The 56,819-nt window shown below is 45.5% G+C and overlaps 1 protein-coding gene across 5 annotated transcripts; it reads right to left on the bottom strand.

Moving 5' to 3' along the window:
• Nucleotides 1-25,494: 25,494 nt before the first annotated feature.
• On the bottom strand, nucleotides 25,495-50,649 carry CUNH10orf71 (chromosome unknown C10orf71 homolog). Of its 5 annotated transcripts, none has more exons than XM_058580005.1 (4): nucleotides 50,527-50,649; nucleotides 49,413-49,587; nucleotides 33,343-33,445; nucleotides 25,495-30,632 (listed from the first exon to the last, which is right to left on the bottom strand). In XM_058580005.1, exon 4 carries the CDS (start codon nucleotides 30,483-30,485, stop codon nucleotides 26,184-26,186), a length of 4,302 nt encoding a protein of 1,433 aa, XP_058435988.1. In that variant the 5' UTR covers nucleotides 30,486-30,632; nucleotides 33,343-33,445; nucleotides 49,413-49,587; nucleotides 50,527-50,649; the 3' UTR covers nucleotides 25,495-26,183. The 5 variants fall into 5 exon arrangements, with proteins under 5 accessions (XP_058435988.1, XP_058435989.1, XP_046302654.1 ...); XM_058580006.1 differs by lacking the exon at nucleotides 50,527-50,649 and having other exon boundaries at nucleotides 25,495-29,907; nucleotides 30,405-30,632; nucleotides 49,413-49,637; XM_046446698.2 differs by lacking the exons at nucleotides 49,413-49,587; nucleotides 50,527-50,649 and adding an exon at nucleotides 49,644-50,096.
• Nucleotides 50,650-56,819: the final 6,170 nt, after the last annotated feature.

Below are 56,819 nucleotides of genomic sequence, written 5' to 3'. Positions count from 1 at the left end.
AGAGGATGCCACAGCTTTCCCAGGGCTTCCAAGCAGAGGGGCCCCTCAGTCCTGCCCACTCTAACACAGATGGCTTGATTCCCCTGCTGGTGTGGGGAGCTGGAGATCCCAATTCCTATCTCTATGGGCTGCTGCAGGGATCGTGCCCCTCTCTGTGATCAGACTGGGCCCATGCTTGGTCCCGGTTGGAGCAGGGCTTCCCGAGTGTGGGCCACATTGCACCGGTGGCACTGGAAACACCGAGAACGCTGGTGCAGCAGCATTGCTGTTATGTGGGGAGGTATTAATAGCAGCATGTATTAAGAAATAAATAACTGCACAGTAGACTTTGAGATGAAGCTTCCTTTTAGAATATTTTATTTGAATGAAAAAGTGAGTTGATATAAAGAAAAAGTACCAATTACATTGTGGTCCTAAAAGTACCAACTGTGGTCCTAAGGCTCACCATGAGCAGTGGCCAGATAGTGCTGGTGGTGCATGACCCTGCCACGGGGCAGCTACGCGGTAACACTCCGCTACAGGGCCCAGTGGGGTGCCAGGATGCTATGGTCTGAACTGTGTCCACCAAAGGCCCATACATTAAGGCTTGGTCCCTAGGATAGTGCTCTGGGGAGGTGCTGAGTTGGGGCCTAGTGGGAGGCTCTGAGGTCACTGAGGGTGTTTTTGAAGGGGACAGTGGGACCCAGACTCTTAGGCTTTCTCTGCTTCCTGGCTCATAATGAGCCTGCTTGCTCTGATGCCTGCTCCTGCCATGGTGTGCTGACCTTGCCAGAGACCCAAGGCAAAGGGGCTGCTGGATCTTAGACTTGAATTTTCAGAACCATGAGCCAAAATAAACTGATTTTTACTCCATAAGAAGCCTGTGTCTGGTATTTCATTGTAATAATGTAATGCTAACACCTAGGAGGAGATTCCTTCCTTCTCTCCCTCCCTCCTCTCTCCCTTCCCGCTTCTTCTTTCCCTCAGCCTTCTTCCCTCCCTCTTTCTCTAAATTTCCTTCCTCCCTCCCTCCTTTCCTTCCTTCCTTCTTCCCCTCCCTCTCCTTCTCCCTCCTCCCCTTTCTTTCTCTTCCTCTCCTTCCTTCCTATCTTCTCTCCCTTCCTCCCCTGCACCCTCCCTTCACCTTCTTTGACTCTGTGACTCACTCTCAGTGGGGAGCTCTACCTGCCTGTAGCTTCAGCTTGTCACAGGGGTCACAGGGCAGCATGCACTGCCTTCCTGGCTAGGCCCCAATACTCCTCAGGCTCTGCTCTGCCTTATCACCCTCAGGAGGCCTCCCCAGGCAGGTAGCTCCCGAGAGGGGGTGTGGCAACAACTCCTAAAATGATCCAGTGATTCTTGACTCCTCAGTAATCCCTTCCCCTTGACCGTGGACTTGTAACTCAAAAGTTATGGGGTGTTGCTTCTCAAATTAGACTAGGAAAAGATGGCGGCTTCCATCTTGGGTGCTGGCTCTTGCCCTTTCTTGGACAGCTCCCTGAGTAGGGAAGCCAGCAGCCATGTTATGAGATAAGAACTGAGTGGGGGACATGGTCCCACAGCTTCAGAGGAACAGAGGCCCACCTGGCTGAGCTTGGAAGGGCTCCGCTTCCTAGTAGTCTTCAGGTTAGCTTGGGACAACAATTTCACGGTAACCTTATGAGACCTCACAAGCCAGAGGCACCCAGCCAAGTCATGCCTCGTTCCAGACCCACAGCCACTCTGAGATAATCAATGTTAGTTGTTTTAAGCTGCTAAGTTTTAGGATAATTTGTTATGCAGCAGCTGTGGGGGGGGCACTGCCATTAAGACTTGGAAAAGAGAAGCTGGACCTGGGTGTAAGTTGGCAGTTGGAATCATCAAGGTGCTGTCTGTGACTCCAGGCATGGGGTAGGGAGCCTGGTGCTTCCCCTTGGTGGGGCGCTGTCAAGTAACCTCTTGTCAGAGCTCCATCAGGTAGAAGCCATGGAGGACCTTATTGGGGTGGGGGTGGGGGCTGGGGTTCCCTTCCTTTCATTACTGACTGAGCTCAGTGTCTCTTTTATTAATAATATATGCCTGATGGTGATGTCTGAATGCAAGTTCATCTCTCAAGTCTAATTGTTCTGTCGGGCATGCCTCCCGTAGATTCATCATTCCGTCTCCGTTCTTTATTTAGCAGTTTTATTGCCAGCAATTAGTAATGGCATCAGTTGGAGTCCCTCTTTATGGGGAAGATTCATCTCTGTTTACTCAGTGGGATGATTTTGGAATGAGGAGGTTTGCAGGGATAGAGACTGGCCCCTTACTGGCCTCTCTTACCAAGCAGCTCCAGGCCCTCCAATGACTCCAAAGTCTTGGGCTGCCTATGCCAAGCATCAGCCTGCCCTCCTGGCTAGGCCCAAGTACCCCTCAGGCTCTGCTCTGCCTTGTTACCCCCAGGAGGCCTCACGAGGCAGGCAGCTCCTGAGCAGCTCTGTGTTTACCCCCCTTGCTCCCATTTAGGGGACTGTTATGACTTGGATCTGGAATGTCCCCCAAAGGCTCATGTGTTGAAGGCTTGGTCTCCAGTGCAGCAATGTCCAGAGGTGGGGCTTTGGGAAATGATGTATCATGAGGGCGCTGACCTTATCAATGCATTAATCTCTTGATGGAGTCACAGCCGAATGGACTCTTGGGACGTGGTGGATTCTTTGGTGGTGGAAACTAGGAGGTGGGGTCTAGCTGAAGGGTGTGGATCATAGGGGGAGATGCTCTTGAGGACTATATCTGGACTTCAGCCCCTTGCTCTCTGGCTTTCTCTTTCTGCTTCCTGAATGTCATTAGATGAGTAGCTCCACACCACATTCTCTCTGCCATGATGCTCTCCCTTACCACAGGCCTAACAGCAATGGAATAAGCCGACTGTGGACTGAAACCTTAAACCATGAGCCAGGATAAGTCTTTGCTCTTCCCAAGTTGATTTTCTCAGGTATTTGTTACAGTTATGAAAAATTGTCTAACACAGGGACTTAGACTCTTGATAACCTCTGAGTTTCCCTCCCTGCCTCTCCCCAGCACCATCTCCTAACAGTAAATTCTCAGGTGTCTATTACAGCTGCAAGATGTTTCTGTAACAGGTTTGGAGAAGAGTAATTTGCTTGTGTCACCACACAGTCTAAAATTCCCCATAGCTTGGCTCACTATTGCGGCCTGTTCAACTATGACCCAGGAATGGAGCTTTCTAACGTTAGGTGAATCTGCCCTTCAGTTGCAGTGGCCCTCCATGACAGTTAGTCCTCTAGAATCACCTGAAGCCTGCAGGACCCAAGGCTGGGGTCTGGGGTATGAAATTCTCACCTTCACTCTAACTTGCCTAGGCGTAGGGCATCTTCCCTAATGCCCCTGTTCTCCATTTGACGATAAAGGTGTTCTTATGGGGGCAGTGTGTGAACTTCTGCAGGGGTGAGGCAGGTTGGTTGTGGGGAGGAGGATGTCTCCATGGATAGATGTCGTTGTGCCTACTTGTGAGGGTAGTGGAGAATACTGGGCAGAAGTGGTTCAGCCCCCTGTGCAGGACAATGACCTTGCTAAGCCCGCTCCAGAGTCATTCTCAAGTTGCTCCATTTAGAACCCCACCCCATTTGCTCCTGTACTGGTGCAGTCTGCACAGTGTGGCTGGGCTCTGTCTTGAGGAGTTGCAGGGCTGTGATGTATGTAGCTCAGGCTTTGCAGATGAACCACCTTGGGTTGGGATCCCAGTTCCATTCTGTGTGAGACAATGACCTGGACCTCAGGTTTTTCTTCAGCACAATGAAGACAATAATCACTTATCTGTAAGGGGATTATCAGGCCCTTAAAAATAGAAGCTAGCCTTTTGAGGCAATGAGGCCTGGCCTGTCAGAGCTGATAGACTCAATTCCTACCCTCAGTTGCTCTCTTACTAAACAGCGGCCTCCTCCACACTGGCCCTAAGGGATGAGGGAGCTTCTCCTTTAACATTAGCACACACACTCCATTATTTCCTTGCTCCTGATAGCACAGTGGAACCTAGTGGAGACTGCTGGAATATTTTTAGTTATCTATTGCTGAGTGACAGATTACCTCAGAATTAGTGGCTTAAGACAATACCAATGTCCAGTGTTAATCATGGGTCTGTGAGTCAGAAATGACTGGCTAGGTGGCTCTGGTTCTAGATTTTTTTACGTCATTTCCCTGAGATAGTAGCTGGAGTTGGGAGGGCGAGGGCTGGGAAGCTTGGAGGTAGCCAGGCATCTCTCTCCTCACATGTATCAGGGCTTCTCCATGTGCTTTGCCCAAATGAGTCAGCTGCGCTCCCTTATAGCATGGTGGCCTCAGCTTACTTGGCAGCCCTGGGATTCAGAGAGAGAGACAGCTGGGTGGAAGCTGATTGCCTTTTGTAACCCAGACTCGGGAGTCACATAGGATTCCTTCTATGCTACGTAAGTGGACTCAGTCACAAAAGCATACTCAGGGGCAAGAAAAGGGTCAGATTCCTCCTCTTAATGGGAGAATGGAAAGTTTTCAGAAGAGCATACAGGATGGGAAATACTTTTCAGCGTTTTAGAAAATACCATTTGCCACATTCATCCTATGGGAAAACGGACTGCAAAGAGACCTATGTCTGGGTTCCCCAGAGCCCAGGGTACAGCACCTTCTTCAGCTGGGAGACCACCATGGCTCCATCCCTCCTCCCTCTGCCCAGCTCCATAACCTCCACCAAGACAGTTTCTCAGTTATTTCCATGGACTGACTGGAGTCAGTCCATGTCCTCCACTGAGGCCCCAGGTGGTGAGGTCTGAAAGCCAAGTACACCTTGTTTCATGGCCCTTCCTTTCAGGATCCCACTTCCTGTTTAAGAACCACCCCTTTCCCCATGATTGACATGGGGGAAAGCCCCTGCCCCCAGCTTAGGAGGAAGGGCTGTATTACAGGTCTGTGGCCTGACATTGTGATCTACACTTTCCAGGGAGTTCTGGGTCAGCAGGGGACTCTCCTTCATCCTAGGCCTACAGACTGTGGACCCTGTCCTCTGCCACGTCCACAGGCAGCAAATGACAATGAGAAGGGGCTCTAATTCCTCTGTTGCTCTGGCAGTTCCCCACGGAGCTCCCCAGCCTCCCCTTTCCCACCCAGCTCAGATCCTGACTTTCCACCTAGCCCAGGACCCTGTTTGGTAAGTGTCCTGCTGGCCTGCGAGTAGCCCCTGGTCTCATCAAGAGCTTCAAAGGGTCTTGGATTTTATCAGGAGTGAGTGAGTAAGAGGTTAAAACCTGGTCTATGCAGGCCTTGATGGATCACAGATATATTTTGGGGAAGCAAAGGGAGACAACGGTTTTTAAAGGTAAAGTGAGGAGGGTCACAGGATTGTTTTGAAACAATTATCTTGGCTCCAGGAGTAATGGCATGTAACGTTGTCAGGCAGCTGAACAGTCAACGGCTGGGCAGATGTCCTTGCAGAAGTACTTTTTTGAACAAGGTTGTGGTTCTGGCAGAGTCTCTTGTGATGATTCTTGTTACCCAGCAAATCATGCATGAGGGGCAGTCTTTCATGACCCCCTAGCTTTATTTTGCTAGATTGACATAAATGACTTTGTTTTGATTCTGACAGTTTTCATTTCCCTCTTTCTTGCTGTCTACCTCTATTTACTGAGCATCTACTCTGTGTCTGGGTGCTTTGGATACATCAGAGAACAAAACAGAGACATCCCTGCCTTGTATGGCTCATTTTCTTCCTAGAGGGGAAGAGACAATAAATCCTAGATATGACTTGATCCTAAATGACCTGGTGTGCTAGTGTGTAACAAGAATTGGGGGAAAGGACAGAAGAGGAATAGGGGAGAGGACCCTGAAAGTGCTGGGTGCTGGAGATTGGGTGGTAGAAGACAGACAGAGAGTGGAAGCAGGGTGCAGGAGGCCTCAGGTATGGGGTAGAGGGTGCTTGTGGGCCATGGTGAGACCTGGTCTGAAGCTCCCACCTCAGTATCTCTAGGATCCTGGGCCTTTCTCACACCAGGCACTGCCATCCAGGGTTGGCCAGCATAAAACCTAGCTTCTGGGTCAGCATCCAGTGCTCGGGGCTCAGTCCTTGGAAAAACATCTCCTGGTGCAGTTGTGGGAAACACTCTCTGAGAGAGGCAGACTCTGGGCAGCCCTATGGTGCTTCCTGGGGGCGCCTCAGGGGCAAAGCTCATGCTTGCTTCTTTGGCTTCTGTTCTGAGAGTTGAAGCAAGAAAGGCTGAATAACTTTTTTTCCAATTAAGCTGCATTGCTTTGTCATCTGAATCCAATTCCCCGCCAGTCCCCCCCCTCGCCCCCTCTAGGACTATTCTTTATTATAAATGGGCCTTCCCTGCATGTGACAGGTCTGACTGCAGCCACAGCAGATCCAGAGCTGTCCCCCGGTGCCTCGTGGCCCTGTGCTTCTGGAGATTTCTCCCTTGTAGCAATTTTAGACCTGTTTGGTGGGAGGAAGCACAGCCAGCAGTGACCTCCATGGCTTCCAGGATTAGGAATGCTGGCTGTGGTGGCCCAGCCCTCCTGCCAAGTGCCCAGAGACTGCAGCAGGCTGTTTTTGGATCATGGGGCATATGCTGAGCAGTGAGGGACTGTGGCCAAGGGAACCAGAGAGTGATGGTGACTGCCTGATGTTTATGAGCACTTAGTAGGCACCAGATACAGGGATACTAATTCACCTAATCTTCAACACCATTCTGTGAGGCTGGGATTTTATTGGTGAAGATACTAAGGGTCAGAGTGACCTGTTTAGTCACTTAGTAAGTAGTGTTCCAAGTAGTGAACCCAGACAACCTGATTCTAGGTCAGGGCTCTCTCATAAGTGGGGTCTGTCTTTAGTAATTCCCATGAAGGCCTTTGTGTATTTGTTGATAGGTAGTGGTCTGCTCTCCTGGCCTGCTTTGATTTCAGGTCTTTCTGGTGATGGCAGGGACTTTACCTTCTAAGGAAGGCCAGATAAATTCAATTCCAACCAACATTTTGACTCAAGATTTTAAAACAGAATATAACAGCAAAGCCATTCCTGAATTTCTGACCCATGATATTATGAGAAAAGGTTTTTAAATTTTAAGGTGCTATGTTTTTGGTACCATTTATTTATCAATAGATAACTAATACAATTACTATTCTGATAGGTGGTGTCCTAAATTTCTTATTATTTTCTATCCTTGTCAACACTTGGGATTGTCAGATTTATAATTTTTCCAATCTGATGAGAAGGTAACACTATTTCATTATAACTTTGATTTGCTTCACACACTTTAGAACTCTGCTTTTAGATACACACACATTTAGAATCATGCCTTCTTCATTAATTGGCCTCCTTATCATTCTAAAATGGCCCAATTTATTTCTTGTTCTATAAACCATTTTGACTGATATTAATTATATCCACCTCTGTTTTCTTTATTTTTATATTTTCATTCTTCTGAAACTTAAGTTTATTCCTGCAAACATTAAACCGGTAAGAGTCATCTGTGTTTTTATGAGTAAGTTTACTCATACTTCTTGCTATATATAGCAACTGCAGATTGAAAATATTTAAAAAATTGTTTCTTTACTGAACATGCACAGACTCTTTTCCTTATCACTATGCCCATTACAATAGAGTATGTATAGTGCTATATATACACTCACATTGCATTGTGTCACCTAGAGACGTCACAGGAGAAGACGTGTACGTTATATACAAATGTTGTGCCATTTTATAGGAAGAGAACCTGTGGCTTGTGGCATCTGCAGGGATCCCGAAACCAATTCTTTGAGGGCACGGAGGGATCCATAGGATAGTCTATATTATACATTTCCATTGCCCTATTTATTTACAGTTTTATTTTATTTTACTTTAATTTAAGCAACTTCTGAAACAACCTGAAGTTTTATTTGAGAGTATTTCTATGGATATTTATTTCATTTTATTTGTTATAAAATGTCCACATGAGAGACCCAACCAGTGAAGAATGTGTGGAGAGAGGATATGCTAGGAGGTTTCTCTAGGAGTTAGGTGGGAGCACATCAGTCACTTATGATGGACACGAGCCCAGGGTCTGGAGCCATTCAATGAATGTCCCTTTGTCCCTCCACAGGAGGTTTACTCAGATATTTGCCCAATATTAGGTGTGTTCTGTATCACTGGACAGCACCCTGCTGCTTTCCAAATTGTTGCTGTTTGAAAACTCTACAAGCAATGTCATAGCTTTGCCTTTACCTCCATGTTCTTTATTTATTTATTTATTATTATTATTGGTTGTTCAAAACATTACAAAGCTCTTGACATATCATATTTCATACATTTGATTCAAGTGGGTTATGAACTCCCATTTTTACCCCGTATACAGATTGCAGAATCACATCGGTTACACAGCCACGTTTTTACAAACTGCCATACTAGTGTCTGTTGTATTCTGCTGCCTTTCCTATCCTCTACTATCCCCCCTCCCCTCCCATCTTCTCTCTCTACCCCATCTACTGTAATTCATTTCTCCCCCTTGTTTTTTTTTCCCTTTCCCCTCACTTCCTCTTATATGTAATTTTGTATAACAATGAAGGTCTCCTTCCATTTCCATGCAATTTCCCTTCTCTCTCCCTTTCCCTCCCACCTCTCATCCCTGTTTAATGTTAATCTTCTTCTCATGCTCTTCGTCCCTACTCTGTTCTTAGTTACTCTCCTTATATCAAAGAAGACATTTGGCATTTGTTTTTTAGGGATTGGCTAGCTTCACTTAGCATAATCTGCTCTAATGCCATCCATTTCCCTGCAAATGTCATGATTTTGTCATTTTTTAGTGCTGAGTAATACTCCATTGTGTATAAATGCCACATTTTTTAATCCATTCATCTATTGAAGGGCATCTAGGTTGGTTCCACAGTCTAGCTATTGTGAATTGTGCTGCTATAAACATCGATGTAGCAGTATCCCTGTAGTACGATCTTTTAAGGTCTTCAGGGAATAGTCCGAGAAGGGCAATAGCTGGGTCAAATGGAGGTTCCATTCCCAGCTTTCCCAGGAATCTCCATACTGCTTTCCAAACTGGCCGCACCAACTTGCAGTCCCACCAGCAATGTACAAGTGTACCCTTTTCCCCACATCCTCGCTAGCACTTGTTGTTGTTTGACTTCATAATGGCTACCAATCTTACTGGAGTGAGATGGTATCTTAGGGTGGTTTTGATTTGCATTTCTCTGACAGCTAGAGATGGTGAGCATTTTTTCATGTACTTGTTTATTGACTGTATGTCCTCCTCTGAGAAGTGTCTGTTCAGGTCCTTGGCCCATTTGTTGATTGGGTTATTTGTTTTCTTATTGTCTAATTTATTGAGTTCTTTGTATACTCTGGATATTAGAGCTCTATCTGAAGTGTGAGGAGTAAAGATTTGTTCCCAGGATGTAGGCTCCCTATTTACCTCTCTTATTGTTTCTCTTGCTGAGAAAAAACTTTTTAGTTTGAGTAAGTCCCATTTGTTGATTCTTGTTTTTAACTCCTCCATGTTCTTTAAACAAGGCATTATCAGTTATGTATCTGTATCTAGGTCCAAACTTACACACCTGCTATCTATCATCTATCAATCATTTAATATATCATCTACCTACTTACTATGGTTTAAATGTCCCTACCAAAACCCAAGTTGAAATTTAATCTTCATTGTGAGGAATTAAGAGGTGAGACTTTTAAGAGGTGGTTAGGTCAGGAAGACTCTGCCTTAGTGAATGAATTAACCCATTCATGGATTAATAGATCAGTGGGTTAGTGGATTATTTCAAGAGTGGATCTGTTAAAAAAGCCAGTTTGGCTCTGACTCTGGCTTGCACCCCTCTCATCATGTGATGCTTCCGCAAAGAGTTCCCACCAGCAAGAAGGCCCTCAGCAGACATGGCCCCTCCACCTCGAACCTCCCAGTCTCCAAAACTTTAAGCAGAGTAAACCTTTGTCTGTATAATCATCCATTCTCAGGTATTCTATTATAGCAACAGAAGGCTAAGGCAATAACCATCTAGATATCTAGATGTTTTACCAAGCTGATGAGCATGAAATATGCACTACAGTTGATAAAAATTTTTAACAATGTATAACACATGAATAGCAAACCATATAACTCATAATGGTAAAGCTCAATGAGAGCATATCTGTGTATTAGCTGCTCAGTCAAGGAAAATAAAATTAAGTCACACTTAATTTTAATTTTCCTCAGTCTCCTTTGAACCCACTTCCTGCACCTATAACTCTATAAGATTTACTTTTTTTTTTAATATGATGGGAATTGAATCTTGGCCTCTGATATGCTAGGCAAGAACTTTACCATTGGACTACCCCCCAAGCCCCATAAAGGCTTTTTTTTTTTTTTTTTTGTGGTGCTGGGGATAGAACTCAAGGCCTTATGCTGTGAGGCAAGCACTCTACCAACTGAGCTATAGCCCTGGCCCTCCATAAAGACTTTTGACTACTTTTGAATTCATAGAAATGGAATCTTACATTTTCTTTTCAGGTTGGCTTCTTTGATTCTATGTGGCTACTGAGATTCTTCCCATGTGCTAAATGTGCTATAATTCTTAAGATTTCACTGATTTTGAGCTTCCAATGAATGAGTATTTCACAACATCTACCCTTTTCACTAATAAATGCCATTTGCATTTCTGTCAATTTGGGGTTTTACAAAAAATGGTGCTCAGAATACTCTTTTGCCTGCTTTCCTTTGAAAAAGTACGCGTAGTTTTGTTAGGTATGTACTTCAGAATGGGATAGCTGGATTTTAGATATGTAGACATCAACACTAGTAAAGAATGTCAAATGGCTTTTCAAGGTGATTGTACACACTTCCACTCCCATGAGCAGGACATAAAAGTTCCTTTGCTAATAACTTGGCATTGACATTTAAAAAATTTTAGCTATGCTGTGGTGAGTAATAATACTATCATTTTTCTTAGTGAATTTTTTAGGGATAGTTAACTTACAATAAAAATCATCCTGTTTAATATTTAGTTCTATGAATTTCAAGACATGTTCAGTTCTGTATTCACTACCACATTCATTACCCACCAAATTCTCTTGTGTCTTCACTTCAGTTCCTAATAATCACTGTTCTATTTTCTGTCTTTCTGCTTTTTTTTTTTTTTTTTTTTGTGGTGCTGGGATAGAACCCAAGGCCTTATGCTGTGAGGCAAGCACTCTACCAACTGAGCACTTTTTCTAGAATGTCATATAGATGGAATCATGAAATATTCCATTTTATATGTAGTCGGTTGAGATTGGCTTCTTTATTTCAACAAAAATGCATTTGAGATTCATAGGAGTTTATTCCATTGAGCAGTATGGCATTGGGTAGATGGATGGAATTTATGTGTTCATCAGAGGACATTTGGATTTTAGGGGTGAATAAGCCCCACTAGATTATATTAATATGTGTACAATTTTATGTTATATAAATTATATATGATATAAATTAGTGCATATAATATATCATATATTATATATGTTATATATACAAATTTGTTAAAATTTTGGTAAGAATTTTTGGACCTATGTTCCGAGGAATATTGGTTGGTAGTTTTATTGTTTTGTAATGTTTTCATCTGGTTTTGAATAAGGATGGAAAAGAATGACTTGCAAATTTTTTTTTCCTCTTTAGGTTTTTAGAGGGGTTTATATAGAATTGATGTTATTTCTTCCTTAAATATTTGACAGAAATCATCAGTGAAGCTGAGTGTGAGGAATTTCTTATAAAAAACTTTTTAAAACGCTAATTTAATTTCTTTGATAGTATATATTTTATATATGTATACATATTACATATACACATGCACACATAAATCTGATAGCAATAGATAAATGTATATATGTGTGTGTGTGTTTGTGTGTGTGTATGTGTGTGCGTGTATTTGAGAGCAGGCTTTGATAATTTGTGTTTATCTATGAATTTTCCAATTCTACTTAATTTGTCAAATTTTTTGGAACAAAATTATTCACAATATTCTTTCAGTTTCTAGAATTTGTATTTATGTCACCTCTCTCACTGCTGACATGGAAATTTGCCTTTTTTTCTCTTTCTATTGTCATCAATCTGGCTCATCAATTTTTTGAGCTTCTCAAACAATTAGCTTATGTGATCATTGATTTTCTTCATTGATTTTCTGTTTTTTTTTTTTTTTTAAATCGTTGATGTTTAGTGTTTCCTTTCTTCTGATGACTTAGGATTTCATTTGCTCTTCCTTTTTAGGTTTCTTAATGTAGAAGTTTAGGTCATTGATTTAGGCCTTTCTTTTTTCCTAATATGGACATTTTAGTACTACAATTTTCCCTCTGAGTATTACTTTAGCTGCATAACACAGATTTCTTTTCTCTCTCTTTCTAAAATTTATATATGACAGTGGAATGCATTACAATTTTTTTAAATTGATTTTATTTTTTAAATACATTGCAACGGAATGCATTACAATTCTTATTACACATATATAACACAATTTTTCATATCTCTGGTTGTATACAAAGTATATTCACACCAATTTGTGACTTCATACATATACTTTGGTAATAATTAGCATCACATTCCACCATCATTTATAACCCCATGCCCCCTCCCTTCCTCTCTAACCCCTCTGCCCTATCTAGAGTTCATCTATTCCTCCCATGCTCCCTCTCCCTATCCCACTATGAATCAGCCTCCTTATATCAAAGAAAATATTTGGCATTTGGTTTTTTGGCATTGGCTAACTTCACTTAGCATTATCTTCTCTAACTCCATCCATTTACCCGCAAATGCCATGATTTTATTCTCTTTTATTGCTGAGTAATATTCCATTGTGTATATATGCCACATTTTTTTTTATCCATTCATCTATTGAAATGTATCTAGGTTGGTTTCACAGTTTAGCTACTGTGAATTGTGCTACTATAAACATTGATGTGGCTCTGTCCCTGTAGTATGCTGTTTTTAAGTCCTTTGGGTATAGACCGAGGAAAGGGATAGCTGGGTCAAATGGTGGCTCCATTCTCAATTTTCCAAGAAATCTCCATACTGCTTTCCATATTGGTTACAACAATTTGCAGTCCCACCAGCAGTGTATTAGTGTACCCTTTCCCCCACATCCTCGCTAACACTTATTGCATAACACAGATTTTAGTATGATGACTTCTGGAGTGGGAGAAGGGCCACTTTAGGCCTTTCTTTTTTCCTAATATGGACATTTTAGGAAATTAGTCATTAGTATGATGACTTTAGTATGTTGTGTCTTTATTTTCATTCAGTTTAATACTTGGTAATTTCCATTTGATCTGTAGTTTATTTAAATGTTATTTAGATTCCAAGTATTCAGGTATTTTCCAGATAGATTTCTGTTGTGAATTTTTAATTTAATTTAATTTTGGTTAGAGAATATTTTTTTTTTGGTTATTTGAATCATTTAAATTTCAACTTGGGTTTGGTAGGGACATTTAAACCATAGTAAGTAGGTAGATGATATATTAAATGATTGATAGATGATAGATAGCAGGTGTGTAAGTTTGGACCTAGATACAGATACATAACTGATAATGCCTTGTTTAAAGAACATGGAGGTAAAGGCAAAGCTATGAGTTTTGTAGAGTATGCTTGTAGAGTTTTCAAACAGCAACAATTTGAAAGCAGCAGGGTGCTGTCCAGTGATACAGAGCACACCTAATATTGGGCAAATATCTGAGTAAACCTCCTGTGGAGGGACAAAGGAACATTCACTGAATGGCTCCAGACCCTGGGCTCATGTCTATCATAAGTGACTTGTTTTATGGCCAAGAATATGGTCTGTCTTGATAATGTTCGATGTGCACTTGAAAACTGTTGCTGAAGTGCTGTGTAAATGTCTGTTAGATCAAGTTGGCTGACAGCATTTTTCAAGTCTTCGATTGCGTCCCGGATTTTCTGTCTACTTCTTGTATCAATCAGCAAAGAGGAATATTGAAATATTTGCCTATAAGTATGTATTTTTCTATTTCTCTTTATCATTTTATCAATTTTTGCTTTGAGTATTTTGAAACTTAAAAAATTAGGATCCTTTATCACTATATAACTATCTTTTTCTTGGTAAAATTTATTTCTCAAACCTGCCTTCCTTGATATTAACGTAGGCATGTTAGCTTTGTTTTTATTAGTGTTTAGCATGGTCTATTTTTTTCTATGTACTTATGTTTTAAACTGTGACTTTACATTGAAAGTTAATATCAATCGACAGGTTATAATTTGATTTTCCTTTTTCAATCTGGTCTGAACATCTGTATCTTTGAATTGGGGCATTCAGGTGATTTCTATTTAATCTAGTTAAGTATTTTGGGTCTAAATTTGCCATTATTTGTCCTATACTCTCTTTGTTTCTTTTTTTCTTATCCTCTCTTCTTTTGGATAAATTTTATAGTTTTGTTTTACTCCATTTAATATTTTGTTTTTCAGTGGTTGCCCTAGTATGTACAATTTACTCCTTAATTTAAAAAACCCTCCTAATAATATTGCCACACTTGACTTGTATCATAAGAACTTTACAACAGAATTGTTCTCTTTACCTCTTGTTACGTTTGGTGCCATCATTAATATGTATTTTACTTCTGTTTATGCTTGAAACCCCACACTATCTTGCCATAGTTTTTTCTTTAAGAAATTATCTTTAAAATATATTAGATGAAGAAAAAAGTCTCTTTAATTTACCCACATAACTACCATTTTTAGAGGTTGTTAATTTATCAGTATATACTCAGACTGCTGGATTGCCATCTTGTGTCATTTTTCTTCTTCTTGAAGAACCCGTTTTTAATTTCTCAAGGTATAGGTCTTCCAGAGATGAGTTCTTTCAGATGTTTGTCAGAAACTAATTATTTCACTTTTAGTTTTGGAAACGACTTTTGCTGGGCAAAGAATTATAGGTTGACAGTATTTCTTTGAGGATGTTTCCCCACTGTCTTCTCACTGGCTCAGTCTCTGGTGATAACTATGCTGTAATTTTCATCTTTTTGATTTTTTAAAACATTTTTAAAGTTGTTGATGGACCTTTGTTTTTATTTATTTATATGTGGTGCTGAGAATCAAACCCAGTGCTTCACAAGGTGAAGCTTGCTAAGCAAGCGCTCTACCACTGAGCCATAACCCCAGCCCTCTTTTTGATTATTTTATTAGTGTATTATATTTATACATAGCAGAGGGGTTCATTTTGACACATTCATAAATGGTATAATGTAATTTGCTTCGTTTCAATCCCCAGTACTTCCTCTCTCCCTGTGCTCCTCCCTGCCCTGATTTCCCTTTTCTCCTCTATTTGGCATCCTTTTATTTATTTAATTATTTTAAATTGGTGCATTATGTTATAAATAAATGAGGAATTCATTGTGATATAGTCATATATATATTGTAAGTCTTATCTTTGATGTCCTAAATATACTGTTATGTGTCTATTTTCTCTGGCTGTTTAAGAAATTTTCCTTTTATTATTGGCTGGCATGATTTTATTTAGATTTATTTTGCCTGGGATTCGTTGAACTTTTTGGATTGTTGGGTTTATGTTTATTATCAAATTTGGAAAAAAACACAGGTATTATTTTTTTAATCCCTCTTTTTGATTCCAGTTAAATGTGTATTTAATTCTTGATATGTCTCACAGGTCACTGATGCCGTTAACTTTTTTCCCCCTGTGAGTCTCATTTAAAATATTTTCTAGGGCTGGGGATGTGGCTCAAGCGGTAGCGGGCTCGCCTGGCATGCGTACGGCCCGGGTTTGATCCTCAGCACCACATACAAACAAAGATGTTGTGTCCGCCGAAAACGGCGAAAACTAAAAAAATAAATACTAAAAAAAATACATAAATAAAATATTTTCTATTACTATATCTTCTAATTCACTGATAATTTTCTAGATGTCTAATCAGTTGTTAATCTCATCCAGGGTATTTTTCATTTCAGATATTATATTTTTCATCCCTAGAATCTATATTCAGATTATATTTTTATATTTCATTTTTCTTTTTCTCATATGCCATGTTTTCCTTCACATCCTATAATATACAGAAAATATTTAGACTAGCTTTTAGATGTCCTTGCCTGCTCTTTAAGTATCAATTTCTATTGAATGATGATTGCGTTATATTCATTTAAAAGGAGTTATATCTTGTCCTGCAAAAACCTAAGTTATGTGAAACCAGTTGGATCTTTTAGAACTTACTTTATAATGAAATGGTCAATAATCTGTGTTGACTAAAGTGGCTACTCACACATGGCTTATGAGAACTTTCTATAGGGCCAATGCAACTGAGGGACCAAATTTTTATGGACTTTGCAGCTTTAGAAGATAGTTTTCAAACTTTTTAAGGATAAATCCAGTGAGCCTTTATTCTGAGACTTATTTAGCCCCATCACTAAGATGATAACTTTCTGAAGATTCTAATCCAATGCCCTGTGTCTTGGTAGGTGTTTCCACTTTGATGAGTGGATTGTGAACTATTTGCAGTTGTGTGTGTGTGTGAGCTTTGGGGATTGTTCTGCTTATGCATTTCTGGTGGTTCTTTTCCTGGTATTCTTTTCCTTGACAGTTTTTTCCTCACACATATACATAACTGCTCAGCCAAAGACTTGAGGGGATCCCTCTGCACGTTTCCAGAGCTTTCTTTCTGTGAAATTCTTTTCTCCCCGATATTTAACCTTGCAAATTCTGGCTTTTTTGGCCTCTCTACAATCTGATTTCTGTGTCCACAAACCTAGATTTACAGGGCCTGTTTGGGTCCCCTTCCCTGCATGGTAATCTGGAAATTGCCTCCAGACAATAAGCCAGAAAATTCACAGGGCTTATCTGTTTGTTGTTCTTCTCTTTGGGATCTCCAACCACCTGTTGTCCAATGTCTAGAAACTTGTTTCTTGCAGAAATCCTGTAGGCAAGAGGGATGGTAGAGAAGTATGCTTTCTCAATGTGTGATTCACTTGTGGTGGTGAATTTAAGTGATTGGTAGATTCAGTTAAGAGTTATTTATGGAGTATAATAAAATTATTCCTAAGAAGATTCTTTTTGATACCAAGTTTCCATTGAATGTCCAAAAGGCCCTTGGTTTAAATCAGAATAGAATAGTCAGATGTGCCTACTGCTGTCACTTTGGAGGGACACATCTTAGCCCCATTTTGGAGTCTCAGTGGCCAAAGGAGAGGAGTTACACTGAGAGTTTGACTGCACCTGGAAAATCTTTTTGAGCACCATCAGCATAGGACTTAGGTTTACTTAGAAAAACTCTTACCCGCAGCATATTCTGCCAACAGCCTAGAGGATTCAGATTAAATTCAAATATAACATGGACATTTTGGAAATTTATTTCTTCCTCCTGGCTTCTGATGGCCTTTCTCCCACTCTGCCCCATTCTTTTCCCAAGTGTTTTAGTTAGCTATTTACATGCTGTGACTAATAAACCCAATTAGCACAATTATATGGGGAGGAAAAGTTTATGTGAGGGCTCACAGTTTCAGAGGTCTTAGTCCATAGAAAGCCGATTTCATTTCTTGGGGCTCAAGGTGAGGCAGAACATCATGGCAGAAGAGTGTGGCAGAGGAAAGCAGCTCACATCAGTGATCAGAAATCAGAGAGAGACTCCACTCAACAGATACAAATATATACTCAAAGCCACGCCCCAATTCCCACGTTCTCCAGCCACACCCTACCACTTCAGTTACTATTCAGTTAATCCTTATCATGAGATTAAATCACTGATTGAGTTAAAACTCTCACAAACTTCATTTCTCCTCTGAACCTTCTTGCACGGTCTCATACGGGAGCTTTTGGGGGACACCTCACATTATAACATCAGGGCTGTCAGAGAAGATAATAGGGAGACAATATGGTCAGGGTTCCTTTAACAAAGGAACTTAGCCAGGTCGATTGGCTTCAAGTTTCTGGAGACTCAAAAAAGAAGATGTCAGAACTTTAAAAAAGTTTAAAAGTTCAAAAAGTTTTAAAACAATTCAAAAAGTTTCAAAACAATTCAAGAACAATTTATAAAGTTAAAAAAAATTCTTTAGTGGCTGATCTGACTTGCTAGGAAGTCTCAAGAGACACCAGTTTCAAAAACTCACAGAGAAATGGGCTGGATTATGAAGATGTCGAGCCTCCCCTGGGTGCTCTAGGGTTTTCTAAAGCTCCTGTGTGCTTGATAGCGTTCAAACTGTACTACAAATCAAAACCTGGACATATGGGTACTATGTGTCTTTTAAAACCATTCATTTCTGTGATCGTTTTTATTTCTCTATCTATGGAACTAAAATTAGATGGATTCATTGGATTGATTTGAGGGAAAAATGGGAAGAGAGACCAAATAACTATTTTAGTAAATCTTCCTGATCCTGAAGGATAGCACTCTTGGTTTTCCTTAGGTGACTTAAAAGTTAAAACCCATCTGCTTTAAAGTTAAAACCCTGGCCTTCTGACTTGGCAACCAAACATGATGAAATACTTCAGAAGACTGTCGTCTGGTGCCAAGCTCTCCCTTGGTAAAAAACACAGAATTCAGGCACATTCACCCACTTGCACATAATACAATTTGCCTAATGTCCTCATCATTCCACCATCACAAAGTCAAACAATAATTTGGTTCTAACGTGGGTTTTGGATGTTGTTATGAGGACTGGACCAGCCTTTTGGCTTCTTTTTGTTGGCAGGTGTGGAGTCTCTCATCAAAGAACATTAGTGAAATGTGAGTACTTACTTAGGGGTTACATTGTGGGACATCTGTTCTTGGGCCTTGGGTCCCTGACACTCCATCTGTGGGGTGTGGCCTGCTCAGCTGCCCACTACAGAGGGTTAGGGGAGCAGAGGAGCCACTCTGCTTTGGGGTTGGGATTGGGGCTTATCTACATGGTGTCCCACAACCAGTTGGGAAAATTCAGAAAATAATAAAAATAGCAATGCTTGCTGTATCAAAAAGATTCTTTTTATTGGCTTCAATCTAACAGTTTAAAATAAAAATTCCACTGAATCTAATGATATTTACGGATGGCCCACTGCATACCTGGCACTCTTAGCCACAGGGGGATGCAGCAATAATTTGGACCAGCATGATTCCTTTCTTCAAAAGTGACCATTGAGTGGGTAAGAGGGACAAATGGATAATAAGGCAATTAATTACAGTATGTGCAACGATGGTGCTCAGTGCTGGCAGACTCAGTGCGTCAGGTAGGGCCAGAAGATAGGGCATCAGAGGTAGTCTTCTGGAGGACACGGTGTGGTGTCTAAAATGGGGCATTAATACATAGGAGGTAGTGAGAGGAGATGGTAGGATTGGGACCCAAAGGAAATAGGCAGGAGAACGTTGTAAAGTTAGGACCTATAGGAATCAGACAAGGTTAGGACCAACAGGAAGTAGATGAGAAAAGGGTGTGGTTAGAACCCCTAGGAAGTAGACAGGAAAAGGTTGAGCGCTCAGGACCCACAGGAAGTAGACATGAGAAGGCTGGCAGGGAGAGGGTGAGGGTGGAGAGGGAAGGGAGCTTGGGAGAGAGGGTCTGGCTATCTGTGTTGGGTAATGAAACCCTCCAAAACCTAATGGATTAAAACAATGACAATCACTTTATTATCTCTTATAGTTTTGTGGGTAAGGAATCTGAGAAGGACTCTGTCAGCCCATGGCTGGAGCTGGATAGGAGGCCGAGCATGTCTCCCTTTCTCCCCACATGGTCTCAAGGCCTCTCCAGGCCTTCTTTCCACCTGTGCTGGTGTGAGCTTCTTTGTAGTTGGTGACCCAGGATGGTGGACTGCCAGTATGGTGGCTGGGGACTTGAGGGTTGTGTGTTCCTGGGGACCAGTGGAGTGGCGTGATGTTTTGCTATCTTATGATGGAGACATTAGAGCAGCGTGGACATAGGAGGAGCATGTGCAAAAGGTGTGGTCGACCTAGAGAAGCTTGGGGTCTCAGGGAGCTGCAGAGACAGGCAGGCAATGAGGCCAGAAAGCAGAGATCTGGCACATGGCCACCTTGCACTCTGCACTCTGAGGTGATCAGGAACTTTCTGGATGAGGGTGGTGCTTTAGTCAGGACCCTGGGCTACACTGTGGGGGAATGGTTTGTAAGGGAGATTGATTTTGGGGCAAGAGACTGGAGCAGTGGGGAGGCAGCTCAGGAGGCAGCTTGGACCACAAGGCAGAGTAGTCACTGAACTGGGCATGGGAGGAAACCCAGGGTTTGGGGCAGGCCCTGGTGCTGCTTCTCCCTCCACCACCCTCTGTGCAGTCAGTGCAGTTGCCTCACGGTGACCAGGGGAGCACTAAGCAGGCTCTCTTGCCTCTCATTGGGCTCAGAATCCTGAATCCTGCCCCTCACTCCCCTGGCTCTTTCTTCTGCAGGACAAGGTGGAGCAGAAGAGCCAGGAGTGGGGAGGGCATCTCCTTGAGGCTCCAGCCTGCTCTCAGATGTTTCAGTGGGTAAACGGAGTGTGTTGCACTGGGTAAAAGGCTTTTTGTTATGTTTTGTTTGCTTAGGATTATGATAAATATACATAACCTAAAATTTACCATTTTAACCATATTCAAATGTCCATTAAATGACATTAAATACATTCGTCACCATCCATCCCCAGTCTTTTAAATTTTTTCTCCAACTTAACTCTGTACATATTAAAAAAGAGCTCCCCATCTCCTTTGGCCCCCCAGCTCCTGGTAACCACTTTCTCTGTCTATGAATATAACTGAGATATTTCTCTTAAATAAGTACAACCATACATTATTTGTCCTTTTGGGAGTGGCTTATTTAACTGAATATTATCTCTTCAAGATTCATCCATATTGTATCATATGTCAGAATTTCCTTTTTTTAAGGCTGAATAATATTATGTTGTATGAGTGTGCCCTGTTTTGTGTATCAGCTCATCCATTGATGGATGCTTGAGTTGTTTCCACCTTTTGGATAACTGTGAATAATGCTATGAACATGGATGGACAAACATCTAATTGAGTGTCTGCTTTCTTTTTTTTAGAGTATATACTCCAGAAATGGAATTGCTGGATCACATGGTAATTCTATGTTTAAGTTTGTGAGGAATTAACAAATTATTTTCCATAGGAGTTGCACCATTTTACATTCCCACCAACAGCACACAAGGATTCCGGTTCCTCTGTACCATCATCAACATTTGTTATTTTCCATCTTTTCTTGCTTTTATAGTAGCCACCCTAGTGGGTATGAGGTGGTATCTCTCTGTGGTTTTGGTTTACATTTTCCTAATGACTAGTGATGTTGAACATGGTCAAAAGTTTTCAATTGGGAGGCACTTACCTTGTGGGAAAGTAGCATACTGGACGAACGGTATAGTGTGGTTACTGGGGAGGTCAGAATAGATGGGAAGCTCCATACAGTGGCTTGCTCCTGACATGGGAGGCATGATAGGCCTTAGTTGCAAGGGAGACAAGCTATGACACCTCTACTATGGCAACATTAGTGTGAATCTGCTGGAAGCCAACCATTGGATTAACCCTTTACTGAACTTTCTGACACTTTCAGTTTTGGTCATCGAAGATGTGGAGACGCTAGTGCCTCTGAGTTCTCCTTGCCCCCAGGCAAGCTGGGCAGACCACTGGATCTGGTAGCACCTTGCTTGAATGTTGGGGCCAGGTTTGGGACTATGTTCTGGAGTGGCATTTATGAATCTGCATGCACCAGAATCTCTGGGAGCTTTTGTATCTGCAGTGACCTTTGCCCAACACCTGGAGAGTCTGATGAGTGAATTGGGAGTGGGGCCTGGAACTGTTTTGTCAACAAGTGCCTTGACGATTCTATAGCCCAGATAGGATTGGGCATCTTGATTGGGAATGGGCAGGTGAGGGAGGACTTGGCCAGACACCAGGTGGAAGGGAGGAGCCTTCTGCTCAGATGGCTCTGCAGAGGTGACACTGAGGAAGCCTATGCCAAACTTCACGGTGACAAGGTCTGGTAACATGGCCCAGAGTTCTCTTTATTCAGCTTCGACTTCATATCTGAATGATGCAGAAAATGCACCCAAACAAGTATGTCCAATTTTATGGTGCCAAGTTGAAATATTTTCTACATATAGAGAATTCAGGTTTTGCCACAGAGGTTCTCTTGTTCTTTTTGTTTTGTTTTGTTTTTGTTTTGTGTACTGGGGATTGAACCCAGGGTCTCACACATGCTAGGCAGGTGCTTAACCATTGAGCAATAGCCCCAGCCCTTTTAATTTTCTTTTGAGATAGGCTCTCACTAAATTGCCCAGGCTGGCTTTGAACTTGTGATCCTCCTGCCTCAGCCTCCTGAGTAGCTGGGAGTCCAGGTATGTGCCACCATGATGCCTGTTCTCCCTGGTTAGAGTTCCTCTTCTAAATGCAAATGATTCTTCAATTATATACATTATGGTCAGCTCCCACTTAGATTTTTGGATCCTTGCCATTGGCTTACTGGAAGCCCAACATATAACCTGGGTCATGACCTGGGTCAAAGCCACGGTTTTGTCACTTATGATATCTGTAACTATGTGTGTCTTAGCAAAAGGATCATCAGCTTCCATGGAGCATCTCTAACCATGGGAAGCTCAGCACCCCTAACTCCTCATGTCAGGTGCTACCCTGGTCATTATAACTGGCTTCCTCATGCATAGTATAAACTGATCTCCCTGCAACTCTTCCACCCAGGGAGGTAAGCCTTCCTTCCCATGTAAGTGACAATACTGTACAGCCATGAAGACATTCCATGCACCTCCCTGAAGTTTTCTATCCATGCTGAGTGGCCAGAAGCACTTATCTAAGTTCGTTATATGGATGGAAAAATCACCTAGCTGACCTTGGAAGATGCAGGTTGAGATTCTGGGGGTCTTACCCAGCTTCCCGGTGAGGTGCGGGTGGCTGATTTAGGGACCACACTTAAAGAAGCACAGGCTAGGGGTTAGGAGCATCTACCTAGAAGTGAAAGAGGCTTGAGCCCCTGGTGTGGCCCCTCTGCTTGTGGTTGTATGACCATGGGCAGTTACATTCAGTCCCAGTGACTTGGTTTCTGTTACCATAAAATGAGGCCGATGAGAGCGCCTCTGATGGGTTTGTTGTGACTGAGACTAGGCTCAGTGCTCCTGGCTCAGGGCTGACATGTGGCACCCACTCCATAGTGTGAGATCATTTCTATCTGAACAGTCCGAGGATATTTGATGTTTCCCTTGAAGTACTTCACATTTATGTCTCCCAAGAGACACTTTGAAGGGCCCCTAAGTAATAGAAAGTGTCCAGGGCACTAAACAGAATATTTAGGTAACATCTACAGTTTCCATAAACATGTGTTCCTATTTCTCACCACCAACAAGTAGGGGTTTTCCTGGGACACAAAATGAGTGAAATACCATTTCAGAAGCAGAGATACATATTAATAAACATCTATACTGTGAGTCTACACTAGTTCAGCTCTTGTGCTGATTAGAAATGTTAATGAATAACTAGCCAACTCAGTATACTTTGATATGGTAAGGTAATCTATTAGTACTTAATTGGTGTCATCTTTGACAGGCAAATTGAAGCTGGGGAAATTCTGATTTCTTCATGAACAGATGTACCTATGTATCTTGACTTGGTACCACCTTCTAAAGGAGGTCTTCAGAGCAACCTTGTCAATTACTGAACACATGGGATGGTAATGGTCTCTAGCTCCCCAAATGCAGAGATCTCATCTTATTATAGTATCTTTAGCATCTATGGAAGTGCCTGGCACAGTGTTGGTTTGTAAAAAGGAGAGAGGGAGGAAAAGAGGAAGAGAGGAAGTCTGGCAGGAAGGCAGGATGGTAAGAAGGAGGGAAGGAAAGGAAAATGGAATAAGGAAGGTGGGTAGGAAGCAGGCATAAACGCTCCCCCACCACCCTCTGGGACAAACTGAAAGAGGAGAATATCACTAGCATGTGAGTTGGCCTTCACTGGGTAGTGACTTTTACCTTTTTCCTCTGGGGCATTACCTGGATTTAGGAACATGGATGTTTTGCTGTGAGCAAGTGAGGGCTGGCTTGCTGGGACCAGGAATCCAAAGCATTCCTACTACCTGATGTGAGTGGATGCTGCAATCTGCCAGAGCCCTGATCCTCTTTTGCATCCACAAGGGCAAAGAAGACTAGAAAGCTGACATTGATCTCCAAACAGCTGTCCTTAAGTGTCTGCCTCTATAGATAGCCCTGCCAATATTGCCTTTCAGACTGAAAGTGACTGCCTTCCCCAAAATAAATTCCCAAAGTATTTTTCCTTGTAGGGATGAAGTTCTTATAACTATGGTTCCTATTGAAATGAGAGCCTCTTCTTTGGCTAGGCAATTATTTTCCTGGAGCCCTGAGAATTTTTTTTTTTTTTTTTTTTTTTTTAGATTTGAGATCCTAATTTTTAAATTACTTATTAGTTTTCACCTAGTAAGATGAAAACACAGTTGAGAAGACTCTCAAGGTGATTTGCTGGTAGCATCCAAACAACTTCATTCTTGTTGCTTGCATCTCGGTAAATGACTGATGGGAACCAAATCTATGGGACAGTGACCTGCACTTCAAGCTGGTTGTCTGGATGCCTGACCAGGTGTAGTGAAACTTAGAGGCATCAGGCTGTGGGGGAGCATTTTCATAATGAAATTCAGGCATGGCCATACTGTCTGGGAAAACAGATATAAAACCCTGAACCCAATCACAACCCAAAATATTGCTCAAAATCCCTCTATTTGAGTGATTCTGATCCATGCATCTGATCCTCATCCTCCCAGTGTGGAAATGACACCTCTGTGAATAGAAACAGGATGATGCAGTTTGCATGGTCCCCTAGGACTTATGGAGCACAATCCTGACAGCTGTTGGGGTTTTTAAACAAGGAGGGAGGTGCTTGTAAGCCCTTATCTTTTCCCAGAACAAGAATTAAGAGGCTTTAGCAGAGCTTCCACATAGAAGTCCAGGAAGACATGCCTACTTTGTTCCCCAGCACTACTGCCTACAGATCTGGGGGGTGCCTGCACTAAGACCCTCAAAACCTCACAAGTGCAGGTGGTTATCACTCAGCTCCCTCAAGTTGATTCAAATACTTTTCAGATACTTTCTTCCAAATCCCCAAAGACCAGGGACTTAGGAAACATACAGTCTCCTTTGGAATGCAGGGCACAGGGACAGATCACAAAATTAGGGCAGCTGGGACTTGCCTTAGTTTCCTTTGGCCATTCTAGTGTGATGAAATCACCTCCAGACTCAGCAATGGCAAAGGCAGGTCCACAGACTGAAGGAAGTTCCACAGCACATCCCCATGATCCATTTTCTACCTGAGGACGACTTAGAAGACCCCTGTCCCCCACACTCACTAGGTACCTGTTGGGAAGTGTAGCAGGCTTGGCCCAAAAATGCATGGACAGATGTTGAAGAAATAAGGTGGCTTCTGGGGCTACAGTAGACACTGGAAGCAGCTCTCTTCAAACATAAGGATCTCGTGTGGTCCATGGCTGCCATGGAAGACTCCATGGAAGGCCTGGAGGGTACAGGCTCTTTACTTGTTAGCCCAGACCACCCATCCACAGAAGAAAGACAAGGAGACCAGAGACAGAACCACATTGGCAAACTTATTTCACTTTTTAAATAGTAGCCTTTTCCTTATCAGAAAATGACTTCCAGAGGCAAGTTTCTTTGGATGAAGAAAACCCATTCCATGCCAATAATCATTTCCGCAAGGTTGCCTTGGGACAGTCCTCAGCCTGTTCCACCTGGGGTGACCTGGAACCTGGCCATTGTGTGTCATGCCTGACCTTGAGCAGTGGGCGGTGGGCAGTCTGCTGGGGTGCTTCCTGCTCCCAGCAGGGATCAGCATTTTTTCTTTGGGGGGGTGGTCACAAGCAAGCCCACCCGTGAGAAGGAGAGAGTGGTGCAGGAGCCCATCAGCTGTTAGGGGGACAGCATCCTGTGCCACCCTAATTCCGGGCCACAGAAGGGCAGGGATGACCAGGAAAAGAGGAAAGGAGTGGGAAGATCTGAAAAGGTGTGTGGAGGAGAGGGGACCTGGTCATGCCAGCAGTGACCCTCTCTCAGAGGTACCACAAGGGAGCATTTCACATGGGGTTCTTGGGATCTCTACTTCCTTTGGGGCTTTTGGGATCTAGAAGGGCTATAAGTGAAAGTGTGTGTGTGTGTGTGTGTGTGTGTGTGTGTGTGTGTGTGTGTTTGCCTGTTGGGAGAATGGATGTAAGCTCTTTTGTTTTTTTGGGAGGAGGGGTGAGAGTGGGGGTCCCTCTGATGCAATTCTCAAGAAATGCCTTCAGTGGCAAAGTCTTCCAGGTCGTCAGTGGAGATGATGCCCAGGCCTGGAGCTTCTGCGCCCTCCTCCTCTGGGCTCCGGGGCGGTCCCCGGGGGCGCTGGGCAGCAGCATGCTGAGTGGAGTCGCCCTGAGGCCCAGGGATCTGTTGTAGTCCAGCCTCGTGGGCACTCTGGGGCCTGGCGCCGGGGCCTTGCCTGAGGAAGGTGGGGGCAGACAGCTGGGAGGAGCAGCGTAGAGGCATCAGGGCGGTCACTGGCACTGGCCTGAAGCCAGGGTACAGCAGGTAGGGAGCAGCCAGGGCATCCTGCAGGGGCGGCTCAGGGGAGGTCCCCTCAGAGGATGGGACGGAGACCTTAACGTACTTGCCAGTCTCTGGGTCGTAGAAGGTCTTGATTTTCACCTGGAGTGGCAAGTCGAAGACGAAGTATTCTCCAGACTGGGGATCCTGAAGGACCTTCTGGGTGGCGGGGTAAGCGGGCAGGGGCGTGAGGGGCTGGGGCCCCCAAGGCCGCCTCCCCACAGGCTCAGAGACCCCGGATACTGAGTGGCGATGCGCGGGAGGAGGCAAGGAGCGGACCACAGGGAACCTGGCGCGGGACCTCTCTCCAGGTGACAGCGGCCTTCGCTCGGTCCGCTGTGAGTCCTCTGCGCAGGGTTTCCCCTCCCAGAACTCGCTATGCTTCTCCTGCACCAGGTCGGTCTTTCTCCTCTTGCTTGCTAGTTTCTTGGCCCGTCGCAGGGCCTTCTCCGTTTTGGGTGGGACTGCCGGTGGCTTGCCGGCGGCCCTCTCCAGCTGAGCAGGTGGCTCTGGTTTCTCAAGAGGGGCTGCTGAGCTGGTGGCCACGTCCAGCAGTGCACCTCGTGGAGAGATGGTCCGGAGGTCTTCCGCCCCCGGCTCGAGTTGGGGGTCGGAGCTGTCCTCCCACACGAGGCCGTGCGTCAGGTCCTCCCGCCGAGTAAGCCTGGCAGGACCCGGGCTCGCCCAGGGGCTGGCCCGGGGAGGCTCCCCCGGAGGACCCAGTTCCTCAGGAGCCTGGGAAACATCATCCCAAACACTGCTGGTGGCCGGGGAGCACGCGCTGCTCTCTCCCAGGGAGCTGGGATTGGGGGAAGTTGCCATCTCACCAGGGACCGTTCTTCTCCCAGGGGGCCCTGCTCTGGGGGCAGACAAAAAGTGACTTTGGAAGCCTTGTCTCTGTTCCTGCTCTTCCCAACAAGTGCCAAGTGACTGCAGGGGGCGCTCGTCTTCTAAATCGTCCTCAGGTAGAGCAATCCTGGGGATATCGGGTGGAGCAACCAGCTTCCCTGAGGCTGTGGGCCTGCTCTTGCCATCGCTTGCCATGATTTCATGTGCTGCTTCTGGGGGTGGCCTCATCCTGTCCCCCTCTCCCACCGGTGATGGAGATGGGAAATTCCCCTTCAGGGCTGGTTGGGAGTTATCTATCCTGGCTGCACTGAATACCTGCCCAGGGTCTTCTAGGCCTTCACAGGCCATGTGCTTCAAGTGAGTGCCCTGCATATTAGTGGATGTCAGGGTGCTGGGCATTTCCTGGCTTTCATGGGCACAGAGACCAGCAGCATCTTCACCCCACTCTTGCCTTGGTAATTCTTCTTCTTTGTAGCTACTGCCAAGTGAGTCCTCTGAGGACACAGTCCGCAGAAGAGGCAGAATGATAGGTTTGATCACAGGGGTGGCCCTAAGGGTGTTGTCTTTAATCGAAAACAGTTTGTGCTTGTTTGTAGCAGAAGATGGAGAGGGGGTGGAGTCTTTGGCATGTGAAAGGGCCATGTCCTTATTTCCCCCAATCCAAGAGCCTCTGAAATTTCCTTCCTCCATCGATGCCTTCCTGGGTCTCCCTCCACACAGACCTTCCTCTTCTCTCTGCAGTGCTTCCCCCTGACTGTGCTCCTCCATGAACACGTGTCCGTTTCTTAAAGCACAGTGCTGTAGCTCATCTTTCCCCATCACCTTTTCCTTCTCTTCCTTCTCACTGTCACCTGCACTCACATCTTTCTTCCTGTCTTCCCGCTGGCTCTCAGTAAACCACGACTTCTGCTGATCATCAAACGAGGCAAAGGATTGATCTGAAGAGCTGGTGCTGAATTTGGCCTTACTTTGGAGGCTTGGCATAAAATCGGACTGGGTGTCGCTGTAAAACACATCCTCCTCCTCGGGGGAGAGGGGCCCTGGGGAGAATTTCTGGTTCAGGAGTGGGTTCTGAAGTCTTAGGTCTCTCTCTGGCTCTGTCTCTTGGGAGATGGATCTTGAGAGCCTGTTCTCCAGCTGATGGCTCTTGGTTTGCTCTGCAGCCTGTCCGGCCTCAAGCTCCCTATTACAAAGTTTCAAGGAGAGGTGCTTCCTGGGGTGGCGTTCCCTGGAGTCTGGACTCCAGCCTGGCCTGGTGGGACACAGCTCTGCCTCTCCGTTGGCATCTTCCTTCCCATCACTGCTCCTTTCTACAGCCTCCCCATTGACACAGAGGGCTTTGGTGACAGTTGGAGGTGAGCTGAGGGTGAGGTGATTGTCTGCAGAGGGCTCACTGGGGTCTGTGGTAGGGTCCTTCTGGGTACCGCTATGTGATGCACCAGGGACATTGGCTGGTCTCTCCTTAGAAAGTTCACTAGGAGGGCTTTCTTCAAGCCCATTGGAGAGGATGACCCCATTGCTCACAGGTTCTTGCTTGCCATCAGTCTTAATTCTGGTTTTCTCATCGAAGCCTTTCAAGAGAGGTGAGGGACTGTATGTACTCTTAACACGCTTCCGCACATCCTTGAGGTTGAACAGCAGACTGGGTGCTTTGGATTTGTAGCTGTCTCTTGACTGACATTCACTGGGCTCCTTCTCCTGGTATCCGTTCAGCTGTCCTGTGGGGGATGGGCTTATCTCCCCTGACTGGGTGTCTGATGATTCCAGGACATGCTTGGTGGGTATAATGGGGGTCAAGAGCTTACTGATATTAAAAGGAGGACTGTAATGCTCATTAGGGTCCCCAGGCATGTCCAGAGCCTCATCTTCTGGAAATTGCCCCTGGAGGTTGTGCTTTGAATGCAGAGGCGGGCCTCTCCTGTTGGTCTGTTTCTTTTCTTCCAAAGTGTCTTGAAGACTTTCTTTACCTCCTTTGCCAGTTTTTGGTTTCCTCCATGGAGGCTGGGTTGACTTCAGCTGAGGGTCAGGCTGTGAGCTGGAAGCTTTTCCCTCTGCAGGGAATACTGGGGGTCCTGGATCTCTGCAGCCCCAGGGTCCAGATGTGGACAGAGCCCCTGCTGCTAATCTGCTTTCTTCCTGAGTGCAGCTGGCCCGAACAGGGCAGGGAGAGACTTTGTGCTCAGGGGGATAAGGTTCTCTTGACAAGGGCGTTTCCTCATAATGTTTGGGAACTTTGCTTTCTGGGATGGTTTCTGCGATGTCCTTTCTCTCGAGCAGCTTTGGTTGGTGGGCGTTCCATGACTCAAAAGCACTGTTTTCACTGTGCAGAAAAGTCCCTTTGTGAGCCCACTCCTTGCCTCTTATGGGTTCGGCCTTGGCTGGCTTGTGGGGTGGAGAGGGGAATCTTGACTCAAATGAGCTGGCTGAGTTGTCAGGTTTGGGGAGGAAGCTGCCGGAGCCATGACAGGCCATTTCAGGATTCTTAGGCGACTCTTGTTCTCCGTGGTTCCTTCCAGGCTGGAGGCTGTTCTGATGGGCGTTGGAGACTTCAGCAGGAACCCTCCTGACAGTCAGAAAAGCAGAATCAAAGCAGAAGTTGACACCACTGTCTGGAAGAGGGGCAAACTTGGAAGGATTTTTGAGAGCTGGAGGCTTGCTGGTGGGAGGTCTGCTATCACAATGTTGGCTCTCAGTCCTATCGAAAGACTTGATTAGCGATGATACTTTGGAAACAGGCTTGTTGCTGCTCCTCAAGCCAGAAACTGGCATCTCCAGTCTCCTCTGGGATGGTGTTGGTGGGGGGCTGCTTTTGGGGTACTTTTCCTCTCCTTGAACATATTTGGGTAGCTGTTGGAAGGTGGCTGCCCAGCCTGCATGCTCGGTACCTTGTGACGGAAGCTGGCTCCAAATGCCACTTTTTCTGTGGGTGTGACTCACTGTTCCCTGGTGGAAAGTCCCAAACACCTGATGGGTGATATCTGGGGACAGATTGGAATCATGGAAGGATGCATCCTCTGAGATGCACAAGCTCCGGAACGCCCGGTCTGTGAGGTTGCTTACCTCCCTGTCTGCATCATCCAACACGCTACCGATGCTGGAGGAGTCGCTGAATCCATCTGTGCACTTCTTGTTCCCCTGCATTGTCTGTTGGCTCTAGGAAGATTGTGTCTGCCAGCTGGTGGGTGCCTTTGGGTGATGATTCTGGCAAGGAGTAGGTGCAGACCACTTCCCACAAAATTAGAGCTTCTTGTTGACCAGTTACAATTACAAAGTGGGGATTATTTTTCTCTGCAGAAGAAAGAAGCGCATGGTATGAACAGGACATCCTGCTTAATAGCTTTGGACAAGAACTACATTCTGTGATGGTTAATTTTATATGTCAACATGGCTAGTCCATTGCACATAGTTTTTGTTAAAAACCAGTCTAGATGTTGCTAGGATAGTATTTTTTAGATGTGATTAACATTAAAGTCAATAGACTCTGGGTAAAGCAGATTATCCTCCATAATGCAGGTGAGCCTCATCTTTGAAAGACTTAAGAGAGAAAAATGACTGAGAGATCCCAGGGAATGAAAGCAAAAATGGAAAAGTGGGATCAAATAAAACTTTTGTGTAGCAAAGAAAACAGCAAAATGAAAAGGCAAGCTGTGGAATGGGAGGAAATATTTATGAGCTATACATCTGATAAAGGATTAATATCCAAAATACACAAAGAATTCCTTCAACTCAATAGTAAAAATAATATAAAAAAACAAGAACAAATGATCTGATCAAGAAATTGATAAATGAACTGAATAGATATTTCTCAAAACAAACAAACAAGCAAACAAACTACAAGTAGCCAACAGGTATAGGAAAATGTGCTCAAGATCATTAATCATTGGAGATATGTGAATTAAAATCATGATGAGATATAACCTCTGAGATATAACCTCATGGCACAGACTCCCATGCAGCTGGCATGGCTAGAGTATGTAGTTCTGGCCACAGGGATGGAAACAGCCAGATGTCTGGGAAATGTCCCTATCTTTCTGATCAAAGGAACAAACCCTGTTGGTTCCCATTCTTCCTTCTTTGAATGTAGACAGGAAGCCTGAAACTGTGTATTTGCTATGATGCCCTAACAAAGTATCATATTCTGATGCTTAAAAAATAGAAATACAGGTTATGGCCTAGTGGTAGAATGCTGCCTTGCACGTGCAAGGCCCTGAGTTTGATCCTCAGCACCACATATAAATAAATAAATAAAATAAAGTTATTGTGTCCAACTACAACTACAAAAATATTTAAAAAAAATAGAAATACATTGTCTCTCAGTTTTGGAAAATGGAGGTCCAAAATTGATGTGTCAGCAGGTTTGGTTCCTTCTGAGGGCTGACCTCCTTTGTTGGTACTTAGATGCTGTCCTCTTCCTGTGTCTGTTAACATTCCCTCCATGCTTGTCTCTGTGTCCCAATTTCCCTTTTTATGAGGACATCAGCCAAACTTGATTTGTACCTTAGTACCCTTCCCAATGTCCTCATCTTATCTAATTATATCAGTAATAGCTCTATTTCCATATGAAGTATTGGAGGTTGGAACTTCAGCATATGAATTTTTTTTTGGGGGGGTGCCATTCAACCATAACATGAGGCATTCACTTTGCAACCCTGAAGGACAACCCATGACCACCAAAGTCCAACTTGCTGAGGATGGCAGTTGAGTAGCCCCAGGTCCTCAGTAGTACTGCAGAGTGACAAACACACTCTGAGGTTTGTGTTATCAGGGTTGAGAGGAAACTTAATGGTTGCTACCATAAATCAGGTTTTCTGCTCCTTGAGATCCTGTTAATACAGTCAGGGAGTCTCCTGGTATCCTGAATGCTGGGACTTTGGTAATGATAAATGATGGACTCAGTAATACTGGTGTTCCTACACTTCTACATTAAGATGGAAATAAGATAGTTGCAGATAAATCTAGCATCTTAGAGTTAAGTAAATGGTCCCTAGCTAATCACATGCCCCTTACTATTATATTAACAGGAACTCTTTGTATTTTTTGAACACTCAGCTTCTATTCCTCTCTGAGTAAAAACACTTGATATCTTTTGGGGCATTTCTTCTCCCTGCCACTATGTTTAGACTTGGGGTATGAAAGTCAAGGAGCTGCCAGGGCTCCCCATGTGGATGTGATACTCAGGGCAGGGCCTTGTGTTGTCCATTTCTTTGGGAGTCATGCAAGGATGGAAATGGGCTTGGGCATTCTTCTCTGCAGTGGAGCTTTCAGTATGCACTGGGGCTGCCTGGTCCCTCACTTTTCCTCCCCTTTGCCTGTGGTCAAAGAACTCTAACTGATCTTGGATTTACATTGTAATTCCAAATAGTGGTGAAGGATGTTCACTGATAGAGCATTCAGAAAATAACCACCTTACTTCTGCCTCAGCAATAAGAGAGATGCCTTCCCTCCCAGTGTCTTCAGGTAATTTTGCTAATTCTGATTTGGAATACCTGGAGTCATATGAGACTGTCATAATGTTGGCCTTATTCTCTCACTACACATTGGTACCCTTCAGCACAGTGGCCAACTACAGAAAGTGTTTCTGGTGTCACAGAAAGTGTTTTCCTGGCTTTTGGGTTCGTTCCATATTGCTTTGGTTTGGATCGGAAATATTCTCCAAAGGCCCATGTGTTAAAGTCATAGTCCTTGGCTTGACACAATTGGGAGGTGGTAGAAACTTTAAGAGGGGGGTGCTAATGAGAGGTTAGGTCATTGGGTATGTGCCCTTAAAGAGGATATTGGGATCCTGGTCCCTCCTCTTCCTTTCTCCTTTCGCACAGGAGGATGATTATCCTCCTCTGCTATGTGCTCCCACCGCAATGTGCTGCTTTGCCACAGAACAAAAGCAATGGGGCCCGACCTACCACAGACTAAAACATCTCAAATGGTGAGCCAAGATAAACTTTTCATCTTTTAAAGTTCATCGTCTTAGGTATTTCTTACAGTAAGAGAACACACATACCTGTTACATTAGTGGGGGCTGTGGGTGCCTGCCTTGCTGCGTTTTAGGATCTGTAGTTTTAAAACTTCTTTTTAAGCTTATATTTGGTGTCATCACTGCCCATCTAGAAAGAGGAGGAAAAATAATTTTAGTGGAACCCAATTGACCAGAGGCCAATAACATGCTCAGTGGGAAAGCTATCTTTAAATGTCAGTAATATAGCTGGCAGTTGGCCTTCAATCTCTGTTTGTTTGTTTGTTTGTTTTAAATTCATATTTGAACCCAACAAAATTCCAAACATAGGCTTTTTTTTTTTTTGCAAAAATCGTAACACAAATTTAATTTATTTCTTCTAATATTGATGAGCTTGTTGATGGCCCAAGAAATTTTCAGAAACGGTTTTAAACCTCTGGGATTTCTAATATATTTGACCCAGTTGTGATTTTTTTTTTTTTTTTTTTTTTTTGCTAGTAAAATCTGAGCAAAGGCCCTTTTCCCACTGAATGAATAACTTAGGTTTTACAGGAAATAGAAACTAGAGTGGCCAAACTCAAGTCCACTCAGCCAGCAGCAGCATGTTGTTCGATTTATTGTTGGCAGGAGGCTTGAGTATCTATTTTGACAGCTAAAAGAACCAAAAAGCTGCCCAGGAGAATTTTCAGAGTGCTCAGGATGAAGTGTAAACTAATTAAAATAAACTCACTATGCAAATGTTAAATGCAGACCCTTGGGGCTTTCACAAGACCTTCCCCAGACTGTAGCTCCTGGATATTAATCTAGTCTAAGATAGTTTATTAATAATATTAATAATCATAATAACTCAAATTTGGGGAGTATGTTTCTTTAGAGAATTACAGAGGTGCTATGCTTCTGCCACCATACGGTGAGGCCCCATCCTGACTCCCCAGACTGGCTTGGATGGGCTTCTTCCTGTCCCCACATCATACTGGGGCTACCTTTCCCATAGCTCATGCTGTATTGAACCCATATGCTTTAGAAATTGATGATTGCTTCTTTTTCTCCTCAACTAGAAAGTTTCTTGAATCCTGGACGAGGGTCTTACATGTCTTTGTATGCTGAGCATATCAACATAGAAGCTCCATATTTGTGGCAATGCTCTGAATTGGCTATCTTAATTCTGATTAGTGTTTCCTGGATGGAAAATGGAGGCACAGGAAACAAAGGAGCAAGATAATGGAAATTTTAATGAAAAAGACCATGACCTTGGATCTTAAGGCCATTTGTAAAATTCAGATTGACACGTTTGCACACTGAGATATGACTGAAGAAGAAGGATAATTGTACAATTTGTGTCACATTTGGACACATTTCCACAGGAGTGGAATGATGTGGTAGTTATATTATGGACATTCAGCGTACCTATTGCTTTGTGCTTGGGCTCTCCCCTGTCCTGCTCACTACTTTGAGCTATTTGAAGGAAGCCAACCTGAGTTGGTGAAATTGTGGCTTACAGAGCCCTTTGCAGGTAGGAGGGTGTGAGTACCTTCAGATGACGTGAGTGAGGATAAGCTGAATAGGGCTGAGTCATGTTAGAAACAAGGTCTTGAAATCTGATCCAATGATCACGCAGAAACAAAAGTAAATACTTAATCACAAGCATGATAAATTCCTTATGTGTGTCTATGGCTTTCAAAAGCAGTTTTCTTCTCAACTCCTGTCCCACTCTTACCTTCATTATTTACTTAACCCTCCTTGCTCTGCTTGGTACCACTCATCATCACCCCTCTGCTTGGCCCAGATGAGTCTTCCAATGACTCATGTTTGCTGAATGACTTCTCGATTGCAGTCAAGACTATTGGGCACTGTCCTCTTGTGAGGGACCTTGACTCTTTACTTCTCCCTTCCTGTCTGGCTGGTCAGCCTCTTGTCTTCCTCTCCCTGATGGTTGGGTTTCCTTGGCTCCCAGCACTCAGGCTTCTCTTCCTGCTCTGTAGTGTGGACATGGATGATCTCACCCACAGCTGGTCTTAGCAGACACATCCACACACTGATTTTGCACCCAGGCCACTTGTCTGGCGCCATCCACATCTCCAACTGCCCAGTGGACAGCTCTCTGCCTGTGTCTTCTAGGCCTTCATACTCCCATCAGCCTGTTCTCTCTCTGGATATCTCACAAATCTGAGAATCTCCTACAACTTCTCCCTTTCTCTTCTCCCTGAGCCTCTCCCTACCCAAACCATTTCCAAGTTCTGCAAGTTTCATCTTTAAGGGTCTCTTGGCCCCACTATGCTGGTCTCCATCTCCATGGTCACTATGTGGCCCAAGCAGCTGTTGTGTCTTCCTTGGACTTCTGCAGGAGCCCATATTCATCCACCCAGATGTAGCTTCTAGAAATCAAATCTGCTCTTGCCAACCTCTTGCTTAGAACTCTCCATGTCTTCCCAGTTTTCAAGAGTGAAAATTAATCTTCCTAAGAAGGAATCTCCCTTTCCTCCCCATCTTGAACTCTTCTCCCCTTATGGTTGGCTTCCAGCTACACAGGCCTTTTTCCAGCTTCTTCTACATGTTATAGGACTTCCTGTCTTGGGACCTTTGCACATGTTGTTCTCTCTGCCTGGTTTACCTCCTTCTTTTCCGTTACCTAGTTAACTCCTACATAGACTTCAAAGCCTAGGCTACCTTCAACTCCTCAGGCTATTTCAAGTGTTCCCATCAGTACTTTTAAAATAGGTTATAGCCATCTCCTTTGCAGCACTTAACAAAATTGCAGCTACTTAACTTATTGGTTTGTTATTTGACACTTATCTGTCCTGTTAGCCTGGGTGCTCATCTGTCTAGCTCATGTGCACAGCATGAGATATCTCTTAAATACATGAGAAAATCTCTCCCCCATGATATTATTCATGCTATTAATTGACTTAGCAGGATTTATTTTATTGAGTCAAATATAATCTAGTAATTGTAGCATGATCACAAATTCGAAATTAGTGAATTTGAATCCAAATGAATTTTAATTACTTTTTGCTTCCAAGTCCTAAAACACATAAAATTTATCTGTGGTCAAAGATGGAAGTGGGTGAACCCGATTATTCTTATAGAGTGTTCACAGGCTGGCTGGGTGGAAGACCTCCATTTACACCACAGCATGTACCACTAAGTTAGGACTGAGTTTCAATATTGATTAACATTCATATCAGGGAGAAGTAGCAATTTCATGACTTTGCCAGTTACCTGTTTCTCTGTTTTCCATGTTCCAATTGGGAAGTGGTTTTGAGATGCTCTGAGGGCCAGTGTCTAGTAACTACTATTAAATACACCCTATTTTGTCCCTCATCCCAGATGTAGAACACTATAAAAACTTCAATATTGTATGTCATTCATGGTATGATGTACTAATTTTAATTGTTAATATTATTAGCATATAAGCTCTAGATTATTACTTGTAACCTATTGCAAGGCAACTGTATCACTTTCATTGAAATCTTTGTAGAATTGGTAACTTGGAGTTTCATGGGTTAATGGGGTTGTTTACAGCGCCATTGCACATGCTCATCAAATGATACATGATGTGAATGACGGGCATCAACAGATGAGATGTTTGCCTCTGCCCTGTGAAACCCAACCCTGCCGAACTCAACAGCATTCTTTTCTACAGACTTCCAGTCCCCCCATGCTGTGACATGGGACACAGAGCAAGCAGGCATCAGGACGAGCAGGCCTTACAAAACCTCACAGTACACAAGGGGAAACAGGATCCCTGGGAGAAATGGGTGGACTGGTGACACTCGTGGTGAATATGCGCTCGGGGGGACACTGAGGACAGAGTCTTGAGGTGGGAGAGTCACACTTGAGGAACACATTTTGTCTTCTCCTTGTGAATCAGAGTATGTCAAAGAAGCCAAATCTGAGCCCACCTCCCCACAAACCAGCCTTTTCTCAAGATGAGCACCAAAATATCCTTTGCATAGTTATCACTTTTCCAAAATGTTTTCTCATGTGATGCTCTTTTGGAATGCCATACTGCACGGGGCTGGTGTACTGTCGTGGACCAGTGTGGGTTGTTTTTTTGCAGATATGGTATTTCCCCTCTCTCCCAACCCCTCACAAATGCATATGCATGACCTCAAGGGCTTCTTGGAGGGGACCCTGACCTCCCTCCATGCTCTCTACTTCTAGCTTGTGACGCACTGGATGTGTCCTGGACTGGCTCCTCTGAGTGGTAGTTCTTCTGCCTGGAATGTCCCTGGCTCTGCTACTGACCACTTCCTCCTATTCCTTGTAGAATCTATTTTTCTTTAATTACTTTTTAATTCCACTTTTTTTCTGCTATGATTCCAACTAGATTTTGAGGTCTTTGGAGGGGGGGCCCTGGCCTCGTCCATCTTTGACTGACATGGTGTCTGCTGTGTGGTAGTCCTTTGTAAAAGTGTCCAGCTGCTGTTGCTGAGAGCACTTCTCTCGGGCCACAAGGATGTGATGACAGAGGTTTGCTGGAGTGTGTGGCATACAGATGGAGGAAGGGCTGAGAGCTCAGCCACTCCTCGTTCTCCACGTCTCCCTTGGGGCTCTCGGCCGCCTGTCATCTCAGGCCAGCGAATGTCACACAGGCCAATTTCTGCTGGTCCATCCCAGACCCTCATGCATTCCAGGCTGTGAGCGCAGGAAGTGGCCATGGGAGACGACTTCTGCATGCCAACCCCTCTGTGCCAGGCCCCATTCCAGATACATCACATACAGCTACTGCTTTGAGCCCTCCAACTGAGGAGTGATGGTCCCATAGACCAAGCCCTGATGGGTGACCCTGGAGGGTCCAGGTCAAGCACCATCCCCTGATGTGACTGTGCATGATCATTATGAGATGAGACAATGGAGCCTCAGAGAGGTGACAAAAATATTTTCTGTCTTTGGTGAGTGTCAGAGCAGGGCTTGGGACCCAGGGCTTGGGACCCAGGCCTTTGTGGTCCTGGGGTCCTCACCAGATTGAGAAAGTTAAAAATACAAGACACTCAGTGAAGTGTGAATTTCAGATAAATGATACATTCTTAAAAAGTATATCAAGTTTACTAAAAACTCGAGGAGACCTCATGCAATATGTGGGATATACTTACACTAAAAAATTAGTCATCTGAAATTCAAATTCCACTGGACTTCCTGTTTATTTTTGTTTTAAAACCGATAACCCAAGGGCCTCATCAACTCTTAGCACCCAAAGTGGATCACCATCAGTAGAAGCCAGTAAGATGTGTCAATTCTGAGATGACACAGTGACAGTGATGGCTCATGACCCATGTTGACATTCACTATCCTGTTGATTCTCACAAGCCCTTTTAGGAGGGTGGAGTGTGCCTTGTCATTGTTTTCTAGTGGAGAAATGAAGCACAGAGAGGTACCAAATATTGCTCTGTGTCAACAGCATGTAAAGAAAAAGAATTAGGGCTGAAACTCAGCTTGGGTTTGCCACTTGACTACCCTGCACTTTCTCCAGGAGGAAACCTTGAACTTCTGGCCCCTGGGCTCAGGATTCAGAGGGTGTTTCCTGGGAGACACCCTCCACCAGCTCTCCGCTTCTGGGCTGGAGTGCATGAGGAATTGGAGGGCCTGGTGGACGAAAGGAGGGTGTTAATTTCATTGTCATGTCACCTCCCAAGGGTCTTCTCTGCTCAGCTTTTTGTGGCAACTCCCGGAGTGGAAGTACTGATTTGACAGGTGGACCTAGGAGGGCTCTGATGCTCTGCGGCCTCAGGGCTGGACCCTGCAGAGCTGGGAGGGCTGTCTCTCTGGCCCAGGCCATGCTTCTGAGCTGCCATTTCATGCTGCTTTTCGTCCCTCTCTGCCTTTCCACAGGAAGCCATTGGGGTTTGCTTGGCTGCTGAGTTTGACCACTTGCCTGTGGTGTGGTTTTGAGCCCAAGATCTCTGGGTAGATCTAATTACATTAATTGAATGGTGTTTTCACTTCTCAGTAAAGGGGAAGCAGGAAGACAGTGGAGATGACAGAGGTTGGCTTTATCGCACCCAGAAGGCCCTAACAAATTGGAATTGATTCCTCTGATTCCTTTTGCTGTTCTTTCTGGGTTTTTTTTTTTTTTTTTTTTTTTTTTAGGCAGGGACTTGGGAATGCCTTAAGAAGGGGTTCAGTGTAGTGGATTGGGGTGGTTTCTCTGTGCAGCCTGAAGCCTCGTTCTAGCTGTGAACGCACACACAGCCTCCATCACCCCACACCACGCCAGCCCCTTCCTCTGGACTTGGTGGCCAGTCCTGGGCCAAGTTCTTGACCTCTGTGTTCAAGGGCCAACAGCCCTCCTGTTTCAAAGGGAATGTCCTTGTCCTCATTCTGTATTTTAGGAGGTGAGTATCTTAGTTGGCTTGAGCTGAAATACCATAGACGGGGTGGCTTAAACAATGAGCATTTCTTTCTCAAAGTTCTGGAGGCTGCAAAGTTCAAGATGAAGACACTAACAGATCTGCTGTCTGCTGATCTCGCTCTTCCTGCTGTGATGACATCATAAGGACTCACCCTTCTAACCTAATCACCCCCCACAGGGCCTGCCTCCCAATACCATTCTGTTGGACATTAGAATCTCAATATATGAATTTGGGGGACACAAAAGGTCCACAGCAATGAGTGACAAAATGGCAAAATTGGCTTCCTTAGTTGGGGGCCTTCAGGAGAAGGGAGCAGACACAGGTAGATGTCTATGGAGCAGTAGGCTTTGAGTCCACAGGCCCTCATTGGTTCACCAATAAAACTTGGTAAAATAAGCCTCCTTCCCCATCTTACAGTGGGGGACACTGAGGCCTCCTCATTTAGTTGTTTGTCCTTTCCTTTGCAAGGGATAAGTGAGTGATAGAGGCCTCCAGTGCCAGAGCTGGGTAATGCCTCACCGTGACCTTGGTGTCCTGCTCTCTGGCCCCATGATGATTCTGCTTTGGCTATTCACCTGATATGGTGATTTCACTGTCCTTAAAACCCCTCTTGATTTTGGAAATCAAAAATATCTAGTTTGGGCTGGGGTTGTGGCTCAGTGGTAGAGTGCTCGCCTGGCATGTATGAGGCACTGGATTCAATCCTCAGCACCACATAGATATAAAATAAAGACATTGTGCCAACCAAAAACTAAAAAAATAAATTTTTTAAAAAAATTTCTAGTTCATTAAGACTCTCCTGGAAGAAAATGTGGGCTCTCACAAACTGAACTTGAAGATCTTTCATGTATTTATTTATTCAATAACTACTCACTGAGCACCTACTCTGTGCCCCCCAGACACACACACCTTGTTCTGGTACTGGAGATTAGCCATGTGCAGGATGTGCCCTTTCCTTGTGGGACTGGATGAATCCTGGTGTTGATTTGTTAAAGCACATTGGCCTCTGATTGCAAATTGTCTTCTATTGCCACGTAAAATGCAGCTTTGGTTTGCACCTGTATCATTGCATATCTGGCTTAACCATTTTGCTTCACTGATCTGGTATTTGGCACCCAAGGGGAGGTTCATCAGCCTGCAACCTGGCCTGGCTGTCCTGGCTGTCCTGACTTGACTAACCTTTGAGGCAGGAGCTGGAGTGCAAAAGCTAAGGGCTTTCAAACTGAACCTGAGGCTCCTTTGCAAGGCTGGCTTTGTCCAGTCCCAGGAATATAAGGTGGTTGGTCTTGGGGACCCCAATGTTAGCACAGCCTGATAAGAGTATGAGTCTTCCACAAACAATGCTGCATGTGTAGGGCTCTTTAAACTCTGCAGCTGTTTGGAGTCCAGGTCACTCCAGGGATCTCAGATGAAGTAAGCAGCTCATGGCACTGCCTGTGACAGTATGGCACTGTGGCTGCCCATCTTCTGCTACCATTGGGAAGAGCTTTTGTGTGGAGCTCAGTCTCACGGGGGGCTGATTCTGCCTAGGTAGTCAGTCTGTATGTCTGGAAGGATCATTTGCCCATTAGTTCCTGAATGTTGCTGAGATCTGGGCAGAGTCTGAAGTTAGAAGCCAGGGAGCCGGGCACAGGGAAGGCCAGGCCTGGTCTAACGAGGGTGTAAGGATGCCTGCTTCCTGGCATCACAGACCTAGGGAAAGACCTAGTCTCCAGAGAAATGAGAAATCACAGGAGAAAAGAAAAATAGTCTGGCTCAGGTCTTCTAACACCCGCCCATTTTGTACCTTCTGTGCCTGGTCCCTGACAATCTCGGCAGGCTGAGCAATGTTTAATCCAGATCTCTGGGGCAAAGGTGTTGGTCTGTAGCCCTGACCAATTTTCTGAAGCCAACCTGATACCCTGAGGTAGTGATGAAGTGTGGGTGGTGGTTCTTTTGAGGTGCAGTGGGCTCTGGGGCACACCTGAATGGTAGCAGGCTCTGGCTATGCTTGCTTTTAATTGGGGTATCGTCTCACCCACAAAGGCTAACCTGTGAGCTATGAGCCCACCCTCATTCTTGTTTCTGCTCACTTCTGGAGGCAGGGTGGTGTTCGCCATCACTCCTCACAGTGCTAATGGCCAGGGGGCTGGTCATGGCCAAGGCAGGGTGTCTGGGTGCTCCCTCTATCGGGAAGGAGACCAGGCCTCCCACTGCCAGGGTTACCATGGTGCCTCCTTAGGTATCTCTGCAGTTTCTGTCCATGGTCATTGGCTCCTTGGCTTTAGCCCTGTGGTGGGGCAGAACATCATGGTGGAAGGGCCTGGAAGGAGAAAGCTGCTATGCTCACGGGAGTTGGGAGGAACAGAAAGGGGCCAGCGACATGCTACATCCTTCCAGGGCAAGACTTCTATGACCCACTTCCTCCAAGGAAGGAGACCCTGCCTCCTCCAGCATCTCCCAATAATGCTGTCCAATTATGAACCTGTCAATGGATTAATTCACTGACGAGGCCAGAGCCCTCCAATCAATCCCTGATTCCCACTTCTGAACATGCGTCCACACAGGAACCTTTGGGGACATCTCCCATCCAAACCCAGACATGCCCTGTAGCCCCTGTTCTTACCCTCAGGTCTCCTTGGAGCTTGTTTTAAGGTGTCTGACCACAGATATCCTTCTATTCTCTGCATCCCACTCAACACACCTGGGACTCCACAGCACAGGGTATAAGACCTTGAACCCTGTGGTGCCCTTATTGACTAGGACACAGGAATCTCTGGTTAAAAGCTTCACAATCAGAGAGAATTTGGACAAGCCATTCAATTTAAGCTTCAGCCTTGCTTTGGACACCTTGGGTCTAGTGGAATGGCCAACCAGGCAGCTTGATACTACCTGAAAGCCCTCTAGTAGGCAAGGACAATTGTACCTGAGGGACTCCATCTTGAAGAGCTCTGTCTAGGGAGGAGCCCACCTGAGGGCTTCTTTGAAGAAGAGGCATTTGGATTGGTGGGAGCAGGGCTGTCCATCATCAATCATCCTCTCTCTAGCTTCTGGGAAGGGAATCAGTGTGGGGAGGGGACCCTTGGCAGGTATCTCTGTAGTGTGTCGGGTGTGGCAGAGAGACAAGGTTGTAGGCAGAGTTCCCTGGAATCATGGGAGGTCAGGACTGCTGCAGAGTTCTATACACTGTCTATGACTTGATTCCCCCAACTGAGAAATGGCTCCCAGAGCTGGGTGACAGCAGAGAAGCAGAGGTAGAAGATCTGTTATTGAGCATCAGTAACTTAGGGGTATCCTCCTGCTTATTGACCTCCTGATCCCCATCTCACACTCCATTATCCATAATCTCACTCAATAGTATAACAGTGGGAAGTTAGGCGGGGCTGGTGCCAAAGGAATTTTAGGTGGAAAAATTGAGGATCAGAGAGGTTGAAGAACTCTTTCAGGATCACACAGGCAAAGAACAGCAGAGTCAGGATTCAGGTCCAGGTCTCTGGGCTGCACAGCTGTGCCCCTCTGATTGCAGGGAAGGTTGAGAGAGGCAGTGGGTGCTTGCTCTGCTCACACAGGGCAGGGAGTGGGTGGTAGCTTCTCTCCTGGCACCTCCTCTTCTATCTCACACAGTTATTCTTTTCACCAGGAGCCTTTGCTAGAGAAGGTGTCTTTGGATCTGGCTCTCCCATGGATGGGAGAGCTGCTCTGGCCCCTAGAAGCTGTGCATATCTGGGATGAGGAGAAGGCACCCTACCCAGAGCACCTCTGGGGATTTCTAACCCTACCACACAGGGTCAGAGCTTCTCACCTCCCTGCTGGAGGCTGGGAAGGAGACGGCAGAGGACTTGTGGGTATATGGTGACCGTCTTTTCTTCAATCTGTGTGATTGTGATGGTAGGGTGGGTTTGGATGGGGTAAAAGAAGAGGTGGAAGGGGCTCAGGGCTGTTGCTGACATGGCCATGAGAGGTGAATGACATCTGCCTTCTTTGTGGATTTTCTCATAGCAAGTACAGGCTTTCAGACATGGCTACCCAGGCCTGCCTACCTAAGATTTTAAACTGAAAGACAGCTAAGTAACTTAAAACAGTAGTCCCCCTTGATGTGAATAAGTTCCTTGGAGAGTTTTCTCGTGAGCTGGAGAACGACAGAAACTTGTCCCCTTTCCTTTCTTAAGGCAGGGGTCAGGTCAGTCCCTGGGCGTCCCAGAGTGTCCTGGGGGCTTGTTAAACTGCTGGGCCTTGCCAGGGCCTCTGGGTGGGGCCAGGGCATTCACATTTCCAGTAAGTCCCAGGGGCCAAGTTGCTGCAAGGCCTGAGGTCACACCTGAAGAAAACTGTTCTAGCATTGGAACTTGAACTGGTCATAGCTGCTTGGGCCACTTGGTGCAGTGGTTGTCGTCCACTGTGGCGTGTGCCCTGTCTGCTCTTGTTCTGTGCCTGACTCAGGGTAGAGAGGTACAGAGATGAATTAGAAGTGCCTCCCTCTCTGAGGGACTGTGCTCTAGAAGGGGAGAGCCGGCTGCTGGGTCCACAGGGCAGAAGGAGAGAGGACTAACGGGACAGCTTATTCCTGTGCAGCTAGGAGCTAGGGGAGAGCGTTAGCTCCCAGTCTGTGCACAAGCACCCAGGGGGGCCCAGCCTGGGCACAGGGCAGAGGGTGGTGGTGGAAAGAGTGTGGGGCTTAGAATCAGAGCAGCTTCCTACCTCTCAGCCCTGGGCAGCCCCTCATATGGCCTCTCCCAGCCTCTGTTCATTCATCCGCGATAATTGGTACTTGCTTCCCTGGTGGTTGTGAAGGACACAGGTAAAAAGTGACAAGAACCTAGAAAGACTTACATAGAGTGAAGACTTGATAAATGGAAACTTCCCCGATTAGAGACTGCTAGGGTCTGACGTGGTCCCCTGCCAAATTCATATGTTGAACCCTAATCTCTCCAGCATGAAAGTGTCACTAGAAGCCTTTTGTGGGGGTGAGTAGGTCATGTGGGTGCAGCGCCCATGATTGGGATTAGTTCCTTTATGAAAGGGCCCCAGAGAGCTCTCTTGCCTTCTCTCCACCTAGGGAAGACATAGCAAGAAGGCACCATCTATGAGGAACAAGCCCTTATGAGATATTGGGGCTGTTGGCAACTTGATCTTGGATTTCCCAGCCTCTAGAACTGTGAGAAATAAAGCTGCCAGTTGATGGTATTTTTGTTACTGCAGCCTGAATAGACGAGGGTTTTTGAAGCAGACAGTGCAGGGAAGAATCCCATGTCTACTATGGCAGTAATAACACTTGCCAACAGGATTGTCACGTGTGTCAGAGGAGCTCATGTATATGAAGCACATAGTAACTGCTCACCAAATATCAGTTCTCATCATTTGTAACCCCAGATGGGGACAGTATAACCTAGTAGGAAGGATCTGGATTGAAACCAGACCCTGTTGGGCTTGGATCTTGGCTGAACTAGCTGTGTATGCCTCAGTTTCCTCATCTGAAAAGTGGGACTAAAAATAGCACCTGCTTCATGGGGTTGTCATGAGGGTGAGGTGTCTGGGTCCTTGTGTCTGTGGAGTAGACAAGCTCCTAGCAACTCTTGAATAGACATCATTGTTGTTATCATCATATGACACAGTTAATCCAGGGCCAAGGGGGTCATGAGAGTCACAGGGATAGCTATGCCTTTCCCCACGTGAAAGGAAGAGAGAAACCAGGAAAAGTCCCTGGACTGGGACCGACTAGAGCCCTAGAGGGCTTCCTGCCTTGGAAGCTCCTCCTGGGTTTGCCCTCTGGGGTCTGGTTCCTCTGCCTTGGTGAGCCATTCATCCCCCTCACTGCTTAGAACACACTTTTCCTCCTTGATGGCTCAGCGACGCCCATGTGTGCATCTAGAATGTTGTTCCCCTTGAAATACATGTCTGCATTTCCTAGGTAGTCACCTAATCAACGTCAGGAAAGCTTGTATGCACAGTTAAAATGCAGACTACTGCACTTGTTCTTCAGGTTTAAGATTCAACTTCTGTAAATGTGACTCTGAAGTTTTAACCCTCTTCTTATCCTTGGGAATGGATGGTGGGGGTAGAGTAGGGTATCCCGGCTGATGGCTGTGTGCTCTGAAGCATTGCTACATAGGTGGGAACATCATGATCACTTAGAATTAGGTCATCCATCCCATGTGCTGAAGGTACAAAGATCCATGACCTTCTTTAGTACAAGAGGGAAAGAAATTATGGATACTCCTGTGAAAGTGTTCAGTGGTCACCATGGACATATGGGGTCAGTCCTTCCTGGTTCCAGCTGCTCACCAGCTGAGCAAAAGCATGAATCAGCTAAATTCTGAAGCATCAGAATTTTTCCTGGTTGACCTCTGGAAGGTGGAGATCCAAGCTGGAGCTTAAGCAGGAGAAAAAAAAAATTACCAAAGGACAATTGGGGGCAGAAAGCAGTTCTTGAACTTCTCTCATGGTGCTTTTCATGCATTTGTTCATTTAAGGCTCATAGGTGCCTCTGAGATGGGGGCTGGTATTGCTTGCATTTTGCAGAGGAGAAAGCTGAGGCTCAGGAGTCTTGCTGAGAAGAGGCAGAGCTGGCCTGTGCCTCAGATCTATTTGTCCTGTGACCCTGTACAGCCAGCACAGGTGTTGGAGACACTGTGTGGAATCTTGCTTTGCCCTGGGCAGCTTCTGAAGTACAGGAGACAGGACGAGGCCTGTGTGTTTTCTTAGGCACACCTGGCTTTTTCTAAGAAGATTCTGACTCTTGGATGAGTGGCATGGCTTCCTCTCTAGCATGCCCATTGGGTGCTGATGTGAGCTCTAGTCTAGGAAGGCAGTTGGGAAAGACACAGGCTCTGGACTCACATCTCCAATTCTAATCTCAGCCTCTCTCTAGCTGTGCTTCTTTGAGTAGGTTACTTAATCTCTCTGAGCCAGTGCCTGCTCCTGTGAAGAGTATCACAAAGCCTACCATGCTGAATAACCTCAAGAATAAAACTAGACATGCTAAGGCTTTGCCCATAGGAGGAATGTAGTCAGTGACTGCTGTGATGGACATGGTGGGGGCGGGGGACTGAGGGCAAAAATGGCTCTGATGTGGTGGGTTTAACCCTGCTCTGAACTCTGCTCCCTTGACTTCTGTAGTCTTCAGGCTTGACCTGCCTCTCAGAGGGCCAGACAGGGTCACATAAGGGGATGAACTGGTGGGGCTGCATGTGACCCAGGGGCCCAGAACAGAGCCAAGGGGCAGCACCAGTGTGACCTGGTCCTTGCAGAGAGGGCTTAGCAGTAACAGGTCTGAAACCAGCCTTCAGACATGGTAAGGAGTGAGAAAGAGTGACGTGGGCCTCAGAACACCCCCGAGATGCGTTTCAAGCAAATCTAAGCATTTCCCTACCCACTGCCTTCCTCCAGCTTCAGGTGAAGACTTGGAGATGGAAGATGGCTGAGATGAAATCCTTTCCTCAGCCTTGCCTTGCTGTCCCCAGCAGCTGAGCCTAATGGAGAAGGGGTGTTGCAGGGAAAGAAGAGAATGAGGCTCAAAGAAGCCCTGGACCCCCACTGAAGAAATTCTATGGTTTTTGGAGTTGGGAGCCCTACTGGAGCTTGGATACCTGAGTTGTGCTTGAGTCCTGTCTGGGCTGGACTCTCGAGGGTTGGCCAAGCAGAGAATGGAAAGCTTCTTCCCACTCTCATGAGCCATGTTCCCAGAGAATGTCCCTCTCCCCTCCACCCGACTTCAGGAGCTGTGCGTTACTTTGCACCGGTCACACATCCAGCCGTGTTCCACAACAGCATGCCTTACGCTGGGCAGCCACACCTCAGCATCAGCATATGCTCCACGTGCTCCACTTTTAGGTCTTGATCTGTGATCCTTGTTTGACCCCTTGGCCTCCTGCCTCTGGCCACTCCCATCAGCTCATGTCACAGAACCCCTGGGAACCAAGCAGAAACTAAGAGGCTTTTGGGGGTTTTCTAACTAACTAAATGAAACTTAAGGTTGAGCTCTAGGGCTGTGGATTCGTTGGTTTGGTGAAATGGGCTTTAAATCCTCAACTGCAAATCAAAACAAGACCCAGCAGCCTCCATGGACCCTGTTGGCGAATGTGAGCACTGTGTGCCTCTAACCAGGTGCCCTTCCCTCAGAGCCCTCTGCGTCTCTCCATTAACCCTAGACAGAGCAAAACCCCAAGAGCCAACAAGGAAGGCAGCCCAGCCTTGGTGCCTTGGGCAGGTCTCGGTTACGGACACTGGCAGACTGGAGGAACAGGCTATTTCAAGACATGAGGCTTCCCCTCTTCAGGAAAGGTCTCCGGGGTTTCTTTAGGGTCAGAAGCAAAGGGACAGGGAACACCAAGACACTGCCTGGAAGAGGCAGGAGAACGGATGCACTCTTCCTCCAAGGATGGAAGGCGAGCTTTCCCTGCCTCCCCCGCATCGCTCTGGCTCCCTGGGTTTCCAGGGGGCGGGAGCCCTTTGCTTCCAGGAAGCCACAGCGTTCTACCAGCCCCGCTTCTTCCCCAGCAGGCTCGCTCTCATTCCAATGAGCTTCTGGTTACCAAGAGCAGGCACAATTGTTTCCAACCCAAGGACCCAGGGACAGACGCTGGTTGGACTTGGGTCACCCGGAGATGGCTATTTATAAACTACCCGATAAGCACAATCTGCCCTGCTCAGCCTGGGCCACACAGACACGTTGTCCGTCTGGTGACTGCACAGCTTACCCTCCCAGGGCCACTAGAGTAGACTGAATATTTTCTGTAACCACCACACCTGAAATACAGGCCCCAGGGGTAGGAGGTCCAAGAGCCAGCCAGCCACTGGTCCTGAAGGGTCCTCTTCACAGGCTTTACTGGCTGCAAAAACTTATTGCTTTATTTGGGGGCTGTAGGTGTGAGTGTATAAATTGACTTATTTCAAGAAGCTTTTTTTGTACAACAGCATTCTGCAAACTTTGTTTGTAAAAGTCCGCGTAGAAAATGATATCACTTTTGCAGACCATATGGTCTCTGCAGGTATGGTGTAAAAGCAGCCAGAGACAATATGTAAATGAAGGAGCATGGCTGTGTGCCAATAAAACTTTATTTACAAAACCAGGCACCGAGCCCAGAGGGCATACAGAGTTCACCAACCACTGTTGTAAAGCATTCTCAAATGCTGGAAATCTGGACTTCATTGCACATGCACATTTGTTTAATCTACTCCCTGGGATTCCAATAATTTTGTATTTTAAAGTCCTAAATAATAATTTTTCTTAAGGCTATCTAGCTTTTCACACATATCCCAAACTCTTCTTCTCACACACTAATTCTCCAACAAAGAAAAAAGAAAATGGGATGATATTACACTGGGCCCCAGTGTGTGAAGACAGGCAATAGGTGGAGGACTTTGGGTTGGGCATACATATGCTTTCAGGGTCCACAGGCCAGATATTCCAAAAACCACTGTCATTCTTTGTTACAGCAGGTATGATCCTGCCTGACATAGCACTGGGGGAGACAAGGGAGCCACCACCTCCATCTCCAACTGCCATACAACACAGGACTGGGACCCATCCACAGGCATGTGCTCCCTCAGCCATGAAGGGGCAGAGTGCCCGACAGCCGGCGCAGAAGGGCAAAATCATGCATATATATATACCACGTCTTCTGTACGATCTAGCATGCCGGGAACCTCAGCGCTCAGCATGCCCTTGCCTCCCACACTGCCCTGCACATCCAACACACCACCGGCCCTCCCAGAGCAAATGCTCCTCCTGCCAGGAGCTGGAGACTCCCTGCCTACGCCATGGAGCCGGGCAAGCGTGGACTGTACCTTCCGTTCTCCGCGTGTCTCAGCTGCTTGCTCTTCAGGCCTCCCTAGGAACGGAGAGCGGTCGGACTCTGCCCAGCAGCCTGAACTTCTTCTTCCCACTTTAGCTGGGCTGCCCAGAGATGGGAGGAGAGTGGACTGAAGACCCAATCTTCCTATGGCTCACAAACCTGCCCACCTGAGGAAAATCAGTGACCAGAAGTTGGCCAGACACTGGAAGTCTGAGAAGCTTACCTAAATAGAGACCCGGACGGGGGAAACCAAATGGTGTTCTTGGTGGGGAAGAGGCGAACAGTCCACACTGCAACACCCGCGTGGTGTCAAGTAACAGTCAGATTAAACAAACAGCCTCAGTGGCTATTTTTACATCCAGATCAGCCACGGGTAATAGATAACTTGGGGAGTGAGAAATTGCTTGCCGATTAGCTGGACCCTCCCCACGATTCCAACTTCAATCCACAATGTTTTCTAAAGCTATTCCAGCACCTAGATTCAAATAAAAATGTCTCAAGGTGGGAGAGAAAGCATTTGTCTAGGGAAACATTAAAAACACGATAGTGTGTGCCTTGGAGCCAGCGCCCAGAGGCCTGCTGATGTCCCAGAGCAGAAATAGCCCGTTTCATCATCGGCTCTGGACGACCACAGCCTGCATTCCTCGAGTAAGGAGCCGTACTCTGCCGTGCTTTTGGAGCAAAATAATCTGCCCAGCTGCAGGCTGGAGGAAGGCCAGGCTGGGTTTCAGGGTGAGGGTTGCAGAAGGATATGAAATAATCGGGGAAGAGGCAAGGTAAGTGTCCGCTTGGGGAGCTTGGCCACCGCAAGCCCAGTTGTTTGTAAGGCCTGAGTGTCAGAGGACAAATCCCGTGTGCCAAGCAAGGGCTCCCCTCTCCATCTCTAGGACCATTGGCTCAAGGCTCCATCTAGCTAACCTACAACCCTGAGACGAACTGCTGCCTGCCTTCTCAATGGATGCTTTCTGTCTTGGCCTGGGGCCACTAGTCCCCCAAATTGCCCACAAACCCCAAACTTCTATCTGCCATGCGTTTGCTTGTGCTGTGCCATCTCCCAGGTCACACTCCTTCCCCTCCCCAAACTGGCCCTATAAGGATCCACTCACTGTCAGGATTTAATGCAAGAAGTTCTTCTTCTTCTTTTTTTATTTTTAATTTTTCCAAAAATTCTTTTTCATGCTCCCCTTCCCTGTGGCCTGAGAAAGCAGAGGTGACCAGCCTCTACCAGGTGTCCCGCTCCATGTGGTGTTCAAAGCCCCTGGAAGTCTGCAGCACACTGTATCTTTGGATCTATTTGTGGACTGCCCCTCCTGCTCCTCTGGGCTCCTCAAGGGCAGCAACCTCTGTCCCAGCCCCAACTGGGGCCTGCCACCACCTCCAGTCTTGAACCTGCTGGTGGCAGGTTTATGTATTTTTATTTGAACCAAGTCAGAAAGAAGAGCTCCTCATTGTCTTGCAGACTGAGGTGTCAGCCCCTCCCCCCGCCCCAGGAAGGTGCAGACCTTCTCCTCCTGTGAGCCTTGCCTGTTGCCTTTCTGCACCTGCTCCCTGCTCAGCACTCAGAGATGACTCAGAGAGGCCCAAAGTGAACCCCTTAATGTTACCCACTGCACCCACCTCCCCTGCTTGTCAAAACAAACATTAGCCAACTTGAGACATGAACCAACATTAAAAAAATAGTACATAGGATTTGGAATCTGGGCTCTGTTATTTCCTAGCATTTTGGCACCAATCAAATCATTTCAGCTCTTGAGGGTCAGTTTACCCTAGTCGAGGGGGTGCCCAGGCTCTGTGGGATTGAGAGTCACAGTTGCTCATGAACACAAATATGCTCATGTATTACAAAGCTTCCCAAATGTTAGCCACTTATTTGTTATCTTTCACCACTTTTGCTGCAGTCTCAACCACCTGTAAGATCATTTGCTTATATTGTCCTTTAAAGAACATTTAAGTCAATTTTTTTAACAGAGCTTTATGGTAAACAATAAAACCTGAAAAACAACAGTGCCTAATTTTCCCCCCTATTACAACATGGAAACAATTTTATAGCCAGTTCCTATGTCATCTGTGTCTGACTCAAATCATTTTGTCCCAGATGTTAGGAAATCTTGCATTACTGAATCCCATTCTACGCAGGAGGTCACACAGGCTGTTAGGAACAGGAGCTGCCACGCTCAGCGAGGCCCCTGCTCTTCCTAACTCGCTTTCCTCCCCGCCTCAGTTTTCCTTCTTCCCCAGCTTACTTTTAATTCCTCACAGGTGGAAAGCATGACCTCATGTCTGGTTTAGGATCCTAGTAACGGTGAGCAGTGCGGCTGGAGCTGGTGGTGTTTGCCTCACGCTGTTGACGGAGAAAAGAAAATCTCGAGGGTGACCAGGGGAAGGAACATTCAGGGGGCTGGGCAGTGGCAGGCAGCTTTGTCAATAACGTCAGCAGGAGGGGTCGGATGGAACAAGAAAGCACAGTTGTCCCAGCAAGACCCTCAGAGCTTGGCTCAAGGCTCCATCTAGCTAACCTAAGCCCAGCTGACCACTGCAGAATCCAATTTCCCCTGGAAAATGCCTCCGCCTTCCCCAAGCCATGGGTCCCACAGTTACAGTGGGCACATTGGCATGGACCACCCCTAGCGAAGAGTGCAGCTGGGCTCTAGACCAGGAACTCAGGGTCTTCAGAGTGGGGAGCTGGCATGGTTCCTGGGGCCTGGCCCAGGCAAAGTGACCACTCTCTTCCAGTCCAGGAGCCGTGAGCTGCATGGAAAGAATGTGAATGAAGACACAATTCTAAATGTAGAATCATGGACACTATGTGAGCCAGCATGCTCCCTAATGGCCCAGAAAAACAAGGCCCGCTTGTACATTCGGCAAGAGCATAAATAAAGCTGTCCTCAGGCAGCATGCTACAGTGTCCCATGCTTACAGTGACTTCAGTGGCCACAGCTTTCAGCAGGGCCTCTGGAACACTGTGGTAGCACTGTATCTGTCTAACGGTGCTGGTGAAACGGCCTAGTTATCACCTCGATGTGCATAATGATCAATAACTTAATTTTACAGCAAATTTAATCTGCTCTGCATCTGTATTAATTAGATATGTTCAAGTGTTGGTAATGAGGGCAATGCAGAATGGTTTCTGCAGTTAATTTCTGTTTCTGGTTATTGGAAGCTCCCATTCCTCCAAATAACCTGAGATAACTCTCCCGATTCTTCTACCCTTGGGACCTGTTTGTATGTGATTTCTTGTCAGGTGACATGTCATTGATAATGCCCAGATTTCTTTAGGAATCATTTCTGTAAACTTCTTCAGGAACCTGGTGCATTTTCCTGGCTTGATAATAATAAAATAAAAATGGTAGCTAGCACATGCAGAATGAGTACTCAGTGTTTTACACTGTTGTGAGTCTTTATGTACATAAACCTCCATATGATATGCTTTTTTTTTTTTTAAGAACCAGGGATTGAACCCAGGGTGCTTAACCACTGAACCACATCCCAACCTTTTTTGTTTTTTATTTTGAGACAGGGTGTCACTAAGTTGTTTAGGGCTTCTCTAAGTAGCTGAGGCTGGCCTCAAACTTGTGATCCTTCTGCCTCAGCCTCCTGAGTCACTGGGATTATAGTCATGTGCCACCATGCCCAGCTGTACACTCTTGATCCTAGAACCATTTTCTTCTACCAACATGAATTGCTGCTTATCAGAGAGCTAGGAAAGACAAGGTTAGGGAAACCAATATTTTCATTATGTTGCAGGAAATCACTTTTTGCCCTTTAGTCACTAAATTCTCACTCTATTCCTGTGTTGTGACAGTTGATGATTCTTCTTGTTTATTATTATTTTTAAATCTCCCATCTTTTTTATAGGTGCATTATAACTATATACAATGGTGAGATCATTATGTCCTATTGGAGTACACACATAATGTAATTTTATCAGTCTCCCTGGTACCTTCTCTTTCCCTTCATTCCTTTCCCCACTTGATCCACTTGAGCTACTCTACTGATCTCCCTCTTATCATTTTTATTATTGTTTTAATTAGTGCATTATACTTTAATGTATGTATGTATGTGTGTGTGTGTGTGTGTGTAAGTGGGACTCATTGTGGTATTTTTGTACATGGACATAGCATAATTTGCTAGATTTCATTCCCTTGCTCTTCCCCGTGTCCTCCCCTCCTCCCTCCCTTTCAATCCCCTTCCTCTTCCCTAATGCAAACCTCTTTTCAGATGAGGAAACTGAGGCTTGCAGAGTCCTGAAATGCCTCACAGCTAACAGAAATAGAAGCGGGTTTGTCCACCTGCCTCTCTGGTGGGTATGGTATGTCTTCATTGCACCCTGCAGCTAACAGCTCCACCAGCTCGAGCCCAGGATGCAGCCTCCTTCCACATACCTGTTCACCTTGGTTCTCACCAGATTCTTCTCCCTTGTGACAAACAGTCTGGTGAGAAGCAAAGTCTGGCTCAGGCACCTCCGTAGCCACTGATTTGTTATGGGAACCATGGGGATTCTGGGCCCCAGTGCTGGCACAGTTCAAATGTGTACCCAGGGCTGATGGCAAGAGGATACCTCCCTGGAGGTGGGCACCTCAGGGCTCAGGGCCACTCACCTGCTGAGGGGCTTGAGCAGTGGACCCCTTCTTCAGACACAATGTGGAAGGACGCTGCCTGCTCACGCCTGTCCAATGTCCAGCTCACAAGACTGGACTTGGGGGGAGCAGGACCTTGTTGGGGACTAACTTGAAAGCAGCCCACATGTCCAGGTGTCTGCATAGTCTGGCATTGGGATGGTGATTGTCACAGCCAACCGAGGGCCCGGCCTGGCTGAGAGATTCTCCCCCTCCCTACCCCACTATGAGCCGTCACCTTATATCAGAGAAAATATTCAGCATTTGTTTTTTTGGGATTGGCTAACTTCACTTAGCATTACCTTCTCTAACTCCATCCATTTACCTGCAAATGCCATGATTTTATTCTCTTTTATTGCTGAGTAAAATTCCATTGTGTATATATGCCACATTTTTTTTTATCCATTCATCTACTGAAGGGCATCTAGGTTGGCTCCACAGTTTAGCTATTATGAATTGTGCCTTTATAAACATTGATGTGGCTGTGTCCCTGTAGTGTGCTGTTTTTAAGTCCTTTGGGTATAGACCGAGGAGAGGGATAGCTGGGTCAAATGGTGGTTCTGTTCCCAGTTTTCCAAGGAATCTCTATACTGCTTTCCATATTGGCTGCACCAATTTGCAGTCCTACCAGCAATGTATGAGTGTGCCTTTTCCCCCACATCCTTGCCAACACTTATTGTTGTTTGTCTTCATAACAGCTGACATTCTGACAGGAGTGAGATGAAATCTTAGAGTAGTTTTGATTCGCATTTCCTGAACAGACACTTCTCAGAAGAGGATATACAATCAATCAACAAATATATGACGAAATGCTCAACATCTCTTTTTCCTTTTCAGATGGGGCTGCTGGAAGATTTAAAATGACATGAGACTCGCACTCTGTTTCTATTGCACTGTGCTGGGCCAGCTCTTCTTTGGGTAGTGGACCCTCACCCTCATTGCCCACTATTTCCATCAGGCTGGATTGCCTGGGTGCAGGGCTAAGGTGCTTGGAGGAGAGGGTCTCAGTTTCTCTGTGGGTAATTACTCTTGAGTCCAGACATTAAGCAGGAACTTTGGAAACTGTATTATTCCTATTTGTTTCTTCTATTCTCTGTAAAATATTGGGTCTTAAGAAGTTAAACTTTCTTCTAATGAAAAAAAAATGTGAGAATTGCCATTTTTTGAAGCTCCTAAGAAACACTGGCTGCTGGCATAGCTCTCTTATACAGTGGCTATATTCTGATCCTCCCAACCACTCTGGGAGATACTCTTAGCTCCATTTCCAGATGCAGAACAAGGTCAAAGAGGTGAAATCCCTTTCCCTGAAACAGAGTTGGCCTCAAAGCCTGGGCTCTCTGTCTCCCCAGAATGTGTTTTTCCTCCTGGTTTCATGTCACTATCATGCCAGTGGAAGCAGGGCCTTCCTTAAAGAATCTCTTCTCCCTCCAGTACAGACAGGCCTGGGGCGTCACCCAGAGCACCTGGCTGCAGGGGATGAGAGCTGGAGTGAGAAACTCCCTTCTGTACACTGGGCAGTGCCTGCTTTCTTCTGTGCAGTGGAGTGGGGAAAGGAAGGCCACTCATTGTTCCACACCTACTTCTGAGCAGGGGTAGCAGGATTGTTTTAATGCTAGAGAGGCCCAAGGACCCGCCTCATGTATGCAGCTCCATCCTGTCCCAGGGCCTTTGCACCTGTTGATCTTTACATGACTACTTCCTACTTGCCATTAAAACTTCGGAAAAAGTGTCATCTCATCAGAAAGAACTTCCTGGACTATCCCTTCTAGAAAGCCCCCCACCTTGGTGCCAGCCAATCTCTATCATGCCACCCTGTTTCCATCCACTCTCAGAAATCATCTTGCTTCTTCAGCACAGGTTTATATTGTGTCGCCGAATGCCCTTTCCCCAGAATGCAATTCCAGGAGGACTTTGTCTTTGCCTGCCTTGTTCTTCCCTGTACCCAAGGTGCCAGTGAGTGAGTAGGGGGGCACTTCCCCAGGTTGAGGACTCCTGACTGCCTCATATTGTTTCCTGACATGTGCTGTCAACTGTTGGGCTTTTCTTAGAGCAGTGGTCCTCAAATCTCCTGGAGTGGAGATCAGTGATTTCTGGGACCCTGCCTGAGTTTCAGCTTCAGTGGATCCTTGGTGGGGCCCGATCACCAGACTTCTAACAAGTCCTCAGGTGATACTGATGGCACTGTTCTGGGGACCACCCTTGAGAGGAAAGAGCAGGGGCCACCAGATGAGCTGGGCCAAAGTTCCCTTCCACTCTTGATACATGTATTTCACGGGAGTTGCTGCTCAACTTGACTCAACAATTACTCTGCTCTTAATGACAATGAGGTGGTACTCCCAGGGCCTTCTCATCTGTAATTCTTTTTCTACACTACGTCTCTGAGGTGGTGGACAGCAAGAGGTCTGTCCATCAGAAGACAACAGCATGTACAACAACAAAAAATAGTTACCTAAGGGAAAGGAAGGGAGATGGAGTGTTGGGATAGGTACAGGAGGTCGATGTCTCTGATTCTGTTCGTTTTTTTTTTTTTTTGGGGGGGGGGGTGTTGTGGATTTGTCTTGCACCCAGGCAAATATCTTACAGAATTTTAAATCTCCCTTAAATAATTCTTTTTTTTTTTTTTAAGAAAAAGGCAGTTCTTAAAAATTGAGGAAAAATTTTTTTTTCAACAAAATGAAATGAATGAGCTTAATGGATAGGTGGCACAATTTCAAACAGGGGAATTACATAAATGGCTTTTTAAATACAGCAATTTGATTTAACATCCATAATGGGGATATACC

Source organism: Marmota monax, unplaced genomic scaffold, assembly GCF_021218885.2.
Source record: "Marmota monax isolate L192 unplaced genomic scaffold, Marmota_monax_Labrador192_F-V1.1 WCK01_AAM20220418_F8-fsc00207, whole genome shotgun sequence".
Classification (NCBI taxonomy): domain Eukaryota; kingdom Metazoa; phylum Chordata; class Mammalia; order Rodentia; family Sciuridae; genus Marmota; species Marmota monax.
This window is presented reverse-complemented; position numbering and strand designations above follow the sequence as displayed.

Excerpts from the sequence above, each read along its gene's own strand:
- CUNH10orf71 (XM_058580005.1), bottom strand. The coding sequence starts at position 30,485 with ATGCAGGGGAACAAGAAGTGCACAGATGGATTCAGCGACTCCTCCAGC.